General features: G+C 38.6%; 3 protein-coding genes across 3 annotated transcripts; 2 read left to right on the top strand and 1 right to left on the bottom strand.

Annotated features, from left to right (window-relative positions):
- The first annotated feature begins 19,400 nt into the window (after positions 1 to 19,400).
- Positions 19,401 to 22,489, top strand: LOC135624401 (polyubiquitin-like). The gene is made up of 2 exons (XM_065127956.1): positions 19,401 to 19,523; positions 20,061 to 22,489. The coding sequence occupies exon 2, from the start codon at positions 20,061 to 20,063 to the stop codon at positions 22,344 to 22,346; it is 2,286 nt and encodes a 761-aa protein (XP_064984028.1). The 5' UTR covers positions 19,401 to 19,523; the 3' UTR covers positions 22,347 to 22,489.
- A 350-nt stretch (positions 22,490 to 22,839) lies between these two features.
- LOC104000012 (kinesin-like protein KIN-14N) lies at positions 22,840 to 28,341 on the bottom strand. Its single transcript, XM_009421938.3, has 17 exons — positions 28,040 to 28,341; positions 27,731 to 27,964; positions 27,488 to 27,632; positions 27,246 to 27,355; positions 27,047 to 27,166; positions 26,765 to 26,968; positions 25,763 to 25,972; positions 25,602 to 25,676; positions 25,285 to 25,431; positions 25,076 to 25,217; positions 24,859 to 24,968; positions 24,290 to 24,451; positions 23,991 to 24,199; positions 23,666 to 23,747; positions 23,479 to 23,583; positions 23,298 to 23,402; positions 22,840 to 23,208 (listed from the first exon to the last, which is right to left on the bottom strand). Exons 1-17 carry the CDS (start codon positions 28,106 to 28,108, stop codon positions 23,044 to 23,046), a joined length of 2,394 nt encoding a protein of 797 aa, XP_009420213.2. The 5' UTR covers positions 28,109 to 28,341; the 3' UTR covers positions 22,840 to 23,043.
- Positions 28,342 to 33,806: 5,465 nt separating this feature from the next.
- On the top strand, positions 33,807 to 36,170 carry LOC104000011 (transcription factor bHLH112). Its single transcript, XM_009421937.3, has 7 exons — positions 33,807 to 34,271; positions 34,358 to 34,886; positions 34,973 to 35,083; positions 35,177 to 35,242; positions 35,335 to 35,400; positions 35,482 to 35,532; positions 35,615 to 36,170. Exons 1-7 carry the CDS (start codon positions 33,931 to 33,933, stop codon positions 35,762 to 35,764), a joined length of 1,314 nt encoding a protein of 437 aa, XP_009420212.2. The 5' UTR covers positions 33,807 to 33,930; the 3' UTR covers positions 35,765 to 36,170.
- The last annotated feature ends 15,963 nt before the right edge of the window (positions 36,171 to 52,133 follow it).

Raw genomic sequence — 52,133 nt, forward strand, 5'->3', positions numbered from 1 at the left:
TTATAGGGTTTGCACCGATTATGTTCTCCTTAGCTTCCTTGGTAGCAACGTTCACTTACTCGACCTTGTCCTCTGACTTGCCGGGCTCCCTTAAGCGAATATGAGCTCTGGAGCAATCCAACTCTCCAACTGCTTCGATCATACCTCTGCATGATCAAGTCCCTCCCATGGGACTCACTGGTACTTGCATTCGAACTTTTCCCTTAGTGGAACATAGCCCCCATATGCTGATGACCAGGGTTTTCATCCGATGCAAAATTTGGTGCACGCCCGGAAGACCCGCCTCTGCGGTACCATGACCTTCACTCCTTGAATCCATAGCACTTCTTGCCGTCGTGTTGTTCACCGAAGTGGAGCTTCCAGTAGCTCCCGATCATACCTCCATATGATCTAGTCCCTCCCGGGACTAAGTCGTGTGTATCGCATTGCCACGAACTGTTCCACCACGATCCGCTGCACCATGTCGCCTCCTGGTGACATCTCCATTGCATTCTGATCCTTGTGGAATAAACTCGAATTGTGAACCCTCCATGTGTGGCCTTTGCCAATACATCACAGGGTCTCCTCCACCTTCGATTTTGTTCACTCCTTTGGCAATCGACCTTCATCCACCCACTCTTGGGTCATACCTAGATGAAGCACCGCTCTAGGACAGTCCGTCGCCTAGTAGCTCCCGAAGTCCACCGACTTCACTGTAATTTGTGCACCATTGTCTGGATCCTGGGCCTTTGCCCCTACTAGCACAATCTCCGCTGCGCACTGCTTCATTCATGGCAACTTAAATGGCAACACTTGGCATATTCTTCAAGAGTACCCACCTCTAAGTCCTCTTGCCTCGTGCTAAGGCCTTCTGAACCCAATTTCGCCTCCGCAAATTGAGTCGTCTTAGTTCCTCCATCAAATGCTTCTCTGAGATAAGGTGTATGTGCCCAGAAGCTCTCTTCGTCTTTGGTACCATGCAAGATGAGTCCGCTCCGTCAGAATGAAGGACCCATGGAACAACATGATCATACTCTTGCCTCTGCAAGAATTCATGTCCTTGACCTCTGTCTAAGGAAAGCACTGTGCCTCTGCTCCATGTTCCAACTTCTATACTGGCTCCCTTCATGCGGCTTGGGTACTTCGCCAAGTTACACCCAAGTTGCTCCGCTCCTTGTTTCTGCATTGAGTCGATGGTGGCCCTCGCGCCCACCATTCCATGGGTCCGCCCTTCCTTGAGTCTGATCTCCACATCGACTCCAAGTGTGCCTTCATTTAAGTTGCTTTGGGTCGCTCCCCCACTTGATCTCGCAATGCATCCACCAATGCATTCTCTCAAGCGAGATCATGCGACGACTCCTCGTCGCTTGCTTAGTCCATCGAGCTTCGTGGATTTGTTGTTTGTTGAGGTACTCCTCCTCAACATGTGAGGTCCATCCCACATGATTCTCCCTCTAGAGAGCCGGGACTTATCCCTCCTGGATAACTATCCCATTGGAGCAACATCTCTCTTCGTTTCAGAGACCACCATCCCCTTGGACTACTCCGATCTGCTGAACAAACTGTGCATTGTTCTGCCTCCTGCAAACACACTTGCTAGATTGCGACTCCCCGTCAATATAGTCCCCGCTGCACCCCTTAAGGCCTAGGAACATGCTGAACTCGTTGCACACTTTAGCCTCCTACGGACGTATCCTTCACATGCCGAAGAGAAAGTTTCAATGCTCCATGGCACCAAGTTTTGGTCGCCTTGGGATGGCCACAAACATTCCATCGTCCGCATACAAGCCCATGCATGAGTACCAAATTCTTCGAGTTAGCAATTCCCCTCACCTCTGTGAGCTTTGCATAACTCTTTTGGTCGTTGAGCAACACATTCCACCTTGGATGGTCTCATCATTTACCAAGTGCCTCGCTTGCCTTGAGCACCATCAAGTATGGTTGTCAACGTTGAGCCGTAGCTCAAACTCAGCCATCCCAACCTTTGTGCACTCCATATTCTTCCAAGCTTGCCTGTTCTCGTGGTGCCTCTCGCGTGAAGGGTTGGCTATTCCTCTGAATGCTAATCTCAGATGCCCGCTCCTCTGAGTGACTCTTTTTCCCTACATCTCCATGCCTGTTTTCCCCCAAACGGTCGCGCGTGTGCTGACTGCCCTCAACGCAGCCCCGCTAGGTCCCCCACGTTTGCATGCTAAGTGTTTCTATGAGTGCTTGTCCCGCTCTGATACCATCTGTCACGAACTTAGCTGGTTTTGCCTAAGTCGTGCGGTACCCTTGCGTGTCCGTCCGCAAAGGTCAGCCTCCCCGAAGCCTCCCATTGTCCCTTAAGACCACCAAAAGAGAGAACGGGTTAGAGAGAACGCCTCAATCGGGATCCACAAGCAAACATCTCTGAAAAACACTTCATAGACAATGCAAATTACAAACAGACTTTACAAGCTCTGAACAATGGCATAACAAAGGGTAAAATAGCCCATTACAGACCGAAAATCTCTCGCACGTGTCCACATGACACAACCTTTATTTACAAGCCTAAAGAGGCTACTAACCCAACTAAAATGGGACTATTAAGCCTTCGGCCGCTCCTCTATATGTTGTACAAGGCATGAACATGCCAAAAGACACGGACATACATAAGCATTACATCAAACATCTTGTTTAGAAGTTTGTCCGTGACAGAACGTCCACGTCGAACTCTCGAACTCCCAATGCGATCTCGATCTTGACTCTAGCACAACACCTGCTTTATGTCTTACTACTATCGTAGTTAATCTTGTACACTTTTCTCAACATATAGATTAGATCAAATAAAGTACAATTGACTTCATCATCAAAATCCGAGATTCAACATAAAGACAGATGTATATATATTAAACCGAGTTCCAACTAAGGTTGTTCAAAAGACACCATTTGAATTATGGAAAGGTTGGAAACCGAGTTTACGACATATACGCATTTGGGGATATCCGTTTAAGGTCAGGATATATAATTCACAAGAGAATAAACTGGATCGGAGGACTATTAGTGGGTATTTCATTGCATATGCCGAAAAGTTCAAAGGTTATAGGTTCTATTGTCCATCTCATACAACTAGGATTGTAGAATCAAGAAATGTTAAATTTTTTGAGGATAACATGATTAGTGGGAGCAATCAGTTCAGAAACATAGTTTCTGCACATGATCATATAGAATCTCAACCTTCCATATCAAATGATAGATTGGTTATAGTTCATAGCACTCCTCAAGTACAAACTAGTGTTGAACAACCAATCATTGAAATTTCACAAGTTGCTGATAGTATATTCTAATAGATCAAACAGTTCAGGAATTACAACAAGCTCCTGAACAACTAGTTGAACTATAAGTTTCTTAGGGAAACATTAGTATAACATTAAAAAGATCTACTAGAAATAAAAGATCAGCAATTCCTAGTAATTATGTTGTATATTTACAAGAATCTAACTATAATATTAGAGCAAAAAATGATCCTGAAACATTTTCACAAGCCATGAGTTGCAACGAATCAAATTTGTGGCATGATGCCATGAAAAAAGAAATGAATTCCATAATGAGCAATGGAGTCTAGGATCTTATAGAGTTACCTAATGAACCAAAGGCTATTGGTTGTAAATAGATCTTTAAAACTAAGAAAGATTCGTTAGGCAACATTGAGATATACAAGGCAAGACTTGTTGTAAAGAGATTTACTCAAAAAGAGGGAATCGATTATACGAAAACGTTTTCTCCTATATCTAAGAAAAATTCTCTTCGTATCATTTTGGCATTGGTTGTTCATTTTAACCTTGAGTTGTAATAAATAGATGTAAAAATGATATTTCTTAATAAAGATCTAGAGGAAGAAGTTTATATGAAACAACCTGAAGGTTTCTCCTCTAGTGTTGATGAACACTTGGTTTGTAAGCTTAAAAAGTCTATATATGGTTTAAAACAAGCCTCCCACCATTGGTATTTTAAATTCTATGAAGTGATTTCGGTCAATGGGAGTAAAATATATTTTCTTATTTTATACGTAGATGATATTTTACTTGCAACTAATGATAAGGGTTTACTACATGAGGTAAAATAATTCTTTTCTAAAAATTTTGACATAAAGGATATGGATGAAGCATCTTATATCATTAGCATTAAGATCTATAGAGATAGACCTCGAGGCATTTTAGGTCTATCACAATAAATCTATATCGATAAACTTTTAGAAAAATTTGGAAGAAGGATTGTTCATCAAGTGTTGCTCCCATTGTGAAAGGTGATAGGTTAAATTTGAACCAATGCCCAAAGAATAACCTTGAAAGGGAATTAATGAAAAACATCTCATATGCTTCTACCGTAGAAAGCCTTATATATGCTCAAGTCTGTACTAGACCTGATATTGCATTTGTTATGAGGATACTAGGTCGATATTAGAGTAATCCAAGTATAGACCATTGGAGAGTTGCAAAGAAAGTGATGAGGTATCTACAAGGAACCAAAGATTATATACTTATGTATAGACATACAGACAATCTGGATGTGATTGGTTACTCAGATTCAGAATTCGCTAGTTGTGTTGATTCTCGCAAATGAACATCAGGATATATTTTTATGATAGCTGGTAGAGCTATTTCTTGGAGAAGCTCTAAGCAAACCTTGATTGCTACTTCTACTATGGAAGCTGAGTTTGTCTCCTGTTTTGAGGCTACTTCACATGGTGTATGGCTTAAGAGTTTCATTTCTGGGCTTAGAATCATAGATTCTATTTATAGGCCATTAAGAATTTTCTACGATAATTCAACTGTTATTTTTATGGCTAAAAACAATAACATTGTAAGTCAAAGTAAACACATCGACATTAAGTATTTAGCCATAAGAGAATATATAAAAGAAAAGAAAATGGTCATTGAGCATATTAGCACTGAATTGATGATTGTTGATCCTTTGATTAAAGGCATGTCACCTCTGAAATTCAAGGATAATGTAGAGAAAATGGGACTTGGTTCCACTTTCTAATGATATTGAAACTCTTATATATTATATTTTCTCATTCATGTACGTATTATTTTGAGAAAAATATATTGTTATTAGACCAAGAATAAATATAAGGTTTATTCATTAAGTAATATTACCACATTAAGATTTAGAAACTAAATACTCGCTCGTAGAGGATACATGGATGATAATACTCGCTCTTAGAAGACTTATCGCTATGATTTATGTATTTATTTCTTAAAAAGTTGTTCAATAAAGATTAATTCAAATTATTAAGCTAAACGTATGGACCAAATGAGAGAATGTAACCGTTATTATTAAATATTTTATTTAATAATAATGTAACCGTTCTCATTAAGTTCATCATTTAATTTCTTCATTTATTGTGTTTTAAATATTTTGATTTTTCAGTCTAAATGTAATCATTATTATTAAATATTTAATATCATTAAATTTTTTTATTATGGTCCAAACATTAAATATTTAAATTAATTCTTAAACATTATGAGTTGGTGATAATAAATATTCTTGATGGGAGAACATCTATATAAATGAGGATTTTGATCATTGGGCTCAACTTCTCTTTGAAGTCTAAAGGATTTCTTACATCATCTAAAACGAGAGTTGTGAATTGAGAAGTGCTAGAGTTCAAGAAGAAACCATTGCTGAAAATATTGACAACAATGGCGGGTGGTACGCTATTTCGTTTTCGCATTAGTTTTCTTGTGTTTCTATTATAATAATTTAAAAACATATTTTGATATAAAATTTTCAAACAGCCTAACCATGCCATCCTTAGCACTATGTTCTGTGAGAGAATTCTTTGTCACCATGTCATTTTTTTCAAAAATGTTAAATCAACGAAACAAACATACAAGAGGTCTATCTATGCATACATCTTGATGTGGTGGAAAGCATTCCCTTTGTAGAAATTAAATTCGTCAATGACAGAAAACCATATGAAGCATTTGATACAATCCAAAATATCCCTATTAGCATTCACCTAAGATAAAAACATCTAAAGTACTCGACATGACCTAAAATGTTCCTCTTGCATACAACACATGCTAATTAAAATTGATACGCCTCGACGCACTCACGCATTTTATATGTTTGATACTCTCATACAATCAATTCAAGTTAGGAAAGTGTCAACGCCCTTCCACATCCCTTGTATCATGATCACACGCTAGCAAGCGTTTTCCCCCAAAGAATAATATAAGGACAAATAAAATGGTTAGAATTAACGAAAACATATGACATCTGGTCCATCCATTGGCAACCAATTGAGGCTTGACATGTGTTGCCTAATTATTCATGAAGGCTTTGCCATCATGCCAACAATGTGGCGCCACCTAACGATAACATAATACCATCTAAGCATGCTCAGTCAGCATGACATCTAAAGAGGGATAGTCCTTATTGATACCCCAAGCTTGAGACTTATAAAAGGAGGGTCTCCGCAAATATGCATATACCACTCAACTCTCCGGGTGAGGCTGATTCTTGAGCTCCATAGATTGGTCATGGTGGTAGCATCCTCCTCCATCTTTAGCGGGTCCAACTGTCGCCCACAATGTCATCCTCCATTTGCAACTTCATCCATCGTTCACAATCTCGACCATTATCCACAACTACATGGGTCATTTGTGGCCATGATTGTAGTCCTGTCTTCATCCATCGTCCATGACCTTGACCATTGTCTGTGACTTCGTCCAACGCTTGCAGCCTTGATCGTTGCTTGCAACTTCATCCATAGGTCTGTCGTGACTAAGATAGCCACAACGTTACAAGTTTGACATATCTTTGAGTCGGTCATGGCATCTCAAACTCGTCGTAACTTAGTTACGATGAAGGCATCAAGGTATGATAAATTTAGTTACCATGTAGAGAGTATCAAATATAGGAGATGTGCAAGGACATCAAGACATGTTGACCAAAACTAGGAGTGTTCAAACCGGTCTGAATCGAAGCGTTAATGGTTGAATCGAATCAAATCGGAAGGGTAGTTTGGTTTGGTTCAAGTAAGGTACTCTAAACTGAAACTATTTCAGACTTACCTAATAGAAGTGGTTTAAAATTGATTAATCTAGGTCAGTTAACTGGTTACTCGATTTCTAATTATAAATATTTTAAAATATATAAATTTTAAATGAATCAGTTTGATTTGGTGAATCGATTTAGTTTAATTGAATCAAACTAGAATTTTGATCTAATTGGACTGACATTCTCAAAAAAATTATATCATAAATATTATTCTAAACATTCTAAAAATATATTAAATATAGAAGGAAAAATGGAATCAATAATAAGATAGCACAAAGATGAAACTCCTCTTAGTAGCAACCTCCAAGAAAGTTGAGAGTTGGATCTTCTTCCATTGCAATATATTACTCTATTACAATTTATTGTTAACGACATCAAGCTTCAAGAAAGTAAAAGCAATGGTACGTTATGCAAGCAGCGTATTGATCCAAATGCCCCAATCGATTTAGATGTTCTTTTGTTGAGTGATTTAGATATCCTAACGACACAAATACAAGGATGAAATTATGAACTTAAAAACTATAGCTTTTCCAATAGGGTTGGTACCTTTAAAATTAAAATCGGTTCAATTCGATTCAAATAAATTAACCAAACTTGAAAAAAAAAAAAATCCTCCCAAACTAGAGTTGTTTATAGCTTTCAAAACTAAATTATTGATAAACTAGTTTAGACTGATTCATTTTGAGACTAGTTCGGTTCAGATTCGATTTGATTTTCAGATTCAAATTGAACACCCCTAACTAGAACTACCCACATAAGGAGTATCAAGCGTATAAGATGTACAAGAAAAACTCATAAGAGGTCACATAGTCAGACATGAGAAGAGCGAGGGTCTTAAGCTATGTCAACTTCAGCTCTTTTAGAGAGAGTATCAAACATATGATATGCACAAGGGCATTAGGATATGCCAACTTAAAGTATTTGATATGGATTGTCAAATGCAAGAAATACACTAGTGTATTAAAATATGCTGACTTTAACTACCCTCGTAGCGACCGTCAAACCAAAGCATATATGATGGTATCAGAGTGTGCTAACTTGAACTTGTCATATAAGAGATATCAAACATAGAAAATACGTGAGTATGATAACATGCTAACTTGAATTGCCTATGTATAGAGTACTAATGCTAGAGGTGTACGAGCGCTTAAGATATACTAAGTTGAATTAAACAAATGCAGAAGATGTATGAGAGCATTAGTACTAGAAGTATTGTGGCTATCTAGAAGGGATGTTATAATTAATTTGAAGATATAATGGACTTGGGATAAAGTGGCAAACTAAATGATGTAGCAAGTGGAGGTGCCATGGCAAAGATATGATGGCTATATGTGACAAACTAATACATATAGCCAACTTGATGTTGTCGTAGACTAACATATAACATTCATCTTGAAGTTGGGTGGATAGAGATGTAGTGCCCGAGTCTCACGTATATTAAATTACAACTAGTATATTAATAAAAATAAAAATAAAAATAATATGTATATATTATCCTCACTTAATAATATGATTTGTAATATTTATGTTTCATAAATATGATAAATGACATACTCATATTTTTTTACTTTTAAAGTTACAGTACATGCTTCCCAAAATATGTTATTTACAATGTTCTACGAAATTTTAGTTGAATATGCAAAAGCATCAATATCTATTTAAGTATATTTTGTAGCAAGAAGGTATGATCCTAAAGTGCAATGAGACAAAGTGTGCTAATGGACTTAAATATGAGATTAAGTTATTGTAATAAGTATGCGCAACGATTGATTTTAATCGATCTCAGATGAATCTCAAAACTTGAATGAGTTTGACCACAATTAAAGTAAAGAAGTTTGAGTTTTAACATCATATATGTGAAGGATAATAAGCCACTTAAGCATGGAAGGAGTAATAAAATATTAAATAAAAATATAAATGAAAGAGGAGTATTATACTAAAAATATTGAGATAAGTTAAACCAAATTAGACTCAAGTGAAGTTGCTACAACTTTATAATTATATTAGTAAAAGAAAAAAAACTTGAAATAAGGTTTAATGGGATTGAACCCTAGACCTCAAGATAATCTCTTAAGCACTTCTATCTTATTTTGACATCATCCACTTTACCAATCTAATAACCCATGACTCTTTTTCTTCTTTTTTAGTCATTTTCTCATCTTTTCTTATAGAGGCTAGGAAACCTTAGCTCTAAGCAAGGTTGAAGTAAGAAAAGTCTATTTCTTTCCTTACTATATCTAGGATTTTATTTTCATAGAGTATAAGCTGATATTTTCAACTACTTTTGAGTAATCTAAACTTTGAATTAATTTTTTTATTTATATATATATTTTGTATAAATCTCTTATGGTTCTAAGGCCTTTGGTACGACTTTAATTTGAGAATGGTATATAGAGTTATGAGTGTATTTAGTTTTATATATCTCATAGTTTTCTAAAAAAATTTATGATAATTCAAGATCATTTGGTCAACTAAAATAGTAAAGTAAAATTTCTTTATAGAATTATGCGATAGTTTAAATGATACTTGTTAGGATCGAGAGCACTAAGAGGGGGGGGGGTGAATTAGTGCAGCGAAAATCTTACAGCAATTTAAAACCGAAAGGTGCGTTCGATCAATAAAATCTATTATGATGCAAAAGTCGATTCACAGTTTGTATTTAAGCGCAGATTGCGTCTAAGAGCAGTTTACGTCTAAACGCAGTTTGCGTCTGAACGCAGTTTTGCGTCTGAACGCAGTTTTACGTCTGAACGCAGTTTTGCGTCTAAACGTGGTTTTACGTCTAAACACAGTTTTGCGTCTAAACGCAGTTTTACGTCTAAACGCAGAAACTGAACTTTGAAAATCTTTTTGTGAATGTGCAGAAAGCAGTTCGCAGTTATGAATGGAATCAAAGCGTAAGCGTAAACTGCGATGTAAAGATCGTACGAAAACATCGATTTACATCTCAATGCAGATTCGGAAAGATCTGAACTTAGAGAATCGTTCGTAAAAGCGCAGAGGGCAGTAGCTATGTAGGAGGTTTGCAGTAATGATAAAGTGCTAAAAAATAAACGCAAACCAGAGATTTAGAGTGGTTCGGTCAGTCTTGACCTACTCCACTTTTGGCTTCCTCCACTGATGAGGTTGCCGACGTCAACTAGAGGCCTTCCTTCAATAGGCGAAGGCCAACTGCCCTTTTACAGTTTCTCTCCTTTTGACAGGCTCAGGAGACAACCTTTACAGATCCTTTCTCTCCTCTCTTTACAACTCAAGACTTTGAAGAATAGAAAGAGGAGAACTTTTGGACTTTACATAATTTTGAGCTCTTAGAATCACAGAAAAGATCAGGAATTCGGAGTGGATCTATTTTCTTCTGTGCTGAACGGGTGGGGTATTTATAGGCCCTAACCCAGTTCAAATTTGGAGCTCAAAATGATCAAATCCCGGAATTCCGGGATCAGGCGGTTGCACCTCTTGACTGGAGAGGTTGCACCGCCTGGCAGAGCTCGAAGACTGAGCTCAGGCGGATGCACCTCTCTGTTAGGGGTGGTTGCACCTTTCTGCCAGAGCTCGAAGACCGAGCTCAGGCGGTGCATCTCCTGACCAGAGAGGTTGCACCTCTCTGCCAGAGGTGGTTGCACCTCTCTGCCAGAGCTCGAAGACCGAGCTCAAGCGGTGCCTCTCCTGTCCAGAGAGGTTGCTCCTCTCTGCCAGAGCTCGAAGACCGAGCTCGGTGGTTGCACCTCTTGGCAGAGCTCGAAACTTGAGCTCTGGTGGTACTACCTCTTGACAGAGGAGGTTGCATCGCCCAGTCTCGCTTGGAGACTGAGCCCTGGGCGGTTGCACCTCTTGGCTGGGGCGGTTGCACCGCCCACAGCACCTTGGGTCCGAATGGGTTGAACCATTCGACCCAATTTGAGTTCTTCAGGGGCCCAATTGCCCCAGGATTAAGCTAATGGGATCACCTCCCATTTCTAACTTAATCAACGTGCTAACTACGAATTTAAAGACATTTTCTAAGCTATTACAAAGTCTGCAAGTCAAGACTTCTTCTGGCGAGCTTCCGGCAAACTTCCGGCGGTCTTCCGATGAACTCTCGGAAACCATTCTGCGGACTCCCGGCAAGCTCCTAGACTTCACGATTTGATCTTAGCGAGTTTCAACGAGCTTCGTCGGCAAGCTCCGATCTTTCTCGGCGAGCTCCGCGAACTTCCAACGAACCTTCCGGCGAGCTTCTGAAAAACCCTTCGGCAAGCTCCCAACTCATTCTCGGCTAGTTCCGGTAGCATTCCCGACGAACCTTCGGACTTCCGTCGAACTCTCGAACTCGCAACAAATCCTTCGCGCTTGACTCCGACACTTTGTTTCGCTTTATGTCTTCATTGTTATCATAGTTAATCCTGCACAATAAATCAAAACTTTGATCGAGACAATTAATCCTAAGCAATTAACCAAGTTGTCCGACATGTCATTGGTCCCTCGACGCTTCGTCCGATTCTTCGGCGCATCGTCCTCTTCTGCAGCCTATTGCCCAATCGGCCAGTTGACTCCGCAACTCCGATATCCTTAGCACAATACTCGCTCTTCTTGGCCCGATGCCCGAGTCCACGGCCCGAAGCTTTCTGTCGATACGTCGACCGATCCACCGGCCCGACGTCCAATCTTCTGACATGTTCCTTCGGCACAACATGATTTTCTTGCTTTAATTGTCTCATCCTGATCGAAGCATCCTACGTCACTCAAAACGTAGATTAAATCATAAACATATATCAAGTAGTTTCATCATCAAAATACGAGATTCAACAATACTAACTAGTTCATTTGATTAAAAATAAATTATTAAAAAATTGATGATAGAATTTAGATGAATTTAGGTTGAGTATGGTCTATTTAATTAGAAATTTTATCAAAAAAATTATAAATATTGCTATGAATTCTTATAAATCAATAATTCAAGATGTAGAGTTCTTAATTAAAGCATCTCATAACCCTATGCTCCTAATTTGATAAGTGTACCACTCCCTATTATACTCGATCATTAAATAATATAGTCTTTCCCTAATATATTCATTTTTGAGTTATAACAGGTAAGTATAAATTTAATTTATTCTAAAATAGAGGTCATATAAATTATCATATTTATAATATTTTTGGAAAGCATGTTTCAAATGATACGATTATCATAAGCTAAATATGAATACATATATTATCGGTTTTAAAATCACAGGAGGAATCCTATCATTTTGTCTAGTAAATTAGCCGGTTTTACTTTTTAGATTGCTATACTCCTACTTATAGCTATAAAAGAATCGTTAAGTGATATCCTACTTTAATTTAATCATGGTATGGTGAAATTAGGAATATGGTGTTACCAGAGATCATAGTCAACATAATATTTCAATAAATGAAAATATCATGGTGGTCTTGAAGTTATGGTGGGCAAAGACGCCATGACCAACTTGAAGATGTGGTGGACTGAGACATCGTAGACTACCTGTTGTAGTGATTGGAGATGTCATAACCATCTTGAAGATTTAGCTATTGATAGAGATGTCATAGTTGGATTGATCTTACAACAGGTAGGGACATCATCAATATTTAAAGATACAATGAACAGAGATGTTGTAGCTAACTTGACGTGTAGTACAATGAATGGAGACATCAAGATCATCTTAAAGTTGTTGTTGATTTGGGAGGTCATCACGACTCGGAGATGCAATAGACTTGGACATTTATAGTGGATTAAAAAATATGTTAGACTTAAGATAAGAAGAGGGTGATAATCAAGGATGCAAACATTGGATAGAGTTACAGATGATGGTTGTGGAGGATGGACAGAGTCATGAACTATAGTCAAACCAACAGATGATGGACAAAGTCATGAATCAAGAATGACATTGAAGATGATGGTCAAAGCCACATATGGGAAAGGAGGATGCCACCACTATCAGGTTGGGGAAGGACCAACCTAAGGTGTTCAAGAATGATGACGAAGGAGGATGCCAAAATCATTGAGTTGGGCAAGAACCAATCTAATGAGCTTAAGATGAGTCTAATCTAGAGAGTTTAGAGGTGTGTGCATACATGGAGAGAGCCTCCTTTTATCGGCTTTAGGCAAGGATATCAATAAGAAATATTCCTATATGGATGTCATATTGATTGGGCATGCTTAGATGGTGTCATGTCATCACCGAGCCTAGGTGGCATCGCATCATTGTCATGCTAGTAGGGCACTCATGGCTAATTGGGCAACATACGCTGATCCATCATTGCTTTACTTATGGTTGGACTATACGAGCAACTTGAAGATAACCGTTGACTGAGATGTCGCAATGAAATTGACATTGCAATGAGCGAAGACATTGCAATCATGGCTAATTATATATTATCCTATGTAATTAGTTATCTTTAGTATTTAATCTTTATATCTTAAAAAGTTATTGACATCTTTATAATTATAAAAGTAAAACATTTAGGTCCATTTACTCTAATGTCATCGGTTTTCTTAACAAAAATATAAAAACCAAGAGAAAAAAAAAAAAGATAATTTAACATTCCAATTGGTGGTGGTAGATATCATCGTTAGTGGTGGATGGTGCACCATTGGAGGTTATGTGTAACTGTTGTAGATGAGGAGAGCAGCAATAAGAGATGAGGGCCGCTTTACATCTACGTCGATACAGACATAGTTGTTGAGCGACGAAAGGGTCACCAATGTAAATGTCGAGTATCGTCGCTCTACATCTATATCAACATTAATGCAGTTATCAAGTGATACTGTTCTATATCTATATCGATGTCAATGCAGTTGTCAAGCGGCACCACTCAGCATTTGCATTGATAGCCCTTTCGTCGCTCAACAATTGCATCGATATCGATGTAGTTATCAAGCAACACTGCTCTACATTTATATTAGCGCTAATGTAGATATCGACCAGCCCTTTTACCACTTAGCAACTGCATCAACATCAACATAGATGTAAGGCAGTGAAAAGTCCTCTCGGTAACTATGTCGGCATCGACATCGACGCAGATATAGAGTGGCTCTCATCTCTCGTTGCTGTTATCCTCATCCACAATAGCCACCCGCAGGTCCTATTGCACTATTGTCTGCCACGATCGACGTTGTCCACCACCACTAATTAGAATATTAAAATTATATTTTTTTGTTTTTTATGTTTATTTTTTCCATTGGTAAAACCGACAACATTAAGATAAATAGACATAGATGTTTCACTTTTGTGACTACAAGAATATCAATATAATTTTTTAATGTATAGGGACTGTGATGCTAAATATAGGGGATAATATATAATTAGCCCTCGTCTCAAAGATGCAATGAATGAAGACAATGAAGACATCATAGTCAACTTTATGTTGCGATGAGCAATATCACTGCAACGAGCAATGAGAAGGAACTATTCTGAAGATGTGCCAAATGAGATATGATGACCATTTTGAAATTCCCATAGGTTGGGAGGTCATAGCAGACTCAAATGCTACGGACTTAGGAACGATTTGGTTGTCTTAGATAGACAACAAACTTGTGGATGAAGTTATGGGCAACCATCAATAAATAGTCGAGTAATATCCACACTCTTCACCTGCATTTGGTGCCTTGGATGCAGAGATGCTTGAGAGTGTCGTTGAGTGTCGAAGTAAACTATCCCCAGAGTAGCATCAAACATAAGAGATACACTAGAGTCTTAAAGTATACCAGCTTGAACTAATTATATAGAAAGTACTATATGCACAAGATATACAAGGGCATCATGTGTGTCAATTTGTTTGACCCACGTAGGGGGTGTCAATATGAGACAAAATGATGTCAAAGTGTGTGGAATTGAATTGCCACTATAGGGATTCTCGAACTTGAGAGAAGCATGAGGGCATCAAAATCTACCAACTTGTACTACCTCATAAGGAGTGTAAGGGTATTGTAACATGCTGAGTTGAAGTACTCATAGAGCTTTTGACACAAAAGAAACCGATTTGAAGTACTCATAGAGTATTTAACACAAAAGAAATGATTACACAAGGGCATGCCAACTTTAGTTGATGCATAAGAAGTTTTGAATATAGAAGACATATATGGGTACTATGGCATGCTTACTAAACTCTACATAGGGAGTGTCAGATGTAAAAGATACACAAAAGTGTTAGTGTGTGCCAACTTATATTGCTTGTGTAGGGAGTATCAAAAGCTACAAACACAGGAGAGCATCAAGATAGCTAATTTGAACTATCCACGTAAAGAATTTCAAATGCAAGAGACAAACGAAGAAATTGCGGTTGCTTGGATTTAGTTATAGCGACTATGTTGAAAATCTAATAAATAGACATGTCACGACCATCTTGAAAATTTAGTAGACTTGGGATGTTATGGCTGACCTAATGATATAGCTAGCAGAGATGTCAAAGCCATCTTGAGATTGCAGCGGTAGAGATGTTGCAATCGACTTCATGTCATAACAAATAGAAACATCATAGCATGCTCGTAGTTATGGTGAGTGGAGACACATGACCAACTTGAAGATAATGGTATTACATGCCCATGGCTGGACTAGATGTCACCTATAGAGTTTTGATTGGTTTCAATTCTAACTATATCATTTGTCCCCATGGATCATAATTTCAAACTCAACAATATTTACTTGCATCAAGAAATAATTTACTCCACTTTCTTTGCCCACGTCAAGAACATGGATATAGAGATGCTCGAGAGTGTAAGTGGCCAACTTCAACTACGTGAAAGAGAGGATCGAATGTAAGAGACATGCTCGGGCATCAAGCATGCTTGTTTACTCACCCTCAACTGTGAGCCTTCACTACCCATAGCCTCAATTACTTGCTTCTTCACTTCCATCATTGCTTCCTTACTTATTAACAGTACTCATATGGAGAACTTAGTATTGTCCTCGTCCAATGATCATTTTACTATTGCTTGAGTCTGATGGTACTATCACCTAGGTTTACTTTAGGCCACTAGTTTGGCCTTTTAATGGATCCAATTTAGTCCAGTTTCAAGCTTAATGACTTTCTTGACAAGTTAATATTGTTTCAGCTCAATACCAACTCATATTGACCTAAAATGACATCGATTAAGACTTTGACAAATCAATTATATATCCGACACATTTACAAAGCTTTCAGTATATTGTACAATCATTCAACATGTCATTCGATTTTCTGACATATCACACTTTTCTTTGACATATCGCTCATTCCACCGACATATCGACTTTCTCATAACATCTAATCTTTCGACGCAATATCTGATCCTTCCAGCATAATGCCCAAATCTATAGCATAAAATCTAATCTTTAGCACATCGACCAATCCTTCAGCTCGATGTCCAATTTTTGACACGATAATTTTTTGATGTAATATTCAACTCTCCTGCTCGATAGTTAGCCCTTCGATGGTCCTAGTTCATGATCAAAATATTTCCTATATCACTTATCTCAAAAGCATATTAGTCCAATAAACTCATTAATTGATTTCATCATCAATTCAGGATTCAACATTGTCCTCATCCAACGATTATTTTACTTTCCTTTAAGCATACTATCAAATGTAGGAGAGGCACGAGGGTATTTGGCATATCGATTTGAATAACCTAACATACGAGGTATTGAATGCAAAACAGGAGAGTGTCCGAGTATGCTGACTTAAACTATCTCTATATTGAATATAGGAGAAGCATGAAAGCCTCGTAGCATGCCAACTTGAATTCCTTGGTTGAGAGTGTCGGATGTAGGAAATATACAAGGGCATTCAAATTGGCAGACTTAAACTATCTATTTATGAAATGTTGGACACAGTACACACACGAGAGTGTTGAGTGCCATCTTTAACTGCCTCCTATGAAGTGTTAGATATAGGATGCATTCAAGGGCATTAGGGCATGTTGACTAGACTTGCTCATGTAGAAAATGTTGGACATAAGTGTCAAGGCATGTGAACTTCAATTATCCAATTGAGAATATTAGAAGTTTGAAACATGCGAGCCTATCAGGATATGTCAACTTGAACTACTTACGTAGGAAGTATCTAATACATAAGACACATGAGTATAGCGGGGCTGCTAGATGGAGAAGCTAAGGCTATCTTGAAGATACAACAGGTAGAGATGTAAGATATAGCAGACTTAGGACATTGTGGCCAAACTTGACGATGCAACGAGCTCAGAAATGTCTCAAAATTATGATGGATGGAGAAATGACAAGTGTATTGAAGATGTGGTGAACTTATACGTCACAACCAACCTGATGTTAGAGGGAGTGGAGACATCACGGTTGTCTTGAAGTTGTTGATAGAGACATCGCAATCGACTTGATGTTGTAGTTAACAAAAACATAATGGTAGTCTTAAGTTGTGGTAGGACTGAAATGTCCAACTTTGATGTTGCAATTAGCGAAGACATCATAACCATCTTGAAGATGTAGCGGGCAGATATACCACACTTGCAACGAGCAAGGATGTCATGGCAGTGTGAAGTGATAGAAGATAAGATTTTCCCAACTATATGAGGAAATCTTCAATAAAGCTTCTTCAGTAATTATTTTTATCTTCTATTTTTTTCATCATGGTATCAGAGCAGTGAGAAAAGCAAAGTTTCACTCTTGCCTTTGGCCAGCGACCAACGCCGTTGCAGCCACATTCCTAAGAGGTTCCACGGCCAATCCTCATCTTCCTCATCGCGGTAGCCTTTGCTGCCTTCGCTGATCTGCCAACAGTCGGTGGACTTCCTCTATTCTGTTGAGGGAAATATTTTCTCGTAATCTATATAAATAGGAGAGGGAACATGTTAATGTATTAAAGTATTTTTCATTTCTTCAATAAAGCTTCTTCAGTAATCGTTCTTATCTTCTATTTTTTTCATCATGAAGTAGTGATGAATAAAGATGTTCCAATGAGTGGAGTCGTGGCGACCATCCCGAAGATGTGGCGAATGAAGACATCATAGCCATCTTAAAGTTGTGGCGAGTTTGGGCTATCTTGAAGTTACGATAGACCTATGGATGAAATTGCAAGCAATGATAAGGCCATAGGAGTTGGATGAAGTCATCGACAATGGGTCAAGGTCATGGACGATGGATGAAGTATAGACTACAATCATGGCCACAGATGACCGATGTCGTTGTAGATAATGGTCAAGATCGTGACAGTCGAAGAAGTCACAAATGGGAGATGACATTGCAGACGATGACTGGACCTGCTAATGATGCAGGAGGATGCTACCACCATGACCAATCTGTGGAGCTCAAGCATCAGCCTAACCCGGAGAGTTGAGTGGTATGTGCATATTTGCGGGGACCCTCCTTTTATAAGTCTCCAGCTTGGGGTATCAACAAGGAATATTTCGCTTTAGATGTCATGCATATTCAACATGCTTAGATGGTATTATGTCATCGTTAGGCTTACTGGATGGACTAGATGTCATATGTTAAGTTTTGATCGGCTGTCAATTCTAAATATATTATTTGCCCCTATATTATGCTTTAGGGAAAAGACTTGTAGTGTGTGAGAGATATCCGAGGGCGTTGATGTATGCTAACTTGAATTATTTATATAAAAGTGTCAATTATATAAGATTCATGAGTGTGTCAAGACGTATCAACTTTAATTAACATGTAAAGAGTTTTAAATGCAATTTGTGTCAATTTGAAAGTTGTATCGAACACAAGTGATGCATGAGGGCGATCGATCATACTGAGTTAAACTATAGTGTCAAACACGAGATGGGCAAGGGCATCGAGACCTCGACAATTAATTGTTTTAAAAAATAACTAAATAATATTTTAGATATTTTTTTCATCCTAGATGAATGCATCGGGCATAAGGGGATGCACAATGGGGATGCTTTGAATCATGTGAGACGTATGCATTGTGTCCGAGAGAAATATTTTAGATCATATCAAATATTTTTGTCTTAGATACATGCATCATGTTCAATAGGGACACTTTAGCTTGTATCCAATATCTCATTTAATTTTTTGTCATAGATGAATATATTATGCACAAAGGGAAAGTTTTCAACTACGTCTTTTGTGTATTGGTGTTTTTGATTTAACATCAAGTGAAAATATAATAACATGATGGTAATAACATGATAGCCAACTTGATTTCAAGCTAACATAAATATAAAAATGGTATATTTGTGCCCTCCCATTATATATGAAAATCCAGGGTGTCCTCATTTACAGCAATGCATTAGTTTAGGATAAAAAATAAATAAAATTCCTGATACGTTCAATTAGGTCTCGTATGGGATGAGAAGCACTTTTGACAATTTTGACAAAGGTGGGATGTGGGATATGTATGTAAGTAACATTGACCATCCCGATGCAAAGTTATATTGAGAGGGTCTATCGACGGTAAATTCACCGAAGGGTATTCTTAAACAAGGAAGCCACTATAAATATGAACCCTGTCAACCCAACGAGTTCTCATCTCATCTTGTTAAAGCCGCTTTGTAAGTTTCTCCCTCCCTCTTTGCTCGACCAAACCGCTTTTTTTCTCTCAAGGTATGTCTTCTTCCCTTTCATTTTTTCTTGTAATTCTCTTTAATTCCTTTCCTCTTGTTTATTTCTTGCTTTGGATATTATTGTGTGGGCTACAACGTTTCTTTCTTGATGCTTTGGTGTTCTTGGCACCTTTGCAACTTCTTTTAGGGATTCGTCATTGATTTGATTCCTTTGGGGGAAGAGTACGTTTGATTTGTCTCGATTTTCTACCTTTGAGCTACAAAATATATTGTTTGATTTTGATTATTCTAGAGTAATAACATGCTTTGCATCATCTGCTCCTTAATGGATCTTTGTTGGTGGCATAGATGTGGAACCCTTCATCATAAAATATTTGTGCTTTTATATGAGCTTTATGTTGGATTGCTAGATTTTACCTTAACTTGTGTCTGCATCATTGATCAGTGGTCTAATTTGTTCCTGGATTTCTTAGTTATATTTCTAATTCATGATCTATTGTTCCTGGATTTCTTAGTTATATTTCTAATTCATGATCTATTCGGCCGTATGCTAATTCATTTTTATTATTTTATTCAGATGCAGATATTTGTTAAGACACTAACCGGCAAGACCATCACCCTTGAGGTCGAATCTTCTGACACCATTGATAATGTAAAGGCTAAGATTCAAGACAAGGAGGGTATCCCCCCAGACCAGCAAAGGTTGATCTTTGCTGGGAAGCAGTTGGAGGACGGTCGCACCCTGGCAGACTATAACATCCAGAAGGAATCTACCCTTCATTTGGTGCTCAGGCTGAGGGGGGGAATGCAAATTTTCATTAAGACTCTCACCGGTAAGACCATCACCCTTGAGGTCGAATCTTCTGACACCATTGATAATGTAAAGGCTAAGATTCAAGACAAGGAGGGAATCCCCCCAGACCAGCAAAGGTTGATCTTTGCTGGGAAGCAGTTGGAGGATGGTCGCACCCTGGCAGACTATAACATCCAAAAGGAATCTACCCTTCATTTGGTGCTCAGGCTGAGGGGAGGAATGCAAATTTTCATTAAGACTCTCACCGGTAAGACCATCACCCTTGAGGTCGAATCTTCTGACACCATTGATAATGTAAAGGCCAAGATTCAAGACAAGGAGGGCATCCCCCCAGACCAGCAGAGGTTGATCTTTGCTGGGAAGCAGCTAGAGGATGGTCGCACCCTGGCAGACTATAACATCCAAAAGGAATCTACCCTTCATTTGGTGCTCAGGCTGAGGGGAGGAATGCAAATTTTCATTAAGACTCTCACCGGTAAGACCATCACCCTTGAGGTCGAATCTTCTGACACCATTGATAATGTAAAGGCCAAGATTCAAGACAAGGAGGGCATCCCCCCAGACCAGCAGAGGTTGATCTTTGCTGGGAAGCAGCTAGAGGATGGTCGCACCCTGGCAGACTATAACATCCAAAAGGAATCTACCCTTCATTTGGTGCTCAGGCTGAGGGGAGGAATGCAAATTTTCATTAAGACTCTCACCGGTAAGACCATCACCCTTGAGGTCGAATCTTCTGACACCATTGATAATGTAAAGGCCAAGATTCAAGACAAGGAGGGCATCCCCCCAGACCAGCAGAGGTTGATCTTTGCTGGGAAGCAGCTAGAGGATGGTCGCACCCTGGCAGACTATAACATCCAAAAGGAATCTACCCTTCATTTGGTGCTCAGGCTGAGGGGAGGAATGCAAATTTTCATTAAGACTCTCACCGGTAAGACCATCACCCTTGAGGTCGAATCTTCTGACACCATTGATAATGTAAAGGCCAAGATTCAAGACAAGGAGGGCATCCCCCCAGACCAGCAGAGGTTGATCTTTGCTGGGAAGCAGCTAGAGGATGGTCGCACCCTGGCAGACTATAACATCCAAAAGGAATCTACCCTTCATTTGGTGCTCAGGCTGAGGGGAGGAATGCAAATTTTCATTAAGACTCTCACCGGTAAGACCATCACCCTTGAGGTCGAATCTTCTGACACCATTGATAATGTAAAGGCCAAGATTCAAGACAAGGAGGGCATCCCCCCAGACCAGCAGAGGTTGATCTTCGCGGGGAAGCAGTTGGAGGACGGTCGCACCCTAGCGGACTATAACATCCAAAAGGAATCTACCCTTCATTTGGTGCTCAGGCTGAGGGGAGGAATGCAAATTTTTGTTAAGACCCTCACCGGTAAGACCATCACCCTTGAGGTTGAATCTTCTGACACCATTGATAATGTAAAGGCCAAGATTCAAGACAAGGAAGGCATCTCCCCAGACCAGCAGAGGTTGATCTTTGCTGGGAAGCAGCTAGACGACGGTCGCACCCTAGCGGACTATAATATTCAAAAGGAATCTACCCTTCATTTGGTTCTTAGGCTTAGGGGAGGGATGCAAATTTTCATAAAGACTCTCACCGGCAAGACTATCACCCTTGAGGTCGAATCATCTGACACCATTGATAATATAAAGGCCAAGATTCAAGACAAAGAGGGCATTCCCCCAGACCAGCAAAGGTTGATATTTGCTGGGAAACAGTTAGAGGATGGTCGCACCCTAGCGGACTACAATATTCAGAAGGAATCTACCCTTCATTTGGTTCTCAGGCTCAGGGGAGGGATGCAAATTTTCATTAAGACTCTCACCGGCAAGACCATCACCCTTGAGGTTGAATCTTCCGATACTATTGATAATGTGAAAGCTAAAATTCAAGACAAAGAGGGTATTCCACCAGACCAGCAAAGGTTAATCTTTGCTGGGAAACAATTAGAGGATGGTCGAACCCTTGCGGACTACAATATCCAGAAGGAGTCCACCCTCCACCTGGTGCTCCGCCTTCGTGGTGGCCAGTGAACCCTTGTCCTGCTCGTTTGCTGCTTTGGTGTGTGCGTGTCTCGTATCTATGTTGATAATGTTGTCTGTGGTTAAGTGTCCTCGTCGGTTGACAATGTTATGCTGGAACTCATGTTAATGTGTGGCAATAATGTTTTCGGTAACTTCTGGTCTTTGCATACTCTTTTTGTATGGCCATATTTTGTCTCTGATGTAGTTCTTTCTCTGTTTGATATTTCTTACATCGCCAGTTTAATCAATTCTTGCGTTGTAGTTTCTTGTGCTCTTGTGTATCCGAAACAAACCTCTAAGACATACATCGATTGTGTTATTTATTGATACCATAGAACATTGTAATGTATTTGAGTTTTGGAGCTTAATGAATAAAGCGTTTAGCTTTTAGCTTTCGGATGGAAGTTGTAGCAGGTGATTCTGCCACCTCTTGAATTATCTATTCAAAGAAAAAGATATTACAATGTGTTTGTGAAGACAATGAACGGAAAGATACACCAAATGAGCAAAATGCACTTGTACATATGATTGCATGGTTGATCTGACTCATACACCAAATGAGCCAATGTACTTGTACATAGAATAGCATGTTTGATCTGACTCATTATTGTACAGATAACGGGAAGGCAATGTTAGAAGACTAATTGCCATTAACTAGCAACATGAGGACACATAAAGAAATTACAGACATCAGTTGGTGGTACAATCAACTGTAGGTCAATCGTGACTGGGTTTGGCGTCGTGGGATCCCAATCTCGCATGAGTTGACCCTGGCAGCAAACCGAAGTGAACAAAGAGACTCCCCAACAAAATAGGTCTCAGGCGAGATGTTGACGAACATTAATGTCTTCGAATCCCCACCAAGGCATGGCTATATGATGTAACAAGACTAATGATCAAACAAATACTTCATTTAATCTCAAAGCGGAATAATGTATGGAGATGGGTGCACAACGGTACCTGTAAAAGATACGTTAGCTTAGAGTTCCTGAAAGGCACATGGTCATCTTTCTTTGCAATTGCGAATATTACATCACTTAGGGCTGACAAACTTTTGTTGATTGCCTGCATCGATGTGGCAAAAGAGTCAAAAGATATGAACTATTTGATGATTTAATTGACATAGATGAATGGTATCCACCTGAGTTTCCTTTAGGCGCTCGCCAGTAGAGCCACTTTTAGCAAGACGTTCACTTCCAGCAAGATCAATTAGGTTCAGAACCCCTTCAACCTGTTGTTCCGTTCTCTGAAAAAAGAAGTAATCACTTGACGTATGTTTCTAACACAACAGAAACCAGTTTTGCCACAGATAATGATGAGTTTCTGACCTCATTAACACCAAAAATCTTTAAAGTGAAGACAAAATGACTTCTTGAAGATTGTTCGTTCATTTGTGTTCTACCCACAGACCTGGTCTCCAAGTTCAGAAATCTCATCAGAGTTCAACTAGTTATGGAACACCAAACACCCACTAACCCCAACTAGTATGTTAGTATGAAAGTAGAATACAAAAGGAAACCGTTTAAAACATGAAACTAACGAGAATATTAACATGAATGGTTTTGAACACAACAAATAGAATGAAAAAGGATTTCTTCATACTGTCGGCCTCAGAAAGAAAACCCTTTAACCAACTAGCTCAGCAAGTATTACCTATTCTGTGCAGCTTGTTGTAGGAGGAACGAGACTTCCTTGATGCTGCAAACATCTACGATGGTAAGATCAGATACAACCGTATTACCATTAGAGTCGTGCTTGATTGAATATTGTTTGCCTGGACCACCAGATGTGTCTACACTACAAGGACGGCTTGGTGATAACAAATCACGAATTGTTTCATTATATATTTCGAGCATGGATGCCTAAAAAAGAAATGAATGAATCAAGCATGGTGGTGAAAGTGAAGACTAAGCAATAAGAAAAGCAAAAACAATTTAAGAGTAAAAGGTCACCTGCATTTTGTATTTCCAACCCTGACATTGCTGAGATTGACTAGTCTGAAAAATTTGCTCTAATGACCGTGGTATAAGACCTTTATCTTCAGGGCATTCAGTGTTGCCCATCATAGTGTAAGTTTTACCCGAGCCAGTTTGCCCATATGCAAATATGCAAACCTACAATTGATGACAACAAACTTTTTTAGTCAAAAATAGAAGAATTGATCACAAGCAGTCACATGATCATACTGCAGCAGATTATATACACATTCTAAAGCTATATTCACCCTATGACCTTTTATGGTAAAAGAGAACCAGGATATGCATAAAAAGGCAATGTGTGTTTTCAAAAACCATTACTCAAAAAAGAATCCCGGAACTAATATGACTTTATGATTAACAAATCAACTCAAAAAGAAGTTCAATGAGAACAGTATACCAGGAATGCTAAATCAAAGTACAAAGGTTAGAAGAAACATCTCAATAAAAGAAAATCGACAAAATCAATAAGTCAGTATAAATGAAATAATTGTTGTGTATAGATTTCAACAGAGACAACATATTTTAAAGATTAACTGAAGCACCTTATAGCCATCAAGTGCACTCTGAGTCAACTGAGAGATTTCTCCAAAAACATCTTCTTGTGAAGCTTCATGATTAAATACTTTGTCAAACGTGAAGGAGTACATCTGGGCTGTTCATAATTTCCTTGGTTTGATCAATATTTTATATCACCCATAGTAGTCATCAAAAGAAACAATGCAAATGTAGTATCTAAAACAAACAAAAGGCTTGTCATACCATTATGTGTTAAATCAATGCCACGACCAAGAGATTCAAAGGATGTTGGATAAGAAACAACTGCTCCATCTGTGTCACTTGAATCATTATCAAGTAAAAGAGGACGAACTCTACAGAACACACGAATATTTCCTTTAAGTTCCTGTCAAAAAGACGTTCAGCACTACATAAATTTTATAATATATATTTAACTAAATTAACACAAGTACCAATATGGTGTTGTGCAGTTTTTTGCGCAATTTCTCAGCTTCCACTATCTGAAGCTCGGCATCTACAAGACGTTCTTGCAAATCTTTAACAGTTTTCTTCTGCTCTTCATACTCTGTCATCGTCTCAGTAGCTGTCAAGTCGGCTCTCTATTAAAGCAACAAGGATGTCAAAAACTGAACAAAAAATTACTTAGTCCTAGATTATTCATATTATTCTGCAGCCAATGGTAAGTCACTGGTTTATCTCACATTCAGGCAAAAGAAAATGAATTGCCACAATATGATAATACTATCTGTAATGCTTTATAGCTACCAACCTTCAGCTTCTCATTAGAAATACCAAGCTGATGCTGCAATAGTTGTATTTGTTCTCTTTGGGAAGAACATGTCTCCTGAAATTAATAAAGAACAAATATATACCATACTACTGTAAAAATTAGCAGAATGTATGAAGATGTTAGCGCATATGAAAACAAACCTCTAGAGCAACATTCATCGTAGTCATTTCATCCAAATCTTTTGATGATTTTCCACTAATTTCTCTGTAGTTAACAACGTCTACAGTCAAACTCTGCACTCGTTCTAATAAATGATCACGATCATCTCGTACTTGTTGCAATTCAGTTCTAAGGCAGCTGACTTCCTTTTTTAATTCTTCTTTCTGTTTCATGGCCTCTTGCTGAGAAGACTGATGAAGCAATCAAACATTAAAATTACATGAATTATTGAATGCTATAACTTATATAACAGCAATAGCACCAAAAACAATCAACCACACAAAGGTGTATCTAATAAAGATCATATGAAATAATTTGTTCAAAGTACAAAAGTACAAACAACTTCATCTAGAATGAAACATGATGAGCAATGAAAAAGGTCAAGTGTGTTATTGTGTTTAGTCAAACTTCAAGATATTATTCTAGCTGACATTAGTTTCTTTTTTTCCGGGGGGGTGGGGGGGGGGGGGGGTGTGGAAGGAATGTGATATCTCATAGAAAGTAATGCATATGACTATCAAGTGTCAATATTTGCAAATGACCAGGATACAATGTTGCTGATCAGATCAAGGAATTTATGCAACATGAGTTCCTTCCTATAGCCAAGACACAAGAATGAGATTTGTACAAGATGAGTTACTACCTTCTGTGAAGATGAGACAATTTTGACTGTATTAATACAATTCAGAAAGCAGAATAAATAAGAAACATAAAATCAGTTAACAAGAATCAGAAGAAAAAAGGACCTTCTAAACCAAGATACATCAACCTCTGTAAGTTGCACATACTGAAAGCAATAGGACATCAACGCTATTTAACAGTAAAAATAAAATAAAACTGATAAAATGATAAGTTCTTTGAGCACCAAAAACAATTAAGATAAAACTGCCATTGAGCTAATAAATTTTAGAGAAAGGGGAAAAAATGATTGACATGTGCCAATAATTCATCCTGTATTAAAAAATGTTACATAGAACGCTAACCCTGGAGGAATCCAATTGACTTTTGAGTGAGTTTGAGTGGTCTCTAGCACTAGTCAGGCTTTCCATTATAACACTCTTCTCCTTCTGCAGCCTCGAGATTGTTTCACCATTTTTGTTGGCCTCAGTCTGAAGATTACTGTTGTACTGTTGCAAACTGGCATTGTAATCTTGTAATCTCCTATTAGTTTCTTGCAACATTTTTAACTGGCAAATTGTATGAAACAAGATGTCACTTGGATCATCAAAAGAACTGCTTAATTTTAATAAAAAAAAGTAACATACCTGGTCAACTACACATTTCTTCTCCTGGGTGACTCTTTCAAGGCCTGCTGACAGAGCATCTCGAGAATTCTCAACTGCAACCCTTGTTCCCCTTTCATTCACATAAGACTTGATTGCATCCTGCAGAATTTTTCAAGTCATAGTCAGAAGCTTCAAAACTCAATCCGCTAATCAAATCGAGAATCTTCATCACTCTTACCAATTTCTCAGATTCTTCCTTTTGGAAGTTCTTCTGCAACAAAGAATACTGGTTTTGAATTTCCTTTAGTGTTGAATCCAGTTCATCAATCTTAAACTTCATCTGGGTCTCTGCAAAAATATGAGGTTCCACCAGGACATCAACACATAAGGATGACAAGTGCACATGGGAGTTATAAATCTCAATAAAAACAAGATTTTCTCATTTTTTGTGCCATTTTAAAAATCAAAATTGGTAATTACCAATCTCTCCGTGCCTTTTCTCTTCAAAATCCAACATATTTCGAAGTTTCTCTTGCTCTGCCAAGTAGCCATCTTCAAGCTCCATGTAACATCTGATGCAAATCCGAAGTTTTTTAATGTACTCTATCATCTGCTCGCTCTTGCCCTATAAAAATGACAAGATATAAACAGCTGAAAAAATCAGTACCCAAAAAAAGCCGATAAGATTTCGTAAAGAAGGAAACAAATTCTTAGGTGTACAACCTTGTAATCGTTCTTGTTCTTCCCCTTCATCTTCTCACCCAAGAGCTTTTCCACGTCCTCCCTGGACCCGAACTCAACCCCAGATGAGCTCCCTCCATCCGATGCCTGATCGCCAGGGTTGGGGCCGGCATTGACGGACGACAGCACCTGCCGCGGCGCGCGGCCATTAGACGCGGGGCTGACCATCTTCCGCCGCTTGTCGATGGGTGTCGTCTCACCCAGATTCTCCTTCTTCTGCAACAACCAAAATCGGAGATCAAACTGAAAGCCCTAGAAACCGGAACAAAGGAGAACACCGGAAGAACTCACGTTCGATGGGCTCCGCGATAAATTTGGGTGGGCAGGCAAGGGGGGCTTGCTCTGGACCCGGGAGGACATGGATTTGAGGGAAGACTGTGGACTGGTTTCTTGATGGTAAGGAAAGGCGAAGGAGGGACGCGAGCCGTCACCTCAACGACCAGAGAGGAGCAGACAATGAGGAGGGTTAAAGGAAAGCCAATCGGGATAAAAATGGCTCCTTTCTCGATCTGCTCGCTTAGGTGGTCGGAAATGGGGTTAGGGTTCTTGAGCAGCTCTTCTTTGTTCCGGATCTCACATGAGAGAGATTTGAAGTAGTTTGAATTGGGGAGCGGGTGGGTGTGGCGATTAGGGAAAGTGATGTGACCAAAATACCCCCATGCCTCGAAGCGTGAAGCGCCCCAAAACAGTAAATTACTTGTGTACCCATCGAGATAGGTAGCTGTGATCCGACATCACACCGCACGAATCTGCATGCGAATCTTGTCGTAAATCGAAGGATTTACAAGGCGCAAACTTTGTCCGAACCATTTGGCTGCCAGCAACTGCGACATGTACGTTTCATTGCTGCCACTACAAACCTGCACTTGTTTCGATGCCTATTAAAGGATTGTGCCTTCGTTTCTCATTATATTATATTCATCATATATATATATATATATATATATATATATATATATATATATATATATATATATATATATATAATCTCACTTAATAGCAAAAATTTCTCCACCTCCAAAGCCTGACAGCATCAGAATGAAAACTACTTCCTACTTGCCATTTCATGCGTCGAGTAGCGGTTCATCTTTCGTTATCCGGGGAGGTGGGGGATGCTTAGTTTTCTAACACTACAAAGGCCGCGTCTCTGTTCATCTCTGAACCCCAAAGCTTACTCTCCCCAACTATGGACAAATCCAATTATATATTTTTGTGTGGTGTTGGGTGGGGGATAGGGAGAGTTGTCCAACCAAATGAGATGGACATGGAGGACTAATCTTCCAAAGAACGTATGCTTTGATGTGATCTGCTACTAATCCTTCTTTGGTTGGAGTTTGCAGGCGTAGTAGCCTCGTGAGGTGTTGGAAACCAGTGTTGGCAATGACAGTGATTCATCACCATTGACTCCTCTCAAAAATGCTTTTGATTGGGTGCGTCTTCTTACAAATTCTAATCGACACATGGAAGTGGATTACGGTTCTTGCAAATGGCGATAATTGTGTCGGCATGCAGAAGAGATTCCTTTTCATCGAGGACGACATACTGTAAGAGATACAACCTCAATTAATTCTATGGAATCATTTGAGAGGATCCCAGCTCAGTGTTGGTGGAATGGTCTTCATTTGTGGTGTTAGAATCAAGGCTTCATCTGGCCTAAAGTTTCTGCAAGATCTAATGCCGAGTAATTCTAGTGTATTTGTATCTTTAGATATCAGCATTAGTGTGCGACAAACATACAATGCCAGGTGATGAGTTTCGTAAATCAAAATGCTCCTTTTAGTGTTGGAAGTTTGAATGTTACTTCATTCTACAGTTGTGGGAAAAATATGCTTTTTGCCTTAATCTTCACAACATGCATCTGTCCTCCTCCAAGACAACTTGATGGAAGTAAAGGAGCTGTGGTGGAAAAAAGAAGTCAGATGCAGGTGATGTGTCTTCTTTAGTTAATATGTTTTTCACAGGAGGCCGATAACTTCCTTTAGAAAAAAGAATTATGTTCTTTGGCCCTTTTTGCTTTTGTCAATGTCAACATTGTTATATTCTCTGTTCATGATTCATCAATTTCTCATATTAGCTTGCGAGCATTGTTTCACCAGTCTTTTTTTTTTTTTTTTTTTTGTCGTTTCTTCTACTGCTGCTTAATAATTGATGCTTGAAGGCAATTTATCCTTTGCAACTCCTAAGTTGAAATTAACATATGGGTGAAGTGTGATAAGGTTAGTCGGTAATTAATGTATCGTTTAGGTTTATAAAAAATTATCCTATTGATACAATTTTATTTTTTGGAAACATTTAAAGGTAAGGAAGTTCGGACGGATATATAAGTCCTTGGTTTTCATAATCCTTAACTAATGTGAAACTAAATAATCTTATTAATATTCCTTCCCATACGAGAGTCAATGGCTCATAGCTAAGGTGTATGGTTCGGAAGCAGATTTGTTCGATCGAGATATCGATCTCGAACCCTCCTTTTAGAGCTAATATAATAAGAGATCATTTGGTCGATCAGTTATTAGTGCAGTTCGTAGATTCATTAAGAATTATTCGTTTCGGACGAAAGACATACTTGTACAGTTTTATCTTTTTGAAACTCATGAGTTCCAAAAAGGATCTCTAAAAATGAGGAAGATCCGATAGATTTACGAGCCCTTATTCTCCTCAATCAACATGGAGACTAAATAACCTTATACAAGTGGATGTTAAACTTAATAAGTACGATAAATGATTAGCTAATGCTCGTGTTGATCGTAAAGATTCATTCTACAGAACAATATATTGGCACTACAACTTTTAGCTATTAGTAAGAGTGACCAAAACCACTCCTGCTCAGTTATTGATTCCTCTAATACATGCACTAACAGACAATACAGTGATGTAAGGAAAAAAAAGTAGGGTCTTTTGTTGAGAGGTAAGCAAAATAGAATCAATAGTAACATGAGTCTGCTTAATAAGCTATTCCATGAATGTAAATGATGAACCAAAAATTCTGCAGCTATCTGGTCAAAAGATGCCTACCACTGTGTGTTCATCAATTCTGACAGTTTTCCTCCAATAAAGAACAGAAATATGCATGTAGGGGTGAACCATGCCATCCTCATTCTTGATTTGCTAAGATAAAAACACACCAAGCCCCAATTTTGATTTTGTAGGATCTTTTCTTTCCCTGCTCTGATGTCGAAGTTGGATTTTTCTGTAGATCAACAAGTTTAACATTTAGAATTCCAGCAAACATTAAGATCAATAGTCTGCACTGTAGAAATGTTTCACCTACATGCATTAGCGCACCTACGGTTCTTTGTTGACTTTATATGGTAATCGGAAGAGAAGTCGGGGCAAAGCTAAAATATATATTTGCCCATCTGTTTTCCCATTTCATTCTCCCCTTCTGCAGGTTCATGACATCAGGTTCATGATATCAAGACCATAAATGATGACCATCAGAAGTTGTAGCAATGAATCTGAGATTACTGCTCAGTTTGTCTTTGCTATCAGGCAAGAAAAGAAAGGAGAAGAAATAAAACCATTCAAGCTGCAATGAAAAGTAGATCTTAGCATCTGAATTTTCTAAGATAGTGAACCCTTTCAAGGAAAATTAGTAGCCAAATGAGCATCATTTAGGTGCCCTTAATCACAATCTGGGCAGTGAAATAGTGAAACAGTGAAATTGTAGATCTGATCAATGATTTCAGAGTCACGAAAATGTTTTCGATCTCCCTTACTTTCTTCAAAACAAATCATCCTTCTCCTGAATCAACCTCCTCAAACGTAGGTTACTTGCTGACATGAATCATCTCCATCCAACTCATCAGAACCTATTCCTAAGAATCAATGTATCTATCATCATGCAGCATCAGCTTGTTTTATAGCTCAACCACCTCTTTATTCTTCTCCATGAAACCTGTGGATTCAAAGTACCTTTATCACCATATTAATTGAACCATGATACAAATGCCACACATCTTTTAGTCCATGTCCAAAGATGATCCGAGCGAATCATGCACTTAGTTTAATGGGTGAATAAAACACATTCATCTTGATATTTAATGGCCAGCTTCCTTCACATGCAAATCAATTGCAGCTTCTCTGACTTGCCTGAAAAGCCCAAGTGGTTCCTCGCTTCAAAGAATTGAGTTATTTCTGACACAGGATCATGAGGTCAATGAGCCTAAACTTGGCCCCCTCCTAAGTACAATCGTACTGGATTTAGTGCAAAAAAGGTTGTGACCACATATAAGAGTGTTTTCTTCCCCAATCTATTATTGCACTGTTCTCAGATATATGATTTGAATTGTCAACAGATGAAGATTCAATAGCTGCTAGAAACAAAACTTCGCTCAATCTTTGCAAACTTGAGGATAAAATGAGATCTTTAGAAGGAATCCTAGAACTAATTTTCCAGAAATAAAGAGAACAAAGAGAGAAGCAGTATGAGGGCTGTGAAGAACAACTTTCTGTCCACGAGTGTTGCAATGTTGCGTAGATCGCATGGACTCAACCAGACTGTGGCATTCTTAATGCCGAAAGGCTCTTTTAGATTAGAACAACTGACTTGGAAAAGCAAGATAGATCAAATTAATTGATCAACTCTTGGTTGAGTGTCTCCATCTGGAACAAATTTATCAGTCACAACTCGATTGCTGCTAGATAATATTACGACTTCAGGTTGGAGCTGCTCGCTGGATTCAATCGTCACAGCAGTTGACTTGTTGACCACAGTCTTGCATACCAAACAACGCAGATGTCAAAGCAGAATCTAACCCTCTCCGAGGATGAGATTACATGCCACCTCAAGTGGATGCCAACCTGAACTGCTTTAACGTACGTATCTAACGCTAATCATGACATGCTTTGACTTTTTCTTCTGTGGAGCGGATACTCGCTTTGACATTTGGCGTGACGAAGTTGAGCGCTTCTTCTGGTGTCGTCGAAGATGGTCTCGTGGAGACCGCGTTGACCCCTAGGTGGATCAAATATTTGACCTACACGAATTAAGCATTGACAAATGTCCAACTCTTGTGGTGTATTCTTATTGTTCTTTGTCCACATCTATACGTGGTACATGATGCGCGTGGGGTCAACTCCTCCACCTCGCACATACTGGTGGTAAATGATTCCGCTGCCATTATTGTAGAACTGAGGTGGCCACGTATACACTTCCCTACGCTGTAGCCGCGTATTCGCCTCTTCTAAAACGATCTTTTTCTAACCTTTCCACACAAACATACATCCGAAGTGAGATCGATCGGTTGCTCTTGTGCAAGATGAACAATTAAATCATCTTATAATTCGATATCGTAACAAGACGAATCGAACATGATTTGACCAACCACGCTCACGAAATCTAGGGGACGTGGCGGTCAAATCCTTTGTCGGTAACGTGTGCGGCGCAGGATACGACACGGGATTCGGGAGGCCATCGCTGTCGGCCTTTTGACTCCTGGACGCGTGCGCCGGCGTGGGTCCCACGTTGACCCCGCGGACGCAACCGCTGACGTTATCGCCTCCCGGCGATTGGCTCAGCAAAAGTGAGACGATCTGATAACCTCACGCCATATTTCTCACTCCTTTACGCATCGCGGTTGCTCCATTTGTCGATCCATAAAACTAGTGGAAGGATAAAGAGGGGTGTACGTATCGGAAACCAGAAGAATAAGGGGATGACCTGGATGGGCTAACAGCGGTTAGATCATAGAGGAGGAGGAGATGGTGTTTTACCACGGAACTATACACTCATGACATTCTGGATTACAGAGAATCTTCTGCTTGAAGAAGTTGGTGTACTCTCATGATGTGGAAGAAAGTAGGTTGAAAGTTGTGTGGCAGCGAACGCACCATGGTCAGAGATGACTGCGAGTCAACTGCTTATAGTTTTCATTTCAGCTCCAATTTTAGTGATGATAAATGGGTTTAATAACCTCAACATTTCGAGTTATTAGTCATGTTACACGGTTTGACCAACAGATGGTAAATTGCATTACTGAGAATGTAATCTCAGCCACTCTTATTCTGGCTCATACAACCCGTTCCACAAGCAGCACCAACTCTTTATATGAGTGGCAGGCAACACAATCCAATTACTTCTTCCCCATCATAGCATACCAAGCCTCGGAAGAACTACATACCGTGGCAAGCAGCAGCAGCACTTCCCAGGACGAGATAGTAGACCTGGAAAGGCGAGTTCCATGGCAGATCAGTTCCAAGCAGGCAGCTGTAGCAGTGGGACCTGGTGGAGCAGCGGCTTCAGCGGCGGCCCGACCATGTCCGCGTCGGCATCCTGCTCGACGGAGCTCACTAACGTCGCAGGGAGCTTCAACTGGGCGACCGCCAGCGACATGTTCGAGCCCAAGTCGAGATCATGTGATGAGTCGCCGGTGTCGATCTCGAACAGCTCCGTGACCTTCCAAGATATCCAGAACTCCCATGTTTCTGCTCCGGTGATCGCTGCACCGATGTTGGACAGCGTTTCACAGGCCATGGATTTCGGCCCGTCGTCTCCTACCGTCGAGTGGAGCCAATCTTTCTTGTAAGTGCGTTAATGGTCATGTATAGAGTTCATGCTTTGTTGCGCAGTTTGAGATGCTGAATCACATCAATGGAGTTCTTCTGTAGTAGCAGCAGCGGAAGAGGTCAAAACAGCTTCCATGCTTTACTCCAAGAAGACGTGATCTCTAGGCCATATGCTCAGCGAGATTGGGGGGTCGAATCCAATCAAACCCATATTCCCTTGAAGAACTTGAACCACTGTTCCTTACAAGATCACCATGTACTTCTGAGCTCCAGAATTAATAGCATCCCGCTCCTCTCAGCTTCCCATGGATTACCTTCAACGCTGTTGCAAGGCCACCTCGAGCCCGAGAGCAGACTTCAAGGCTCATTTAACGATGCGCGTACAATGAAGTATGAGTCTTCAGTCGACTGCCGCGAAGCGTCGAACGACTCGTTGCAGACTTCAGTAGGTAGATTGCCGCAGTTCATGAACGCTTCACCGCCGAAGCAGCAGCTGCAATTCTCCAACGACACTCCCTTTTGGAATCCTTCAGCAAGCAACGTAAACGAAGCACACTCAAATTTCCACCATGCGAAGCCTCCTCAACCATTCCACAACGAGAATTCAAGTCACAGCAAGCCTGTTGTCAAGGTCAGTGAGGAACTGTTTCTACCTTCTTCTGCAGGTTCTTGAAGTGATCATTTCACTAAATTGGTTCATGTTCTGCACGGATGTAGACTGCTTCAGGAGCTCGGGGCTCTTGCCCAACCTTGGAGAAGAGGAGTGACAGCGAGCCGGCGGCCAAGAAGCCAAGGACAGAGACCCCATCGCCATTGCCGACCTTCAAGGTAAAACCGAAGCTGATCAACGAGGCTTTGAGGTTCTATCTCGCCTTTACTTTCTAAACCTTTGGTGAGAGGATCAAATTATTATGCATCCAGGTGAGGAAGGAGAAGTTGGGAGACAGAATCACTGCACTCCAGCAACTGGTTTCGCCTTTTGGAAAGGTGAAGCTTTCCGTTCAGCTTTCGAACCGAGTTCCCCATCCTTTGTCAGCTTGATCTTTCCCTCTGTAACTTACTTGCACTCCTTTTCACAGACCGATACCGCATCAGTACTCCATGAGACCATCGAATACATCAAGTTCCTCCACGACCAAGTTCGCGTAAGTCTCTCCACCCTTTCTTTCAGGCAAACCGATAACCTATCCTCATCTCCAACCTCACACACATCAAACGTGCTTCAGGTTTTAAGTGCTCCATATTTAAAGAAAGATCATCAAACGCAGCAAACAAAGGTGACTAAACTTCACATTGATGAACTCCTGCTCTCTCTTCTTTCTAGGTCACAATCTTAAGAGCTTATGAACTGGCTTGCAGGCTTCGGACAAACCAAAGGATTGCGAAGGGCGAAACCTAAACCTTAGAAGTCGAGGGCTGTGCCTTATTCCGATCTCGAGCACATTTGCTGTTGCTAACGAGATCCCTACTGATTGCTGGACACCTACCTTTATAGGAACCTTTAGGTAGACAAAACATTCCTTCAACGACGGGCAGGTAGGGAAGAACTTGCAGTAGAGAGAGAGAGAGAGAGAGAGTAAAGAGGAAGGAAAGAAAACTGGTGGTGACCCAACGAAGACGGTATTTTGGAGATGATGTGAGGCAGGACTTGGGAGAACAGCTTTGGGAGGGAATAATTCCTAGTAGTATTGAAGTGGAAGGTGGCTCAGCGAATGGGAACAGGGAACAGGGAACAGGTGGTGGAATATGGCAGGGAATGCAGGAATTAGTTTAGAAGCGTGTGGTCACTGTTGTTAGATACCCAAGTTTGGTGTGGTGTGTGTGTGTTGGATAAGTTGGCACCACTTCTTTCTCTCTTTTCTAACATAAAAATTGCTGTCATAAAATCTATCAGAAGCAGCAACTTTTTCCTGCCTATTTATTTGAATTTGGATGTGGAAGTGGAAGTCAGACCGTATGGCCATATATATATATATATATATCTCACGATTGACTATTTACTATATAGTACTCAATGTTCATACAATAAATCCATAATCTCGATAACTAAAACATTTGAAAGCAATACTGTTTGCAACTTGATGATGTGGACCTGGTATGGCTTGGTCCAATTCCGAAGGCACAAAGTCATCTAGGTGGCTTTTGGGAGGAAGACAGAGCAGTGAGAGGGAGGCCGAGGTTGAAGAAGATGGTTCACGAGAGATTGATGCCAAGCCTTTCGAGATGTCCTGATGTGGAAGCAGGTTTGATATTTCTCGGGATTGTTAGGAAACCTTAGACAGAAAAACAAAATATGTTTCCAAAAAATATGTTTCTCGGGATTGGTGCACGAAAAATCGTAAAACTAAAAACAACGTAATACGTGTGAGATGATTTACTTAGGAGAGATCGTATATTTTCGAAATAACAGATCCAAGCCTATGGATGAAGGAGGTCATATGTCATTCTCTCTAGTGGTGATCTACACAACATATGACATAACGATGCTCCTCTTTTGCAATGTGATATTTCCTCTCCTTTATACTGTTAGGATCAAGTCGGCACTAAGAGAGGAGGGTGAATTAGTCCAATGATAAAATCATATCGAGTCATCCTATGTATGATAAATTTTGCTTCCTTTGCAAGTTAGCAAATTATGTTTCTTGAGATAGCACTTTGGCTTTTCTTGAGATTGCAAGCTAGCAATTCTTGGTGATGTTCAAGATAGCAAGTTTTTTCTTCTCTTTTAAGAAGTGTAAGCTGATAATTTTGCTTCCTAGCAAGTTTTTTATTTTATAATTTGGAAACTAACAAATTTAGTAAGTTTTACATCATACAAGCAAATAAATTTTACTCCACATTTGTCATTGTCAAATAGAAGGGAAGAATATAATTTTAAAATATAAAGTATTATTCTTTATTCAATATATTTGTGCATCATTATAGTTTCAAATTAAAACATACATAATTTCAAAACCTTAAATATCATCCTTACTTCATACATGATACCAAAAATAAATCAATTATCATTATAGGCATATCATACATGATACTGAAGCATTCATGATACATCGGTTTGGGCTAACATTCATGATACTAAGACATTAAAATTTTAAAGTATTTATCTCTTTATGAATTAAATCAATATTTTGATCATGATACCAAACATTCATCGTTTATTTTCTCCCATTTTGATCAACAATGCGAGTGTAGAAGTTAAGCAAAAACTTTGCATGAAAAATAAGAAGTTAGCATTTTTGCTTAAGAGCTTTTTGGTTCTTCTTAAGATGTGTAAGTTTTTTTCTTCCTTTGTCATTAAACGATAAGAAGAAGAGGAAGAAGAGTAAGAGAGAAATTCATTCTTAAAAAAAAATCAAGAACCAAATTCATGAAAGGATTTGAACCAAGTCAAATCCATAATAAATGAGTTTCATTGAATCAAGCTTCTATTTTAGCAAAGAGAAAGGATTCATTAAAAGGTTTAAGATGTCTATACAAAATCAAATCCCTATTTTTGTGAATGATTATCACGTACTAAAAGTCCATGAATAAAAATTCTTCTTTCGTGAGAAGAGTGAGGAAGAATTCATGGGAAGTGATAATTAAATAAAGGATAAAAAATCCATGAATAAAACTTCATAAATCAAATCCATTTTCTTGTAAATAGAAGGAAGAAGGATTTAAAAGACTTAATTAAGTCACTAATCCAAAAATCCATGAATCAAGGCTCTTCTTTTGTGAATAGAAAGATGATCTTGATTTAAAAAAATTTCAAGTTATGAAGAACCAAGAAATCTGAAAAAGGAATTCATGCATTTGGAAGATTTAGTATGCCTAATTCTCTTCTAATAAAATCAAACTATTCCTCATTCAATTTAAATTGTCAAATCATCAAAATCACTTTCATAGTTCATGAGATTTATAAAATAACATAAATATATTTATTAATTTCTTTTTAAAAAATTGATAAGATAGAGAAAAAGAAATTTTCAAGAAAAATGCTTTTCTCTTTTTAGTTGTTTCAATTTAAGTGATTTAATTTCTTACAAGCATGCCCATGTTTTTATGCCAAATCAAAACATCGTTTAAAATCAAAAAATAATTTTCATCATCAAAGTCATCATGACAAAAAGTATAACAAATTAAATATAAGGCTTCTTTAAATAAAAGATTTGATTTATCACTTTAATTCTAATAATAATATATTTTTCGTTTTAGGTGTTTCATTTTATATGATTTATTTCACACGAGCATGCCTTTGTCTTTTATACCAAATCAAAAATATGCATCATTGTTTAAAAGTAAAGTTCATCATAACAATGATCATCATGCATAATTTCGAAATATAAACTCATTAAGTATGATTTCAAATCATCATTATATTATTTCATCAAGCATGATTTCATAAAGCATCTTTAATCAAAATCATTTTGTTTGTTATAGTAATGTATTTTCCTTCTTTGCATCAATGATTCAATCATATTATGAGATATACAAATCATAAATACAAAGAAATTATGTCATGAAAGATATAAGATCAAAAGTGTAACACATAATTCCAAAACATAATATTTCAAATCATTATGCATCATCAAATCATCAAGTATGATTTCATTAAACAAAATATTTTTAAACAAAATCGAAAAGCAATATGGAAATCATTAAGATACACATTACTGCTTCTTAAAAACATATATAAAATTAATCTTATTATATGTATAAGCATTAGATCTAACATTTTATTTCTTTATTATAAAATATATAATTTTTATGATCATTTTCAAAATCACTAGAAAGATAAGCATGATCTCAAATTTTTTTTATTTTTTTAATAATTTATATATAATTTTTCTAAACTAATTTAAAAATAATTTATGAAATGTATCAAGTAATTTCAAAATAAAGTAAAGGGGTTTTGGTTGCCTCGTTATCGAAAGCCACTAAGGCATAGTTCACCACTTTCTCTTCATTAGTTTGCTTTTCGTTTTCAGATGCACTCATTTCATCCCAAGTCCTATTGAGTGCTTTTTTATTTTTTGATAGTTTTTTCTTTTTAAGTTCATATTTATTCTTAGTTTTATGTTTTAAGAAATTTTTAAGCTTTATTGTGAGAAGTTCAAGTTCATTATCAGTTGAGCTTTCGCTCGAGTGATCTTCTTTTGTTCTATGTGCCAAATCCTTCTTGTTCTTTGGAAGATAGTTCTTATGTTCGTTTTGTGCGATACAACTCATTTCATAGGTCATTAAAGACCCAATAAGTTCTTCAAGTGGAAAATAGTTCAAATCCCTAACATGTTGAATGACCATTACTTTAGGGTCTCAACTCTTTTGGAAGGGATCTCAATATTTTGTTACTGAGTTTAAAGTTAGAAAAACTTTTACCAAGTGCTTTTAAACTATTGACGACATCCGTAAACCGGGTGTACATGTCTCTAATGGTCTCACTTGGTTTCATCCGAAACAATTCAAAATCATGCATAAAAAATTAATTTTTAAATCTTTAACTTTACTAATGCATTCATGTGTGATTTCAAGTGTATGTCAAATGTTAAAAGCATTTCATAAATAGAGCATTTATAACTCTAGCATTTAAAGAAAAAATTTTCTTCTCCAAATTATTCAATTCATTCATTGGATTAGAAGACTTTTGAAAATCACTTTCAATAATATTCCATAAATTTAAATCCAAATAAAGCAAAAAAACTCTCATTCGAGTTTTCCAATATGTGTAGTCCGTCCCATTGAATATAGGAGGCCGAATGGTATAAAGTCTCTCTTGAAATCCAAAAAGAGCTATTTCTCTTGGTTATTAAACCAAACAAGAAAAGACATGGCTCTAATACAAACTATTAGGATCGAGTCAGCACTAAGAGAGGGGGGTGAATTAGTGTAGTGATAAAATCATGTTGATTTAAAAAATTTCGTTCGATGAAAATGTATTAGAAAAGAGTTTAACTTGAAAGCATACGGAAGCGTAGTAAATGTAAGAATTTAGTTTATAATATAAGGAAATAGTACGAAGGAAATATAAACCAAATTTTTATAGTGGTTCGGTCATCATGACCTACATCAACTCCCGATTCCTCTTCCGTTGAGGCTATTGGCATCCACTAACGATCTTCTTTTAACGGTCGAAGATCAACTACCCTTTTATACCCCTTTTCTCCTTTTTATAGGTTTAGGAGACAACCTTTTACAACCCTCTTTCTTAAGTTATTCCTCACACACTTCTCTTAGAACTCTCTCTAAGCTTTAGGAGGAGGGAACTCAACTTTCGAATAGGGTTTACAACCTTAGAATCATAAAGTTTTGCTCAACTTTCTTACTGTTCCATACAGAAATAGCTGGGTATTTATAAATCCTAATTAGCTTAAAATATGGAGCAGAAAAAGGTCTCATCCTAGGTTTCTCGAGTTCTGGGCGATACCATCGCTTGTGCTATACCGACATTGGGTGGTACCACTGCTTGGGAGACTATGTATGGGCGATACTATCGCCTGATAGTCTCGGAGACTGAATCTGGGTGGTACCACCGCCTGACATATTCTTAGAGATTGTGCCACCGATGGTTCCATCTGTTGGGTCACTGTTTGGGCCTTTCACTTAGCCTAACACAGCCCAAACTTAGGCCCGATTGGCCCCTAATCGAGTTAGCCCAATACCAATCCAATTATGCCTAAAACCTACTTCGATCTAAACAATTATTACAAAGCTAATCAAATGTTGTTCGGCATGTCATTGGTTCATCGACGCCTCGTCCAATTCTTCGACGCATCGTCCTCGCTTGCGACCTATTGCCCAATCGATCAATTGACCTCTGCAACTCTAATTTCCTTGGCGTAATTTCTATGCTTCTTGACCTAATGCCCGAACCCATGGCCTGAAGCCTTCTACCGATACGTCGACCGATCCTCCAGCTCAACGTCCAATTTTCTAATATGTTCTACTCTGGACCAACATGATTCTTCCTACTTTTAATTGTCTCTCCCTGATTGAAGCTTCTTATGTCACTCAAAATGTAGATCAGATCATAAACACTATAAATTGGTTTCATTATCAAAATATGAGATTCAATAAATTGGACATCGGGTTGGAGGATTAGTTGACATACCAATAAAAGGACTTCATGCCGTGAGTTCGGGCATTGGGTTAAAGGATTAGATATTGCACCAAGAATATCACAAGTTGCGGGAGACAACATGTTGATTGGGCAATACGCCAGAAGAACCAATGGCATGTCGGACAACATATGATTTGTGGTTTGTAATAATTTGTCTAGATCAAGTTAGTTTAGGTCTAATTGAGTTAATATTGGGGTGAAATAATGCCAACTTAATTAGGGGCCAATTGGGCCTGAATCGGGGTTGAATTAGGCATGTTGTCTGACTCATTCAGTGATTTGTAGTAGGGTCTGACGATGGTACCACCAAATATAGTCTTCAAGACTATGTTAGACGGTGGTACCACTAGTACCCCGAAGACCTGGGATGAGACCCTTTTTGACTCTAAATTTGAATTTATTTAAGACTTATAAATACTTCACTCATCCCTGCTTAGTAAATATAAGAATTGAGAACATAAATTGAGGAAAACACTGTTGCAATCTTGAGAGTTCCTCTCCTCTTCTCTAAGAGTATAATTTTTGTTTAAGGAAGGGTTGAGTGATTATAAATGTTATCTCCTAAATCTGTGAAAAGGAGAAAAGGATTGTAAATGGGTAATTAGTCTTTGCCCATTGAAAGATTGTTAGTGGATACTGATGGCCTCAACGGAAGAGGAATCGAGAGCGGACATAGGTTACGACGATCAAATCATTATAAATCCTATGTGTACTCAATTTACATTTTTATTTTACTTTTTATTCTCATATTACAAACTAATTTACTTGCTTACTACTTTTACTATGCTTACAAATGCGCTTACAAGTTAAACTCAAGTTAAACTCAATTTTTCGATACGAGTTTTATCGAATGATATTTTCAAATTGACGTAATTTTTTGTAAGCACTAATTCATCCCCATCTTAGTGCTGATTTTGGTCCTAACAGTTGGTATCAGAGTCATGTTTCTCTCTATTTGGTTTTAGACTCAAGAGAGATAGTTTTTTCTGGCTTTTAAAAGAGTCACTATATTATTCATCCTCCTATGTTCAATGAGACAAACTACACTAATTAGAAAACTCGAATAAGGATTTTCTTGCTTTCTATGAATTTTATTTTATGAAATATCATTGAAAATAGTTTTGAAAAGTCTTCCAAACCAATGAACGAATGGAATGATTCGAAGAGGAAGACTTTTTTTTTTTAACGCTAAAGATATGAATGTTTTATTTTACACTTATATCAAAATGAATTTAATCATATTTCAATTTATGAAACTGCACATGACTTTTGGCACACACTTGAAATGACACGTGAAGGCACAAGTAGAGTTAAAGATTTTAAAATTAATCTTTTGATACATGATTTTGAACTATTTCAAACGAAGCAAAGCGAAACTATTATTGACATATACACTCATTTTATGAATATCATCAATAGCTTAAAAGCTCTTGACAAATGTTTTTTGAATCTTAAACTTGCTAATAAAATTTTATGATCGCTTTCTACAAATTGGGATTCGAAAGTAACTACAATACAAGAGGCAAAAGACCTAAATAACTTTCCACTGGAAGAACTTATTAGGTCTTTAATGACATATGAAATGACTTATATTGAACATAATGAACATGAGAACTACCTTCCAATAAATATGAAAGATTTGACACTTCGAACAAAAGAAGACTACTCGAGCGAAAACTCAAGTGATGATGACTTTGAACTCCTCACAAGTAAATTTAAAATATTCATAAAACAAGAATCAAAAAATAAAAATAAACTTAAAAAGAAGAAGCTGTCAAAGACGAAAAAAGTACTCAAGGTGATTTGGGACGAATCGAGTGCATCCGAAGATGAAGTGACAAACTATGCCTTGATAGCTCTCGACGATGAGGTAAATGACTCAACCGAAACTCCTTTACCTTACAATGAATTGCTTGATGCTTTCCATAATTTATTTGATAAATTTAAATTAGTTGGTAAACATATAAATTGATAAAAAAAAGATTATACTTCTCTTTCTAATGAATTAAAAAATTAAAAAATAAGTATGATAATTGTATGTTAAGCTCTTGCACTAAATGTGATGAGTTAGATTCATACAAAATGAAAATTTTGCTATTACAATAAACTTTAGAAAAAATTAAAATTGGTAGCAAATCTTTAAACATAATTCTTGCCAATAAGAGTTATGTTTGTAGGAAGGAAGGAATTGACTATGTGAGTAATTATACTCAATAAAAGCTAACTACTTTTATTAAGGGACCCATATTGCATGTTACCCCTAACGTTAAGTATAATTTTTATGGTAGATGTGGTCATTTTACTTTTAAATATTTATTTAAAAAGTATGACTCATATAAATTAGTTTGGGTTCCTAAAGAAATCATGAATATCTTAATGCCAAAAAATAGAATAGATAGATCTAATCACGAGGGATCCAAAGCTAAATGGGTACCTAGAACAAACCCACCTTTTTTATAGACATCTCTAAAATTGAAAGCTAGGAGTAAAATGAGATTTTGATAGTAGATGCTTAAGGTTTATGACCGGAGATCTAAAATATTTCATAAAAGCTAACTAGCCAAAACAATAAATGAAAGATCATTAGAATTAGAACTATCAGTAACAAAATAATTTTAATTAAAGATGCTTTATGTTCAATGAAATCATGTTTGATGATTTAATGATATAATGATGATTTAAAATCTTATATTTTGGAATTATGTGTTACACTTATGATCATATTGATTTTTGTGATTTATGCTTATTGATCTTGATGATTTTTTTATGATTTTCTAGCTTTCATTTTAATCAATGATGCATCGATTTAGTATATAAAACAAAGACATGCTTTTATGAAATCAATCATTGAAATTGAAATAAAAAAATGGGAATGTATTTTTCTTGAAAATTTCTCAATCCATATCTTATCGAGTTTTCAAAAAGGGATTAATGAATCTATTTGTATCATTTTTTTAATGAATCTCTTGGACTATGAAAATGATTTTCATGATTTTATTATTTGAATCTAAATGAGATTTTTTTCCAATCAAATCATGAACCTTCTCTTGATTTCTTAACTTGAGATATCTTATGTGAATCAAGATCTCTTCTTTGTTCTTCTGTTTCTTTTTACCATTTACTAAAGAGGAGAATTATCCATATGAATCATAGTTTTTCTTGATTTCTTATAATCTTAACTTGAGAATTTTTTTTATGAATCAAAATCTCTTCTTTGTTCTCCTATATTTCTTTTTACCATTTACTAAAGAGGAGAATTATCCATATGAATCATAGTTTTTCTTGATTTCTCATAATCTTAACTTGAGAATTTTTTTTATGAATCAAGATCATTTACTATGATTCTTTCTTTTTATTATTTGACTTATAAATACATCATGATATGTCACTTGACTTCTTGATGTATACAATTTTTTTTTGCACAGCTCCTTTATATCTATGGTTGTATACCTTTTGTCATGATTTAAAACTTCATGTAAAGAGAAAAGAATTATAACATTATATTCTTCTCTTCTATTTGACAATGACAAAGGGGTGGTTAAACTTGCTAGCTTCCTCATCTAGAAAGGAAGCAAAGATTGTAAACTTGCACATCGCAAAGAGAGGCAAAACTTGCTAACTTGCTCATCTCAAAAGAGAAGCAAGAAGTGCTATCTTGCAAATCTCAAGATAAGCAAAACTTGCACATCTCAAGAGAGGCAATACTCATGATGCATATTCTAACTTGCACATCTTAAAAAACTTGCTAGCTTGTATGTTCTAAAATAATGTAAACCTTGCTATTTACTATCTTGCATTCTTTTTAAAAAATTTGCAAGCTTGAACATCATAAAGAAAAGCAAACATGCTAAACTTGCATATCTCTAAAATTTGCTAGCTTGCATGTTCTAAAATGATACAAAACTTACTATCTTACTAACTTGCATATTTTAAAAATTTTCTAGTTGTATTTTTCTTCTTTTTGTTGATGACAAAGGGAGAGAAGTTATGATGATTATATAAGATTATGAATGGAATACTTATGATATTATGATAATACATACAATAAGAAGTTATGATGATCATACATGGTAAGATGTAATATACTTTGATATTTTAATACCATGATAATTTGAAATATATATGAAGATTTGGAATGATGCATACAATACTCATGATTTTATGATGTATGCAATAATGTGAAAGTCAATGGTTATTATTTTTAGAAATGATAACTTATTTCAATATGACATACTGATAAAAGGAGTTTAGTTTAAACTCCGTCATCAATTGATTGTCATCATAAAAAAGAGGAAGATTGTTGAATCTCGAATTTTGATAATGAAATCAATTGATAAGTTTGTGATCTAATCTGTGTTCTGAGTGATGTACGACTAGCTTCGATCAAGTAGAGATAAATTGATTGAAGTAGGAGGAATTAGATGTTGGGCCGGAGTTTAACATGTCAGGAGATTGGATGTCGAGACAGAGGATCGGTCGACGTGCCAACAGAAGGACTTTCAAGAGATTCAAAATGAAATAAATATGTGGAGGGGGATCTTTACAAATTTCATACCTTTCTTAGAAAGAACTCTAAACTCTAAGAGGTGGAGGGGAACACTCAACACATTTCAAGCTTTTTCAACTCTTTTTCGTCGAGGATTCTTTCCCCCTTTCTACCCAATTCTTGCTATTCTATGTAGGAACAACTGGGGTATTTATAGACCCCAAATAACTTCAAAAATAAAGCCAAAAAAGGTCTCATCTTGGGTTTCCCGAGTCTTGACAGTACCACCACCTGCAGCACTGACATTGGGCAATACCACCGCTCAGTTTGACGGTACTACCGAGTAATATAGTTTGGGAGATTATGTCTGGGTGATACCACCACCCAGTCTACCGGTACCACCACCTGATATAGACTTGAAGATTATGTTTGGGTGGTACCACTATTTGAGACAATCTTAAAGATTATATTTGGGCGGTACCACTGCTAGACCTTGCTATAGGACACTGAATAAGCCCAACAATAGGCCCAATTCAGTTTTGATTCAGGCCTAATTGGCCCCTAATTGAGTTGGTATTGTTTCATCCTAATACTGACTCAATTAGACCTAAACTAACTTGATCTAGATAAATTATTACAAGCATGAATCCTATGTTATCCGACATGTCATTGGTTCATTCGGCGCTTCATACGATCCTTCGGCGCATCATCCTCTCTTTTGGCATATTGCCCAATCAGCATATTGTCTTCCTGTAACATCTGATCTCCTTGGCGCAATGTCCGATCTTCTTGGCTCGATGCTCGAACTCATGGCACGAAGCCTTCTGGCGACATGTTGACCGATCCTTCGGCTCGACGTCCAATCTTCTAACATAATCACTCCGGCTTAACATCTAATTCCTCCTGCTTTAATTAATTTGCCTCTCCTTGATCGAAGCTAGTCCTGGATCACTCAAAACGTAGATTAGATCACAAACTCATCGATTAATTTCATCATCAAAATCTGAGATTCAATATGATCTCTCCTAAGTGAGAACTGCTAGTCATAGGTGCCCAGCAAGCCAATCACGTGAGTGATGGCACGTGTGACTTGATACAGAATCTTTTTGCTTATTATATTTTGGCATATATCACTTTATAACTATTGCATAAATGCATACATATATTGTGATGTCCTTGGATTTGTGCAATGGGAATCGGATCGTGATGAGATCACGATAATGAGATCGATTCACCTTTAAACACATATCCTAAATAATCCCGGTCATAGGTTACTCGAGAGGGACATCGTGATAACCGGATAGACTGGTGTGCTGTATACCCGTTCATATGATGGATGCAGCTGATCTCATAGCTGCTCGTGTAGGGACACTAGGGATACAGTACAAGTGCTCATTGGAGAATGAGTTCACTGATTGATCCGCTTACGGAATGCTGGATGGTTGATGATGCCTTATTGTCAGACAACGATTCCGTAGTCCTAGTGGTGTATCTGGTTCTTAGACTTGAGACACCAAGGATGTCCTGTATGAGTGCTCCACTCTTTGATACCAGACTTATAGGTTTGGCTGTTCCCAGATCTAGTACAGCTGGTCATTGGGAGTGGTAGTCGACCTTACGAGGGCTATTGAGTGTCGACAGAGGATCATCCACTCTCGGCATTATGAGAGGAATATCCCATGTGTTCTTGCTCAGACAAATCCCTGGCCAGGGTCATTCGGGTTGAGAGAGAAAGAGTTCTCCGGGAGAATCCGATTAGAGCGAGACTCGAGTAGAAACCGTATGGGTCTGACAGCACCATGCTCGATATACGGTCTCTGGGATATTAGATGGATGAGGGACTATAGGTACATGGTAACTGAGGACAAACATGTCCAATGGATTGGATTCCCCTGTATCGTCTGGGGACTACGGCGTAGTGGCCTAGTACTTCCGTAGTCGATGAGTCGAGTGAATTATTACAGAGATAATAATTCACTCAGTCAGAAGGAGTTCTGACAGGTATGACTCACGGCCAGCTCGATATTGGGCCTAGAGGGTCACACACATATGGTAGGCATTGCGATGAGTAGAGGTTCGGATATGAGATATCCGACGGAGCCCTTGTCTTATTGGATGCAGATCCAATACCCACTAGGGAAGGACCTATTAGGGTTTGACACGGGATCTTTATAAATAGGAGGGATTCACAGCCTCATAGGCTAGAGTCTTTGCTTGCCCTTCCTATTCTCCTCTCCCTCTCCACCTCAGAGTAGGCCTGGAGTTTTGAGGAGCGTCGTCGCAACCCTGCTGTGTGGATCACCGCTAGAGAGGAGGACGCTTGACCTCCTTCACCCTCTCCTAAGGATCTACAAGGAAACAGGGATATACGATCTCCCTAGGTAACACAATCTCTATACGCAGTTTTTTGTGTTTTTGCGGATTTTGCGCACCAATCTTCGCACGACGATGAACAACTTTTTGGGAATCGGGGATTTTTGTTTTCTTGTTCTTCCGGCGCATGCGCAAGCGCTGTGCCTGCAGCAGCCGGCCGGCGGTCTGCTTGCAGCAGGCTTGCTGCTGGCGGGGCTGGCAACCCACGGGCAGAGGCGCCGCAGGGAAGCGGCGCCTGCCGCCGAAAGGAAGCGGCGCCTGCCGCCGCTGCTCCCGCGAGCGAAACCCCCCCCACAGGGGCGGCCGCCCGGCGGTACAGCACCGTCTGCGGAGGCAGCGACGCCCGAAGGGGGCGCCCACCCGCAGCGGCATCGCCGCCAGCGGGCGTGCCGCCTGCAGGCGAGGGCAGTGCCCTCGCCCCGCCGCACAGGCCGCCGCCGGCAAGGTGGCGGCGGCGGCAGCAGCAAAAAGGGCAAAGGGTATTAGGGTTTTCTGGGCAAAAGACAGTTTTGCCCCTCGGAATTTGAGAAATTCCAGTTTCTGTCTTTTGTCCAAATTACGAAAATACCCTTAGGAATTGAGAAATTCCCTATATATCCCTGATTTCAGAAAATATTAATTAATTAAAAGGTTTAGTTGATTATTATTTTTATTATTATCTAGTAGTCCTACATGATGATGATTATTTATACATGTGATGTATGATGTGTGGACGGATGATCATGGACCGAGTGATGTGTGTACTTGTGATTATTATTATTGAGGTCTGCGAACCTCCATTATATTTCTCGTTTATTGTCGGGCCTGCGTGCCTATGATTAAGTTGTAATCACATGAGGAGGCACAGCGGGAGCGTGGATGCCATAGCGGGACCCACGAGACGGACGATCGTGATGCATGGAGATGCATCAAGATGTCGACGGAACCGACGAGGACGAGATGGACGATCACAAGGCATGGAGATGCACCGTTGCACACATAGATCTTGATGTGAGTGATTAGGCCTACTGGCTCGGGCCTAATCATATTAGGTTGTGGTCCATGATCATCTGGTGTGATTGCTTATACACATACTAGATATGTATATATATTTGCATGCGATGTAGATATATATTAAATATGCATATGTGTGACATGTCATATTAGGAGACCTAATCATAGAAACATCTCTCGATAATATTAAGTCGGTAAACGTGAGGCAATTAGATTGACCCACGTGGCCTTCCATCGTTATGAGTAGGAACCGAATCCCGGTGTAGGTTGAGTTGGTCGAGTCCCTCGAGACTCACCTATATCGCGATTCGCTATCTTGCTTACGACATAGAGATGTCACCGGTGACCTGAGGGCATGATATGCTTGGTCGAGTCCCTCGAGGGTATATCATCAAATCAGACTCATCTTGTAACGAAGGTGTTGACTTAACCGAGCATCATGGTTGGTCGAGTCCCTCGAGGCCATGGTGATTCGGAGGCCGAACAGGACGGGAATCACAAGGAGTTGTGATCGGCAAGAGTTGTCTACCTTTTAGGCTTAGTGTGATTGGTCGAGTCCCTCGAGGTTACACTAAGACGCTGATTGGATCCTGATCCCCACTAGAAGTCTGCCGGAGACTTCCGTTTCACGTGTTGAGGGTGTCGCGTGACTCGTTAGTAAAATAGTGGGAGCATATTAAGATAGAAGTCCATATCTTGATAGTTTATTTCTTGCAAAATCTGCATGTTATTCATTTTTGCTACATCTTTATTTTCAGAAAATGTTGCTTTCAAATCCCTTACGTGGCATACTTGATGTCAACCGCCTCACTGGTCCAAATTATACGGATTGGCTCCGTAACTTGAGAATTGTTCTCACAGCGGAGAAAATCGTGTACGTCCTTGATACAGTGATGCCTACGCCCGAAGAAGGGGCAAGCGAGGATGAGATCGCTCGCTACGTGAAGTACATTGATGACTCCACTCTTGCTCAGTGCTATATGTTGGGCTCTATGACTCCAGAGTTACAGAGACAACATGAAAAGATGGATGCCAGATCCATTCTCCTACATGTCCGTAAATTGTTTGAGGAACAGGGAAGGACTCAACGATATGAGATATCCAAGAGCCTTTTTCCGCGCTAGGATGACTGAGGGGACACCGGTTCAGAACCATGTCCTAAAGATGATTGAGTGGATAGAGAAACTCACAGGTCTAGGAATGGTCCTAGAGGATAACTTGTGTGTGGACATTGTGCTTCGGTCCCTACCAGATTCCTTTTCACAGTTCATAATGAATTTTAATATGAACAAGCTTGAGGTGACTCTCCCAGAGCTCCTCAATATGTTGAGGGAGGCAGAGAGTACTATTAAGAAAGAGAAGCCAGTTCTCTACACTAGTGAGACCAGAAAGAAAAGGAAAGCAGAAAGGTCCCTTAAGAAGGGAAAGGGCAAGGGCAAACAAGGTAAAGCAAAGGTTGCTAAGAAAGACCCAATAAAGGACAAAGGCCAGTGCTTCCACTGTGGTAAAGATGGGCACTGGAAGAGAAACTGCAAAGAGTACCTTGCAGAAAGGGCGAAACAAAAGCTTGATGAAGCTTCAGGTACATTCATGATCAGTCTCCATTTGTCAGACTCTTATGATAACACATGGGTATTAGATACCGGTAGTGCTTATCATATATGCAATTCGTTGCAGGTTCTGGCAAGGCCTAGGAGACTAGAGAGAGGCGAGATGGACCTCAAGATGGGTAATGGAGCAAAAGTTGCTGTATTAGCTGTTGGCGAGGTCGCTCTACATCTGCCTAGTGGAGCTTTTATTGCATTAGATGCATGTTATTTTGTTCCTTCTATTATCAAAAACATTATTTCCATTTCACGTTTAACAGTTAGTGGATATAAATTTGTTTTTGAGAACAATGGTTGTTCGATATTATTAGATGATAAGATCATCACGAAAGGAACATTGCATAATGGTTTATTTATGTTAGACACCACTCCACATATCATGAATGTAAATGTGTCCAAAAGGAAACGAGATGAGTTGAACAGTGCATACCTGTGGCATTGTAGGCTAGGTCACATCCATGAAAGAAGGATTCAAAAGTTACTTAATGATGGATATCTAGATCCATTCGACTATGTGTCATATGCAACTTGTGAGCCTTGCATTCGTGGAAAACTGACCAACTCTCCATTTAGTGGAACTGGAGAGAGAGCCACTGAGTTGTTGGAACTCATACATAGTGATGTATGTGGACCCATGTCAACTCATACCATTGGAGGTTACTCCTACTTCATTACATTTACTGATGATTTCTCAAGGTATGGATATGTGTACTTAATGAAGTACAAGTCCGAGGCTTTTGAGAAATTCAGAGAGTATAAGAATGAGGTGGAGAACCAGACTGGAAAGAGTATCAAAACTCTTCGATCAGATCGAGGAGGTGAGTACTTAAGTACAGAGTTACTCAGTTCCTCAAGGACCATGGGATATTATCCCAATGGACACCTCCTTATACACCTCAGCTCAATGGTGTCTCTGAAAGGAGAAATCGTACATTATTAGATATGGTACGGTCCATGATGAGTTTCGCTGACCTACCCATCTCATTCTGGGGATATGCCCTAGAAACCGCAGCTTACCTTCTGAACAGAGTTCCAACTAAATCGGTAGTGTCTACACCATATGAGATATGGAAAGGGAAGAAGTCTGATCTTAAGGTTGTTAAGATTTGGGGCTGTTCTGCCCATGTTAAAAGACACAACCCCGATAAGTTAGAATCAAGGACAGAGCGATGCAAATTTGTGGGATACCCCAAGGAAACTTGTGGGTATTATTTCTATCATCTCGAGGACCAAAAGGTCTTTGTAGCTAAGAGAGCAGTGTTCCTTGAGAAGGAACACATTCTTGGCGGAGACAGTGGGAGAATGATAGAGTTGAGCGAA

Source organism: Musa acuminata, chromosome BXJ2-10, assembly GCF_036884655.1.
Source record: "Musa acuminata AAA Group cultivar baxijiao chromosome BXJ2-10, Cavendish_Baxijiao_AAA, whole genome shotgun sequence".
NCBI lineage: Eukaryota > Viridiplantae > Streptophyta > Magnoliopsida > Zingiberales > Musaceae > Musa > Musa acuminata.

Bases quoted from the DNA above. Each gene is read 5' to 3' on its own strand.
- LOC135624401 (XM_065127956.1), top strand. From the start codon at position 20,061: ATGCAGATATTTGTTAAGACACTAACCGGCAAGACCATCACCCTTGAG.
- LOC104000012 (XM_009421938.3), bottom strand. From the start codon at position 28,108: ATGTCCTCCCGGGTCCAGAGCAAGCCCCCCTTGCCTGCCCACCCAAAT. The intron at 27,965-28,039 runs GTGAGTTCTTCC...TGGTTGTTGCAG, and splicing joins TATCGCGGAGCCCATCGAAC to AAGAAGGAGAATCTGGGTGA. The intron at 27,633-27,730 runs GTTGTACACCTA...TCATTTTTATAG, and splicing joins AGAACAAGAACGATTACAAG to GGCAAGAGCGAGCAGATGAT.
- LOC104000011 (XM_009421937.3), top strand. From the start codon at position 33,931: ATGGCAGATCAGTTCCAAGCAGGCAGCTGTAGCAGTGGGACCTGGTGG. The intron at 35,084-35,176 runs GTAAAACCGAAG...TTATGCATCCAG, and splicing joins CGCCATTGCCGACCTTCAAG to GTGAGGAAGGAGAAGTTGGG. The intron at 35,533-35,614 runs GTGACTAAACTT...ACTGGCTTGCAG, and splicing joins ATCAAACGCAGCAAACAAAG to GCTTCGGACAAACCAAAGGA.